The 71,414-nt window shown below is 40.8% G+C and overlaps 7 protein-coding genes across 8 annotated transcripts in view; 6 read left to right on the forward strand and 1 right to left on the reverse strand.

Annotated features, from left to right (window-relative positions):
• The first annotated feature begins 232 nt into the window (after positions 1 to 232).
• Positions 233 to 1,407, forward strand: LOC131955066 (toll-like receptor 4). Its single transcript, XM_059319017.1, has 2 exons — positions 233 to 1,238; positions 1,391 to 1,407. Exons 1-2 carry the CDS (start codon positions 233 to 235, stop codon positions 1,405 to 1,407), a joined length of 1,023 nt encoding a protein of 340 aa, XP_059175000.1.
• On the forward strand, positions 1,367 to 12,909 carry LOC131955077 (toll-like receptor 4). Its single transcript, XM_059319031.1, has 3 exons — positions 1,367 to 2,030; positions 11,112 to 11,275; positions 12,618 to 12,909. Exons 1-3 carry the CDS (start codon positions 1,514 to 1,516, stop codon positions 12,813 to 12,815), a joined length of 879 nt encoding a protein of 292 aa, XP_059175014.1. The 5' UTR covers positions 1,367 to 1,513; the 3' UTR covers positions 12,816 to 12,909.
• Positions 12,910 to 14,253: 1,344 nt separating this feature from the next.
• Positions 14,254 to 25,679, forward strand: LOC131955067 (toll-like receptor 4). The gene is made up of 4 exons (XM_059319018.1): positions 14,254 to 14,278; positions 16,888 to 18,237; positions 20,510 to 20,673; positions 24,866 to 25,679. Exons 1-4 carry the CDS (start codon positions 14,254 to 14,256, stop codon positions 25,061 to 25,063), a joined length of 1,737 nt encoding a protein of 578 aa, XP_059175001.1. The 3' UTR covers positions 25,064 to 25,679.
• A 2,468-nt stretch (positions 25,680 to 28,147) lies between these two features.
• On the forward strand, positions 28,148 to 34,630 carry LOC131955068 (toll-like receptor 4). The gene is made up of 3 exons (XM_059319019.1): positions 28,148 to 30,341; positions 32,928 to 33,091; positions 34,418 to 34,630. The coding sequence occupies exons 1-3, from the start codon at positions 28,148 to 28,150 to the stop codon at positions 34,613 to 34,615; spliced, it is 2,556 nt and encodes an 851-aa protein (XP_059175002.1). The 3' UTR covers positions 34,616 to 34,630.
• Positions 34,631 to 39,110: 4,480 nt separating this feature from the next.
• LOC131955069 (metalloreductase STEAP4-like) lies at positions 39,111 to 44,238 on the reverse strand. The gene is made up of 4 exons (XM_059319020.1): positions 43,633 to 44,238; positions 41,379 to 41,530; positions 40,131 to 40,414; positions 39,111 to 39,521 (listed from the first exon to the last, which is right to left on the reverse strand). Exons 1-4 carry the CDS (start codon positions 44,214 to 44,216, stop codon positions 39,111 to 39,113), a joined length of 1,431 nt encoding a protein of 476 aa, XP_059175003.1. The 5' UTR covers positions 44,217 to 44,238.
• Positions 44,239 to 48,108: 3,870 nt separating this feature from the next.
• On the forward strand, positions 48,109 to 59,146 carry LOC131955073 (uncharacterized). 2 transcript variants are annotated; one of them, XM_059319025.1, is made up of 5 exons: positions 48,109 to 48,252; positions 53,733 to 53,859; positions 55,769 to 55,862; positions 56,803 to 57,033; positions 57,531 to 59,146. In XM_059319025.1, exons 2-5 carry the CDS (start codon positions 53,733 to 53,735, stop codon positions 58,474 to 58,476), a joined length of 1,398 nt encoding a protein of 465 aa, XP_059175008.1. In that variant the 5' UTR covers positions 48,109 to 48,252; the 3' UTR covers positions 58,477 to 59,146. The 2 variants fall into 2 exon arrangements, with proteins under 2 accessions (XP_059175008.1, XP_059175009.1); XM_059319026.1 differs by lacking the exons at positions 48,109 to 48,252; positions 53,733 to 53,859 and adding an exon at positions 53,967 to 54,003.
• A 9,998-nt stretch (positions 59,147 to 69,144) lies between these two features.
• Positions 69,145 to 71,414, forward strand: part of LOC131955074 (uncharacterized) — a 9,318-nt gene continuing 7,048 nt past the window's right edge. Inside the window, exons 1-3 of the mRNA XM_059319027.1 lie at positions 69,145 to 69,239; positions 69,878 to 69,930; positions 70,281 to 70,335. Coding sequence (XP_059175010.1) covers positions 69,186 to 69,239; positions 69,878 to 69,930; positions 70,281 to 70,335 — 162 coding nt within the window. The 5' untranslated portion in view covers positions 69,145 to 69,185. The remainder of the gene's footprint in view (positions 69,240 to 69,877; positions 69,931 to 70,280; positions 70,336 to 71,414) is intronic.

The following is a 71,414-nucleotide window of genomic DNA, read 5'->3' on the forward strand; positions in this document are numbered from 1 at the left end:
TGATTGCAGCGGCCTTCGACTAACATCCGTCCCTCAAAACCTACCGCCTAACATAACAAAACTTGACATGTACAACAACGCTTTAACTGAAATACCTCCGCATTCGTTAAATAAGTACTCACGACTTAGAATATTGCATTTGAATTCAAACAACATTTCAAAGCTGAATGAAAGCTCGTTTTCGGGTCTGGAAAACTTGACGTTTCTCCGACTGGACGATAATTCCCTAGCGATGACCCCTGACACGTTTCCCGTGGGTGTCTTCAAGCCTTTGGTGTCCCTCACGGCCTTGAGGTTGAATAAAAACTTTAACTCGGCGGTAGGAGGGAACAATTTTAGTTACCCAGATTTAGCGCTATCTGACTTGAAAAACTTGAAGGCGCTTTATATGGACGGGCTAACGAATGCGTCGTTCGGAGTGGGATTCAGTAGGATGACGTCATTGGTCAACCTGACCGTAACTGGCTATCTGGATGGATACTGTAATATAATTTGTTTAAGCAACACGACATTCCAGTACCTGGGACACATCAAGGTCCTCAACCTCAGCAACTGCCACCTACACGGAAAGCACATTGACAAGGATGCCTTCACGCCTTTGGTGAGCCTGGAGATGCTGGACATCCACTACAACGAGGACATTGGAATCAAACACCTGCAGCATATCATGCACGGGCTGAGGAACAACACGAACCTGTGGTGGCTGGACGTTAGCACCATCGAGTGGCGCTACTCCACCGGAACTCAAGTCAATGCCAGTCACGTGACCAACCTCCCCAAGTCCTTGACCACTCTCAAGGTCGCGGGGAACAGCATTGAGAAGATAGACAACGACACGTTCGACCATCTCCCCCCAAACTTAACTCTTCTGGACATCGGAAAAAACCGAATCGTGTTCGGGGTTTTCCTTGAATTTCTCCCAAAACTGACCAAACTCCAGACTTTACTGATCAACGGTGAAGATTTCCTCTACAACATCCCCACATCATACAAGAAAGAATTCATCGAACATTTTCATTCCCACCGCAAGAGGAGAAGCGTTGGGGATGACAACGCTCTAGTATTCCACCTCCCACCACAACTGTCCCGGATAGAAATGGTTAACGCTGAGTTGCAGTACCGTCTGTCACGGCTGACGATAGACAGCAACAACTCCCTGACAGACCTTGTGTTGGACAGAAACTTTTTGCCTGAGCTGCAAGGTCCGTTCATCGGCTTCAATCATTTGACCACCCTCAGTATCTATTCGAGCTATGTTAGTTCCCTGGAGTGGACGTTTTTCTCCAATTTCCCGCTTTTGGAGAATCTTAACCTCGGCACAAACCTACTTGGGGATTTTTTAAACACTCTTGACGATCCTGTTTTCGCTAATTTGACAAATCTGAAAAAGTTAGATCTTTCTATTAACAACATTCAAAATTTAAGTTATGGTTTATTTATCGGTCTCAACAATCTTACTATTCTAGATCTGTCAAACAATCGTCTTTCGGAATTTAATGTAAAAATCAGTGGGATGAAAAACTTGAGACTGTTAAATCTGAGTCACAATTCGATCTCGTCACTTCCTGATGACGTGATGGAAAGCATTGATTGGCTGATTGACCACCAGATACCTGTTGAGGTGGAGCTGAACAACTGCCCTATTCTTTGCACGTGTCAAAACTTGAAATTCCTAACCTGGATGGTCAAGTCTCCAGCATTTAAGTCGTTCAAGAACTATATCTGTGCTCACGACGACGTGTACGTACGCTTGACCAACGGCTACAACAAAACCGTGGAGCTGCTGAACAAAGAATGCGCATCCAACGAGAAGCTCTTCCTGTTTGTTGTTGCCGCCACGCTGCTCGTGCTGTTTGCTATCGTCGGTCTCATGATCTTCCGCTTCCGGTGGAGCCTGCGGTACCTGTACCACGCGGCGATGCTGAACTTCCATAGACGACACGAGACAAAAGGCAACCAATTTGACTATGACGTTTTTATCTCCTACGCCAACCCGGATGAACTTTTCGTCCTAGAGGTTGTCGAGCCGGGTAAGTCTTTAGGAGAAGATAATGTATCTTTTGGTAATATACATATTAGGGTGTTGAAGTTTCCGTGATAATAAGGTTGTCTATTTGCCGATTACTAATTTTATGGCTATTTCGGTTTAACCCAATTACCTTTGTGTTGATTGTGCTTTGTTTTAAAAAAAAAGTCGAGCTGGGTCATTAGTTACTTATGGTTTCCTTTTTATTTGGTCAGCATAAAAAAATGTTGGAAGTTTATACACGCAATTTTTTTTCTTTAAAATTAATAATCAAGAAATTAAATGACTTACTCTTTGAGTTAAGGTGAATATTACAGTAAAAATACTTTTTAAATCTACTTACTTGAAAGACTTCCTCAATACTTCCATTAATATTGAATTAGCATTATTTTTACACATTATACATGATTTATATTTAGCCAGGGCATTACCTGGCCGGATCAGTTGTTTAGTATTCCAAAAGATTAACAAAACAAAAAAAATAATAAACCTGGAACGATCTACCCTAAACTTTCTCAAATATTCTTATATAAAACAACAGGGGATGGCAACTCGGGATATAGACATGATTTTTAATCCATTTTTAATTACTTAAACTTTTTAAAATAGAACAGAATCTCGTAGAAAAAAAGAATTGCACACCAAGTGAACGCAAAACAAAATTGCACATATTGTCATATTTAATGTATCTGATTTATATGTTCATACTAATACTAACATTTTACCCTACACATCTAATTGTTTTTAAAAAACTATATTATTGCAGATTCGGTGATTTATATATAAACACTAGCCGTCCCGGCCAGGCCCTGCTCTGGCTTCTGTGAAAAACCTTTCTGTTAAAGACCATTACCTGTGTGTTTAGTAATCATCATAAACCCGGCATTGCCCACCCAAACCACAACCAACCAAAACAACAAAACGCAAACATAACGCTAACACAATTACAAATACAAACGAAAACAAAAACCTAACAACAAACCCAACCACAATCACAAACACCAATACAAACACAAAGAAAAAACAAACAAAAAAGCAAACGAAAACAAAAACCTAACAACAAACCCAACCACAACCACAAACACCAATACGAACACAAAGAAAAAAAAACGAAAAAGCAAACGAAAACAAACCAAATCCAAACGCAAAACCAACCACAAACACAAACCCAAAGAAAAAAACACAAACAAAAAAGCAAACGAAAACAAACCAAACCCAAACGCAAAACCAACCACAAACACAAATACAAACACAAACCCAAAGAAAAAAACACAAACGAAAACGAAAAAAGAAAGAACAAAAACGAACCAAATCAAAACGCAACCACTAACGCAAACCCAACCTAAACACAAAGAAAACACTAACGCGAACATAAACGCAAAGTGCTCACAGTCTAGCCCGGGGCAGAATCGCCTGTTTCAGCTTAATAATCGACTACAGTACTCCAACTTATTCATAGTCTTTTGCACTCACTTAAACGAACGTAGGTGCCAAACCAAACCAAATGAACAATTATAATACTCCAAGCTTATTCGTAAAATACCTACAACATTTGCACTTGATCAATCCCCGCTAATTATGTAATTATTTTTTTTCCCAACACCAAAACAAAGTAATAAAAAGTAAATTCTTTTCCATTAATGCAATGTTTTATAAAGGGAAGTAATTGTGTTTTCCTAATTTATCAAAGGGAAGTAAGTGCTAAAGGACTAAATATAAATAATTTTCAGACATAATTAGAATTTTTGTTATTTTTTAAAAATTATGTTTAATGAACATGTCGACAATTATTACTATCAGTTTGAAAAATGAAAATTATTTCCCAGCACTTTAAATAGTAATTTTTTAACTCATAAATTTAGACTATGAGCACGATAATAGTCTAACACTTAAATCCATCGAAGTATGCCAACGACAAACAAACTTATTTTTACATACAGAATTGAGCTATATATAAATATATATATATATATATATAAATATATATATATATATGTAACTAGGGGAAGTTACCAGAGAATAAGAACGCAGTACAGCGCTGTCAACTTTGACACGACTGATGTAATAACGCAGGTGTTGGCTGATAACGATCAGAAAGCCAAGGCGTAGTATCTTGGGAATCGATACGATAAGAACGCAATACGGTCTGTCAACTTTGATGTGACAGGATGCAGATGGCTTATTAAATCGGACTGTACGACAGAAGCGGCGTAATTAACATTCTGATGCAACGATTAGAATCGATTACGATTACGATTATGATAGAACCGAATACGATTACGAATACGAAGGGGATATATAGGAAGGCGACGGCTGAGCTCGCTCTCTCTCTCTCTCGATCAGTCAGTCAGTGAGGCAGTATCAAGTTGGTTATTGAACGGGTTAGCCGTATTGTGTTAAGAAGGACGATAGACATGTGCATTCAGTTATGTGAAGACTAGTGAGGACTGTTGGGGGTCAGTTGATTCAGACTATTATTGTGAAGCATTCCTTTTGATTCATTATATTATTGTGAAGCATTTCTTTGATTCATGTAATAAAAGGATCAATAGCGAACCTGCATCTTCGAGTATCTATACTGTGGTCGATGTTGTGTAGAATGAGTGGTTAGACTCGGTAACATTTGGCGTTGTCGAGCAGAACTCGTTAACATTTGGCACTACAGGCAAATAGTCTCGTTACATTTGGCGCTGCGAGCAGGGTGAATTCAACAAGACTTGCCGCTTGAGGCACCCATAGTCAACCTTGTTCATAACTGTGTTTCGTGTGTGTGTGAATTCGGACATTCAGGAACAGTGAAAATTGAGGAACGAGGAAAATTTTTCATACACACACGGTAAGAAAGAACTCTTTTTTTTTTACTCAAGGAATAAAATGTCTACTCTGGACGAGAAGCAGACCCATATTGTGGTCCTGCCCAGAGAGTCCCACATTAACAAATTTTACGGGGACGGTGATCCAGCTTTAACCAACAGGTTCAGTGAAGAGGTCAAAGCGGCCTGGGCCTCGAGACACATGTCACCAGAGGAAAGATTAAGACTGCTGATGGGCAGTATAGGAGAGACGGTTAGGGCAGAGGTCAAATGCCACGATAAAACCATCCAATCAGATCCAGATAAGGTGCTGGATCTAATTATGGAGACCTTTGGGGAGAGACGGTCGGGATCGCAACTGCTATCGGGGTTCGTAGGCTTAAAGCAGAGAATGGCGGAGAGTGTGATGGAGTATTCACACCGAATGAACAGGGCCTTTGATTCGGTAAAGGGCAAAACACCTGACATTGATGTACGCCTACTGAGGGACCATTTCATCGAGGGGCTAGCAACCCCGATCTTAAGGAGAGAGTTGAAAGAGGAGGTCCACAAAGACCCGCAGTTGACCTTCCTTCAGGTCAGGAACTTAGCGATCCGCAGGTCCGAGGAGGAGGACCAATCGAACTGTTCGGTGGACAAAGTCTCTGTGCCGGAACAGAAACAATTCCCACCCACAGGGACCGGCACGGTAGAAACCATGATGGCTCAACTGTTGGCCCACCTGGATAAGGTTGACCAACGATTGGAGAGGTTAGAAAGCAGGTCAACAGCTGAGAATCAGGAAAAGAACGGGACAAAACAGAGACAGGTTGGACGGCCGCGACCCGCCGGTCCATCGCTCCGGTGGACGGCTGACGGTCGACCAATTTGCTTGTCCTGTTCACAACCCGGACATATGGCACGGTACTGTCAGGGAAACGGTCGTCCTCTATAAGGCAGGGCCAGGCTACAGAGGGGCGAGGTTATGGCCCAAGAAACAAAATGATGGGAGTCTGTCCCGAAATGGTGATTACGATTGGGGACATCGCGGTGAAGGCAATTGTGGATACAGGCTCCCAGGTGACGACAATTACGGAAAATTTTTACACCAAATGGATGAAAGGAAAAGACCATAGGTTGAGGTCTGACACATGCATGCGCCTGACGGCAGCTAATGGACTAACCATTCCATACTGTGGTTATTTTCTGGCGGATGTCGTGGTGGCGGGACATAGGTTGAAGCAGGTTGGGGTGTTCGTTACGAAACACAACCTAGAGACAAATGTGTCAAATATACCTTGCCTGTTGGGCATGAATATTCTTGGCCAGTTGCCAGAATTTCTTACAAATATTGTCGGATCGACCACACCAGGTCGGGGATCCAAGTTGGCCAGGTTTGCCAAGACCAGAGGAAGGATATCAGTCCCGGCAAACACGGTCAAGGCAATCACATTACAAATTGGTGATAGAAGCGTGAATGGTGATGTGATGATAGAACCATGTGGCGCCGCACTGAGGGCAGGCGTCGTGTTACTGCGGACATACACATCAGCGGAGAAGGGACTAGTTCAAGGATTAGTGGCAAATGTTTTGGATGAGGAAATTTTTATACCGCCTAATACTCTGGTAGGAGTACCACAGAACGTCGAGGTACTAAGGTCGGCACAGTGCATCGAACTGAGCAATACCAGCAGTAATGAAGTAACAATTAGGTCGGTCAATGTGACGGCCGAGGTGAAGAAAGAGGATGGCCGATCATATACATTCCCGGAAACTGAGGACCCAAAACTAAATGAATTGCTGAATAAGTACAGGGATATATTTGCCTCGTACGAGGGTGATTTGGGTTACACGGAAGTAATAAAACACCAGATACCCTTACTACAAGACAAGCCGGTGGCGCAACCTTATCGAAGATTACCACCAAGTCACTACTCGGCGGTGAAAGCACACCTGAACGATCTACTAAAAAAGGGAATTATTACAACCAGCACTAGCCGGTATGCGGCACCGATAGTAGTGGTAAAAAAGAAGTCGGGGGAGATAAGACTGTGTTGTGATTACCGGAAATTGAACAATATCACAAGAAGGGATGCATTCCCCTTGCCTCGTATTGATGAATGTCTTGATGCGTTGGGGGGAGCAAGATTTTTTTCTACCTTGGATTTGGCTAGCGGCTACCACCAAGTGGCCATGCACCCCAACGATCAACATAAGACTGCATTTATTTCTCCACTGGGACTGTACGAGTGGACCCGTATGCCGTTTGGTCTAACTAATGCGCCTGCTACATTCCAGCGAGTAATGCAGAGTGCTATGAGTGACTTTCTATTTCAAATAATGTTGGTGTACTTGGATGATATACTGGTTTACTCAAAAACTTGGGAGGACCATCTAAAAAGATTAGAACAAGTGTTTCTCCGTCTTAGGGAGATAGGAGTAAAGCTGAACCCAGACAAATGCGGCTTCGGTCTGAAATCGGTACATTTTTTGGGTTATGTGATTTCGTCGGATGGCATCGCCACTGACCCAGATAAAATTGCAGCTGTTAAAGAATGGAAACAGCCAACAACTACAGTAGAGGTCAGATCATTCTTGGGCTTTGCTTCCTATTATAGAAAATTTGTACCTGGTTTTGCAAAAATTGCCGCACCGTTGCATGACTTGGTAAACAAAATGACAAAGAAACACAGTAAGGAGAAAAAGAAAGGTAAAACACAACTGATAGGTGAATTATGGACTGATGAATGCCTGAACTCGTTTAAGCTCTTGAAAAAGGCTTTGACAGAGACGCCGATATTAGGATACGCGGACTTTGACAAACCATTTCGGCTAGAAATTGACGCCAGCTCTAAAGGTCTGGGAGCTGTGCTATCACAACAACAAAAGCAAGGTTTCAGGGTTATTGCGTATGCCAGTCGAGCTCTGAAGGAATCAGAGAAGAACATGACAAATTACAGCGCCATGAAACTAGAACTTTTGACATTAAAATGGGCTGTGACTGAAAAATTCAGGGACTATCTATTAGGTGCTAAATGTGTGGTATACACTGACAATAACCCCTTGAGTCACCTAAAGACAGCAAAGTTGGGATCCATCGAACAGCGATGGGCAGCAGAATTGGCACTCTTTGACCTGGAGATAAAATATCGCCCGGGGCGGTCCAATGGCAATGCGGACGCTTTATCAAGGAATCCGTACGAGAGACCGGGCGATGAGGAAGAAACGCTGACAGGAATATGTGAGGTCAGAGCGTCAACAGATATCCCTCACGGGGTGCAAGTGATGCAAAACGGGCAGACCGGGGTGGAGCACATATCCACGGAGCCCGGACATATGGACATTAGTGATTTTAATTGCCTTAATCACAAAGAGATAAGAGATGCCCAGAGAACGGATAGTGGCTTACAGCCGCTGTTGAAACACGTCCAGGAACAAAAATTCCCAGGAAGAAGGGAAAGAGAACAATTTGGTCGAGAAACAAAGAAAATACTGAGTCAGTGGGACCGTCTCAGTATAAAGGATGGTGTTCTCATGCGGAGAATTCATGACCAAATAGATGGGACAATACACCAGGTGGTGGTGCCTGGACAGTTACGAGAAGAAGTGCTAAGGTTGGCACATGACAGGGCAGGACACCAGGGTCAGGACAGGACGCACAAAATATTACGACGGAGGTGTTACTGGCCCAATATGGAGATGGAGGTCAAACGCCATTGTGAGGCTTGTGTGAGGTGTCAGCATGCGAAAATGCCAGTTGTCAAAATGAGACAGCCATCAGGACACCTACTAGCGACAAAACCACTAGAGATTGTGGCTATGGACTTTACGTCGTTGGAGCAATCATCGGATGGGACGGAACATGTGTTGGTAATGACTGATGTATTCACCAAATGGACTGTGGCGGTGCCCACACGAGATCAGACTGCCAAAACAGTGGCAAAGGTCCTAATAGAACATTGGTTCATCAAATATGGCATACCAAGACAATTACACTCTGACCAAGGAAGGGCCTTTGAGTCAGAAGTAATTAACCAACTGTGCAGCCACTACGGGATCAACAAATCTAGAACAACCACATTTAATCCGAAAGGAAACGGACAGTGCGAGCGGTTCAACCGCAGCATGCATGATTTGCTGCGTACTCTAGAACCTGAACAGAAAAAACGTTGGCCTGATTTTCTCCCAGAGTTGGTATATCTATACAACTGCACCCCCCATGCCACAACCGGCTTTTCGCCACACATGTTGCTGTTCGGACGGGAGGCTCGACTCCCTCTTGACTTGTTCCTAGGAAAAAAGGAGAGTATGACTGGCTCATACACTGCACTGGAATATGTGAATGAACATATGAGACGAATTAGAGAAATGTACAGGGTAGTACAGGAAAGACTAGAACATGAAGCACGGCGAAGGGAACCGCCGGTACAGACAAAGGACCCGCCACTCAAACTGAACGACAGGGTATTACTGCGTAGCCACCCGTTAGGCAGAAACAAAATCCACGACCTCTGGGGACAGGAGATATGGCAAGTCGTGGAGATGCCTAAAGTAGCAGGTGGCCCCTTTAAGATAAGACCCATCGATCACGCCAAACCGGATCGGTGGGCGAATATTGCTCAATTAAAGAAATATTGTCATAGTCAAGAAGAGCAGTTACACACAAGGAAACCTAAGACAATTAGGGAACCGGAAACTATAACGGAAATTCACATACCCATCCCGGAACCATGTCACCATCAACAGCGCAACAGCGATACACAAGGGGAGGATACCGGCAACAAGGAGGATCCCGGTCCTCCCAGAAGCAGAGACACAGTAGAACAGCAGATAAGTGGTCCGCGGAGAAGTTTGAGAAACAGAAAGAATACGAAATTTTTTGTCAGCAACCATCAATTCTTTCATGGTCGCGCTGGTATGAGAACAGACTGTTCAAAAAAGTCATAAAAGTGAACTGGTGAAGGCACCAAACGAAAAAGGGTGGATGTGAATTCTAGAACTGTTTTGTGTCTGAGGAAGATGATGTAGACACATTTGATATGTGAAATAGGGATAACTGTCAATCTTATACGAATGTGACGACATTGACAGTGAGTGGAACAATACATTTTTTTTTACGGTGGTGCGATTGACTTTGAAGGACTGCACCTGCCAAGCGTTGTTTGTGGTTGATAACACACAAAAAAAGGCAGGGGTGGATGTAACTAGGGGAAGTTACCAGAGAATAAGAACGCAGTACAGCGCTGTCAACTTTGACACGACTGATGTAATAACGCAGGTGTTGGCTGATAACGATCAGAAAGCCAAGGCGTAGTATCTTGGGAAGCGATACGATAAGAACGCAATACGGTCTGTCAACTTTGATGTGACAGGATGCAGATGGCTTATTAAATCGGACTGTACGACAGAAGCGGCGTAATTAACATTCTGATGCAACGATTAGAATCGATTACGATTACGATTATGATAGAACCGAATACGATTACGAATACGAAGGGGATATATAGGAAGGCGACGGCTGAGCTCGCTCTCTCTCTCTCTCGATCAGTCAGTCAGTGAGGCAGTATCAAGTTGGTTATTGAACGGGTTAGCCGTATTGTGTTAAGAAGGACGATAGACATGTGCATTCAGTTATGTGAAGACTAGTGAGGACTGTTGGGGGTCAGTTGATTCAGACTATTATTGTGAAGCATTCCTTTTGATTCATTATATTATTGTGAAGCATTTCTTTGATTCATGTAATAAAAGGATCAATAGCGAACCTGCATCTTCGAGTATCTATACTGTGGTCGATGTTGTGTAGAATGAGTGGTTAGACTCGGTAACATTTGGCGTTGTCGAGCAGAACTCGTTAACATTTGGCACTACAGGCAAATAGTCTCGTTACATATATATATATATATATATATATATATATATATATATATATATATATATATATATATATATATATATATATATATATATATATATATATACAGCTAACACCACGGTCAGCAAAGCATCTCATCCCATACCACTCCACCTCTACACCATACCACTCCACCTCTACACCATACCACTCCCGTCCATCCGTTCGTCAATTTAAAAAATAAGTTAAAAAGAATTTGTCTATTTAAAAGAACGATTTAAATCAGTTATAAAGTTAATAAAATGTGAAAACATAATGAATTAATTCAGGCTATAATGACTATCTATTTCGTTACATTTTAGGGAATGAATAAATTGTATAATTATAGTAAATGTCGCACACAAAAATATGTCGAAATTCCAAAGATAAATAACTTCCACAGAGCTAGTCAAAAGAGGGGTCAAAGTTCACATCCACGGGCGCAACTTTGTGGCGGGAAACTTTATCGCCTCCAACATCGTGAGCGCCGTCAGCATGTGCCGTAGGACCTTGGTCATCCTGACCGGGAACTTCTGCAAGGGTCACTGGTGTAAATACGAGGTCCAGGTAGGTGGAATTATTATTGTGCTTGCAAGTGCTTTTAAAAATATCTAAACAGTAATTAAAGTTCTAATAGAGAACTAAACGATTAAAACCTTTTCTTTAGAAGCAAATAATAACGTTTAGTTTTTGTTTGCCAGTAAAAAACAATCTATTCTTTACAAAATGCGTTATTTTTAAAAATAAAATGAACTGTTGGATTTAATTTAGGCGTTTAAAAAAAAACAACTGAAATCCGTATCAGATTCAAGACAAGCCTGGCACATTGTTCAGCTCTAAGGGGTGACACCACATGAAAAATGTTTTTCTTTATTATGCGAGTTAATGATAATGTAACAGATTTAATTGTTCACAGTATTTGTACTCTAAACCAAAAAATGTATAAAATCACATTTTGTAGCTCTAGCTGCCCCGAAAGCCATGAAATGTTTAAATTGAACACATTTTCAAAACTCTCTATCTTTGCTCGCTCAATATTCAAAACAAAATCTCAGTTAAGATATTCACTTAGCCATTTATTTTCTAGCTTTTAAAAGGAAATTTTAAATAAGAAAATATACAACAACAAAAAATAAGTAGACGGTTTTACATAAACTTTAATATTTTCTAAGTATTGCAGTAAAATGAAAACACAAAACTTGAAAAGTAGTGTAATGCTTAAAACTTATGCCAAGTTTCACTTTTGTGTGACACTAGGTTAATGGGACCAGTGGCGTATTATACCCCCCCCCATAGACCCCTCGGTATATATATATATATATATATATATATATATATATATATATATATATATATATATATATATATATATATATATATGAAGGGGGGTTGCAAATCGAAAGGTCGTCCCCGGGTAAAAATTTGAACCCCCCCCCCCCCCCCCCCCCCATGAGACGATCCTGGCTACGCTACTGAATGGGACGACGTGGTCACATAGTAAAAAGATAGAAGTGCAAATTGGTTTATTCTTTTATCTTAGTTTAAGGCGTACTAACCCAGTTTTTTATTAGTATTGCAATCCTAATAAACAGTGTATTTCTCAATAAAAAATTTGTAGGCCGATAATTTTAAAATTATACATGAAAGCGAAATAAAAGTTTAACAAAAAAGTTTAACCGTGTGTTTTGTTTTATCTTGTAACAATTTAACCACCTAGCCCACATCATTAGTTGATAACAGATCGCGAAAAGGTTAGTTATCTGTACCTTAGTACGATTGGTCAGTAGAATTAATGAATCATTTTCCTTTAGTAATCATTTAAACATTTAAGTAAGCCTATATATAGCGGCATTGCCTTGACCGTGGTGGTTGCCTTGACCGTAGTATGACCTTGACCTTTCTGTTTCAGATGGCTAACATGGAGTCGGTCCACGACGGACGTCCGGTGCTGATTTTCCTGGTCAAAGAGAACATGGCGGCCAAGAACCTGGGTGAGCTCATGTCCTTCCTCCGCTGCAACACTTACGTCCCCTACCCGCAGGGGGAGCAACTCTCGGAGCGGGAGATGAAGGCCATGTGGGACAAACTGGCACAGGACCTACGCTAGCTGTCGGACCTCAGCGAGGACATTTATATCTATATTGTCTCATGGAACTGATACGCTGGCTGATAGTTTGGAGCATTCAGGTCTAGATCGTCTCATGGAGGACATTCAGGTCTAGATCGTCTCATGGAGGACATTCAGGTCTAGATCGTCTCATGGAGCTAATACGCTGGCTCATAGTTTGGAGGACATTCATGATGTCCTATTGCTGGCCTTCCAGGATCCGTTACACCACCGTACTTGAATGGCAAATACCTTTGACCTCTAGCTGTAATTTTTTCGTGTGCCGACAGCCATTCTTGCAAGGTTCACACAACAATGTAACTGGATATCATTTATAGCCTCGGGCATATTGCTTCATCAACAGTATAAACGGGTCCTTCAGAGAAAAAATATCGGATTACTAATCAGGTGTATCGTTTTACCACATGCGATACCCATTAAACCAGTGATAACAAAAACAATTAAACTGTTTGGAGTTAAAATCAAAATTGATGTTGTCAAGGAAAATAAAGTTTTTTTCTAAGCTTTGACAACCTTTTGACAGCCGCTTGACCGTTGTGTGATTTCTTATTACGGCATGGTGTCTTGTATTAATCAGGAAAAGGAATTTTTCAATATAGAAAATTCTTTTTCCCCTTAAGAAAACATATTGTAATAAATGCTGTAACTGTATATGTATTTTTTTCTTACTTATTGGTTGCAAATTATTATTTTTATTATTGTTGGTTATAAATCATTTTATTTTTTAATTTAAAAAAGAACGAGAGCCCATTAGTTTTATTGCTTCTTAAAAACATTTCTATATATCTTCCATCAATGAGAGATATGATTTTTTTAAATATATATTTAGAATCAGTCGGTACACATCTTCCTAAGATCCACTCTTTGATGCTTTTCTCTAAACGTGCAGTTTTTCCGTGAGAGTCAAACGGTATGCTTTCTACAAATCTTTTTCATAAACAAAAACAAAAGAACGATTTATCGGAAAAAAAGGTAATCGTAACTTGTCCCTGGAGCTATCACTACCTCATTTGTTTGCAACATCTTTTTTCGTTATATCAATGGATACATGTTTTATTTTTGTATTGTGGGAGGAGATTGATTCACAAAATGGCTTTCTGTGTTATTTAACCCATGCTACTTAGATCGGCCACATGAGGTAGACATATTAGAATTGTAAGCTATAACATTAAAAATAATTTCCCCGCATCATCACTATTATAGTTTAACTTATCAACCTTAATGGTTTTTAAACTACTTAATAACTAGTTGTTTGCACCCGTTGAGGAAAAGTTGCAACGGGGCCTATTCTGCTAATTTTCTTTTATAACATTTTGACCCTTCTATTTTGAAATATGGCCTGCAGATATGTAAACCATAGCTCTATTCGGGTCTTTATCTGAATCTTAAATTCCAAACTAACTCAGTATTTGAAGAAATGACAAATTTTGACAAAGCTGAAGGTCAAGAACTTGTACACTAACTTCGGTGAGTATGTAAATCTGAAGACAAAATCGTAAGAATATGAGAATTTGTTAAACTGGACACACTATCCTCCAAAATATGAGAGTTAGGAGACACCATCTGCCAGAGCAAAAGAATCACACCATTATTCGGGTAAGTTAAAAAAAAAACCACACCTTTATAATGCGGGAGGATGTTTTTTGTTACACTGTGTAGTATATCACACTGGCATATTTATATCAAAGATTATTATAATAAAAGGAATATGTAGAAAATAATAAATATGTATTCAGTTAATAAGAAACAACGAAGCCTCGCTTCGATATTTTAAATAAAAAAGAGTACCCAAAATGCAACAGTTATAAAAATGTTTACTAATAATATAATCAAATTAAGTACCGGTAGACCAAGTTTATCGTAACTTCGCTTAGGACAAATAGTTACTCATTTGAACAAAAACTAACCAAATGTACGCTTTAAAAAATTACAATTTTACATAGCATATATTTGTCTTGAATTAACAATAGCGGAAGTAATCTTTTTTTGCCGTTCAATAAAAATATTCACATTTGGTTTGGAAAATACTAGCTGGCAAGTAAAAACACGAGAAGATGTTGACATACATACTAGCCCTATTGGAAACGTCATATCATTGTTTTATAATGGGCTTTATCTGTAGGTACTTGGCGTGACATTGCATCTGTGTGTGGTTGACGGTGTGAGGTGTGTAGGGGATCTGCTAGGTTAGTAACATATTTTATTGTTAAGGGCATGGAATTACACCCCTCCCTATGCACTAGTCTATAAGCTGACGCTGTTCTAGAAGGTTTAACTTTATTTTTATCAAGGCGGAAGTGTGTCGTTCTTGCGGATTAGCAACAAGCCAAATCCTAGATTTCAATGACGATACTTTAACCCCAGGAATTTCCTTATCTTCAACTTGGCTCTTAAACAAAAATACCCGAGGCTCTCATATAAGAAAATCCGTGTATGGCTAATAGACACGAGCGTACCATGTCAAAAGTTTTTAAAATTTTGTTTGTGTGGTCTGCGTGCGGGTTCCCTAGGCTTGTAAACTTATGCTGAACTGGATTAGGTAGCACGTACTTCAACGTAGTTTTACATCAACGTAAGATGGAGGTTATTTCATTACTTGAAAGCAAATGTAGTCAATGGAGCATCATTTTTTAAACCAACGGTTGAACAACAATAAATCCTAAAACGTGTGCTACTTTCTGACCTAAGTATAAAATGTCGCTTTGTCTGAGCTAGGTAAATAAAGACTGACTCTGTACAAGACCATATATGTCAGACGCTTATTTTAAAAAAAAAAAAAATAAACATCAGCCTAATAATTAAAGTGCTGTCTAAAATTTGTCTCACTCTCTCCATAACTTACACATAATTTAAACAAAACCATACAATTGTTTTCACTAAAACTTCTAGCTCCCAGTTATTAGACCAATCGCAGTCATGATAACAAAATTCACTATCTCGTGTTTGCTCCTGGTTTTTTTTGACCAATGAAGCGGGAGCATACACTTCACGTCCACCGGACATGACGTCTTCAGTTACTGTTAACGGAAAGTCTGATTCTAAAGATTCCTGGTTTAAATGAGAAGTCAACCAAAACAAAAAAAAACAATGTACATCGTATGGCAATCCCATCTAATAACTATGTATCGGTTAACGATGTCATAAAACAAGACGCCGTCCTGACAAAAAAGAAAAGTAATTCCTCACCCAGTCACAAACTAACAATGGACTTAGGTGTCAATAACCAAGTGACCTCTGACCTCAATAACAGCAACAAAAGAGAATCTCTTCTCGAGTTGTCAAAAACACAATCATGCAATCCCAGAAGGAATTCTACCTACTGTATATATTCGAGGATGTAGGTGCTACAACGAAAGCAAATTGCTGTGATTGCAGCGGCCTTCGACTAACATCCGTCCCCTCAAAACCTACCGCCTAACATAACAAAACTTGACCTGTACAACAACGCTTTAACTGAAATACCTCCTCATTCGTTAAAAAATTACTCACGACTTAGAATATTGCATTTGAATTCAAACAACATTTCAAAGCTGAATGAAAGCTCGTTTTCGGGTCTGGAAAACTTGACGTTTCTCCGAACTGGACGATAATTCCCTAGCGATGACCCCTGACACGTTTCCCGTGGGTGTCTTCAAGCCTTTGGTGTCCCTCACGGCCTTGAGGTTGAATAAAAACTTTAACTCGGCGGTAGGGAGGGAACAATTTTAGTTACCCAGATTTAGCGCTATCTGACTTGAAAAACTTGAAAGCGCTTTATATAGATGGGCTGACGAATGCGTCGTTTGGAGTGGGATTCAGTAGGATGACGTCACTGGTCAACTTTACCGTAACTGGGCTATCTGGATGGATACTGTAATATAATTTGTTTAAGCAACACGACATTTCAGTACTGGGACACATCAAGGTCCTCAACCTCAGCAACTGCCCACCTACGTGGGGGGCACATTGACAAGGATGCCTTTACGCCTTTGGTGAGCCTGGAGATGTTGGACATCCACTACAACGAGGACATTGGAATCAAACACCTGCAGCATATCATGCACGGGCTGAGGAACAACCACGAACCTGTGGTGGCTGGACGTTAGCACCATCGAGTGGCGCTACTCCACCGGAACTCAAGTCAATGCCAGTCACGTGGTCAACCTCCCCAAGTCTTTGACCACTCTCAAGGTCGCGGGGAACAGCATTGAGAAGATAGACAACGATACGTTCGACCATCTCCCCCCAAACTTAACTCTTCTGGACATCGGAAAAAACCGAATCGTGTTCGGGGTTTTCCTTGAATTTCTCCCAAAACTGACCAATCTTCAGACTTTACTGATCAACGGCGAAGACTACCTCTACGATATTCCAACATCCTACAATAAAGAATCCATCAAACATTTTCATTCCCTCCTCAAGAGGAGAAGCGTTGGAGATGACAACGCTCTAGTATTCCACCTCCCACCACAACTGTCCCGGATAGAAATGGTTAACGCTGAGTTGCAGTACCGTCTGTCACGGCTGACGATAGTCAGCAACAACTCCCTGACAGACCTTGTGTTGGACAGAAACTTTTTGCCTGAGCTGCAAGGTCCGTTCATCGGCTTCAATCATTTGACCACCCTCAGTATCTATTCGAGCTATGTTAGTTCCCTGGAGTGGACGTTTTTCTCCAATTTCCCGCGTTTGGAGAATCTTAACCTCGGCACAAACCTACTTGGGGATTTTTTAAACACTCTTGACGATCCTGTTTTCGCTAATTTGACAAATCTAAAAAAGTTAGATCTTTCTATTAACAACATTCAAAATTTAAGTTATGGTTTATTTATCGGTCTCAACAATCTTACTATTCTAGATCTGTCAAACAATCGTCTTTCGGAATTTAATGTAAATATCAGTGGGATGAAAAACTTGAGACTGTTAAATCTGAGTCACAATTCGATCTCGTCACTTCCTGATGACGTGATGGAAAGCATTGATTGGCTGATTGACCACCAGATACCGGTTGAGGTGGAGCTTAACAACTGCCCTATTCTTTGCACGTGTCAAAACTTGAAATTCCTAACCTGGATGGTCAAGTCTCCAGCATTTAAGTCGTTCAAGAGTTATATCTGTGCTCACGACGACGTGTACGTACGCTTGACCAACGGCTACAACAAAACCGTGGAGCTGCTGAACAAAGAATGCGCATCCAACGAGAAGCTCTTCCTGTTTGTTGTTGCCGCCACGCTGCTCGTGCTGTTTGCTCTCGTCGGTCTCATGATCTTCCGCTTCAGGTGGAGCCTGCGGTACCTGTACCACGCGGCGATGCTGAACTTCCATAGACGACACGAGACAAAAGGCAACAAATTTGACTATGACGTTTTTATCTCCTACGCCAACCCGGATGAACTTTTCGTCCTTGAGGTTGTCGAGCCTGGTAAGTCTTAAGGAGAAGATAATGTATCTTTTGGTAATATACATATTAGGGTGTTGAAGTTTCCGTGATAATAAGGTTGTCTATTTGCCGATTACTAATTTTATGGCTATTTCGGTTTAACCCAATTACCTTTGTGTTGGTTGTTCTTTGATTTAAAAAAAAAAAGTCGAGCTGGGTCATTAGTTACTTATGGTTTCCTTTTTATTTGGTCAGCATAAAAAAATGTTGGAAGTTTATACACGCAATTTTTTTTCTTTAAAATTAATAATCAAGAAATTAAATGACTTACTCTTTGAGTTAAGGTGAATATTACAGTAAAAATACATTTTAAATCTACTTACTTGAAAGACGTCCCCAATACTTCCATTAATATTGAATTAGCATTATTTTTACACATTATACATGATTTATATTTAGCCAGGGCATTACCTGGCCGGATCAGTTGTTTAGTATTCCAAAAGATTAACAAAAAAAAAAAAAAAAAACCTGGAATGATCTACCCTAAACTTTCTCAAATATTCTTATATAAAACAACAGGGGATGGCAACTCGGGATATAGACATGATTTTTAATCCATTTTTAATTACTTAAACTTTTTAAAATAGAACAGAATCTCGTAAAAAAAAGAACTGCACACCAAGTGAACGCAAAACAAAATTGCACATATTGTCATATTTAATGTATCTGATTTATAATTTCATACTAATACTAACAGTTTACCCTACACATCTAATTGTTTTTAAAAAACTATATTATTGCAGATTCGGTGATTTATATATAAACACTAGCCGTCCCGGCCAGGCCCTGCTCTGGCTTCTGTGAAAAACCTTTCTGTTAAAGATTATTACCTGTGTGTTTAGTAATCATCATAAACCCGGCATTGCCCACCCAAACCACAACCAACCAAAACCTAAACAACAAAACGCAAACATAACGCTAACACAATTACAAATACAAACGAAAACAAAAACCTAACAACAAACCCAACCACAATCACAAACACCAATACAAACACAAAGAAAAAACAAACAAAAAAGCAAACGAAAACAAAAACCTTACAACAAACCCAACCACAACCACAAACACCAATACGAACACAAAGAAAAAACAAACAAAAAAGCAAACGAAAACAAACCAAATCCAAACGCAAAACCAACCACAAACACAAATACAAACACAAACCCAAAGAAAAAAAACACAAACGAAAACGAAAAAAGAAAGAACAAAAACGAACCAAATCAAAACGCAACCACTAACGCAAAACCAACCTAAACACAAAGAAAACACTAACGCGAACATAAACGCAAAGTGCTCACAGTCTAGCCCGGGGCAGAATCGCCTGTTTCAGCTTAATAATCGACTACAGTATTCCAACTTATTCATAGTCTTTTGCACTCACTTAAACGAACGTAGGTGCCAAACCAAACCAAATGAACAATTATAATACTCCAAGCGTATTCGTAAAATACCTACAACATTTGCACCTGATCAATCCCCGCTAATTATGTAAATATTTTTTTTCCCAACACCAAAACAAAGTAATAAAAAGTAAATTCTTTTCCACTAATGCAATGTTTAATAAAGGGAAGTAATTGTGTTTTCCTAATTTATCAAAGGGAAGTAAGTGCTAAAGGACTAAATATAAATAATTTTCAGACATAATTAGAATTTTTGTTATTTTTTTAAAATTGTGTTCAATGAACATGCCGACAATTATTACTATCAGTTTGAAAAATGAAAATTATTTCCCAACACTTTAAATAATAATTTTTTAACTCATAAATTTAGACTATGAGCAGGATAATAGTCTAACACTTAAATCCATCAAAGTATGTCAACGACAAACAAACTTATTTCTACATACAGAATTGAGCTTTATTTATTATATATATATATATATATATATATATATATATATATATATATATATATATATATATATATATATATATATATACAGCTAACACCACGGTCACCAAAGCATCTCATCCCATACCACTCCACCTCTACACCATACCACTCCACCTCTACACCATACCACTCCCGTCCATCCGTTCGTCAATTTAAAAAATAAGTTAAAAAGAATTTGTCTATTTAAAAGAACGATTTAAATCAGTTATAAAGTTAATAAAATGTGAAAACATAATGAATTAATTCAGGCTATAATGACTATCTATTTCGTTACACTTTAGGGAATGAATAAATTTTAAAATTATAGTAAATGTCGCACACAAAAATATGGCGAAATTCCAAAGATAAATAACTTCCACAGAGCTAGTCAAAAGAGGGGTCAAAGTTCACATCCACGGGCGCAACTTTGTGGCGGGAAACTTTATCGCCTCCAACATCGTGAGCGCCGTCAGCATGTGCCGTAGGACCTTGGTCATCCTGACCGGGAACTTCTGCAAGAGTCACTGGTGTAAATACGAGGTCCAGGTAGGTGGAATTATTATTGTGCTTTCAAGTGCTTTTAAAAAATATCCTAACAGTAATTCCAGTTCTAATCTAGAACTAAACGATTAAAACCTTTTCTTTATAAGCAAAAAATAACGTTTAGTTTTGGTTTTGCCAGTAAAAAACAATCTATTCTTAACTAAATGCGATATTTTTAAAAATAAAATGAACTGTTGGATTTAATTTAGGCGTTAATTTAAAAACAACTGAAATCTGTGTCTGATTTAAGACAAGCCTGGCACATTGTCTAGCTCTAAGGGGTGACACCACACGAAAAATGTTTTTCTTTATTATGCGAGATAATGATAATGTAACAGATTTATTTGTTAACAGTATTTATACTCAGATAAAATATAGGCCGTAGTACCTTGTCCACTTCTTGCATTAAACATGCACCCAATCCATAATTTGAAGCATCCGTTACCAGTGTTAGTGTCTTCTCAAAGTTAGGGGCAGTAAGCGTTACTTCATGTTCAAAGTACTGCTTTATTAGCTGTAAAGCATCCTGACATTCTTTAGACCAATTTATTGTTCTACTGCTGTCCTTGGTAATTAGCTGTCTTAGAGGTAGAGTTATATCTGAGTACTTGGGTATGAATTTGCTGTAGAAATTAAATAGACCCAATACACCTTTGACTTCTTTCTTGGTTTTAGGTATTTCTAAGTTGAGAATTTTATTTTTATTTCCGTCAGTAGGTCTAATTTGATTTTTGCCTACTTTGAATCCCAAAAAATCCATTTCTTCATTTGCAAATTTTAACTTTTCAGGTGCAATAGTCGCGCCATGCTCCCTTAATTTTGTTAGTACCTCTCTAACTGACTGCATATGTGTCTTGATATCCTTAGAATGAATACATATGTCATCAACAAAATGTACTACATTCTTTATATCTGCCAGCATTATTCTCATAAAATCTGGAGAATGTTGCTGTTGAATTTACTAGGCCAAAAGGCATAACATTCCACTCAAATAATCCTTCATCAGTTGTAAACGCTGTGTAGTGTTTGGATTCCTCATCCATACCTATTTGCCAAAAACCTCGGTTTAAGTCCAGATGAGTGAAAATTGTTGAGTTCCCTATCTCTTCCAATAGTTCATTAGTATCTCTCAGTGGTTCTGCGTCTATTTTCGTGATTTTATTCAAATCTCTATAGTCACAGCAAATTCTTACTTTTCCATTCTTCTTTTTTACTATCACCATTGGTGAAGCTACAGATGAATTTGAGCGTTGTATTTTGTTAGTTTCGATCAAATGATTTAATTCTTTCTTCACTGCTTCTCTGTATGCATAAGGTACTGCATATTGTTTCTTTTTTAAATTAGCATCCTTGTTTAATTCTATGACATGAGTAATCGTTCTTGTGTAGCCAGTATCTTCAGTAATGACATCTTTGAATTCGTTCAATAACTGCTGTAGTTCTTTTCTGTACTTCAGCGGAGTAATTTGCTGGATTTCTTCTTCTGTTTGAATTATGTTCGCTAAGGTAGGTTGTTCCTCTATAATTACTACGCTAGATTGTTCTTCTATTTGACGTTTTGGCAGTTCTTCATCACGACCAACTTCCTCATTTATGTCAGTGTCATGTGTATTAATGTCCTCCATCACCTGAGTTATCTGCTCAGGCATGTTATCGTATTTCCTCAGTAGATCAACATGTACTATCTTTATTGTGCCTTTGATGTCCACAGCATAATCTACTTCGTTCACTTTCTTTTTAATCACAAATGGTCCCTGCCATAATTTGACCCCTTTCCAGGTAGGTAGCCAAACATAGACATTGTCTGTCTCCTTCAATTGCCTGAGGTATCTATTTTTGTTTTTCAATTTTCTCTGTCTACTTGCCTCTCCCTCCGCATTTTGTTGAGCAGATTGTAATCCATATACCATTTTGCTTTTCTTTTCAGTAATGAACTCAAAAGCATCTTGTTCAGTGATTTGAGTGCCAAGTAATCTATCATTTAGCAACGAAAGCGGCCCTCTTGGATTTGATCCAAACATTAATTCAAATGGCGAGTACCCCGTCGCGTCATGCACTGTTCCTCTATAGGCGAACAGTATCGCCGGAATATACTCATTCCACTCCTTAGGATGATCTTCTGTAGCTTTTGCTAGCATTACCTTGAGTGTTTTATTCCACCGTTCACACATACCGTTTGCTTGCGGTCTGTAGATGGTCGAGTGTACCTGAGTGATCTTCAGCAGCTTTGTTAATGCATTAGTCACATTAGAGGTAAATTGTTTGCCGTTGTCTGACAGCAGAGTTTCAGGAAAACCATATCTTGAAAAAATGTCTAATAATGCAGAACATATAGTTTCGGATTTTATATCCCTTAGGGGTATAGCTTCTGGCCATCTGGACGCCATGTCTATTAAAGTTAGAATAAATCTGTGACCTTTTTTTGATGCAATTGGTAGAGGTCCTACTATGTCTATAGCCACTTTCTCAAACACCCTTCCTATTTTATCAGTTGGCTGTATAGGAGCAATATGTTTGCTGTGTAGATGATTTTTAGTTATACATTGCTTGCATTTACCAATGTATCTTTTCACATCCTGATGGATTCCCGGCCAGAACGAGTTGTCAAGGATTCTATTTATAGTTTTCCTGACTCCCATGTGCCCAGCCAAAGGACTATCATGTGCTGTCTCCAAGACTAGACCTTTCAGTGTCTCTGGAATGACTATTTGTGTCCTTTTAATGCTGTTATTCTGAAATATTCTAACCAGTATATCATTTTTTATTTCATAGCAGTGGCCTCTGTACTTTCCTTGTCGTTTATTGATGTTATTCATCAGTTTTTTTGTGACTTCATCCTCTTTTTGTAGCCTTGCCATGTGAATGTAGGATGTTACTACGACACTTTGTTTCTTGACTGTGATTGTACTTATACCACTTGTGACATCATAAGTAACAGTAATACAATGTAGCAACATCACTTTATTGCCTCCACTTCTGACACCATATGTAACAACATGAATTCTTTGTTGTTATTGTGGGTTCTTCAATATACTCACACGAGCAACAGTAGTTGTGAAACAATAACTTTATTTACACTTTGTACAGAGAATTAATAGATCCATAGTAAATCCATGGTCACAAGTGGTATAAGTACAATCACAGTCAAGAAACAAAGTGTCGTAGTAACATCCTACATTCACAGCCACAGTCCTCAGGTTCAAGTTCTAGCACACAACACCCGTTCACCTTTTTGCTCTCCCTTTTATTCACTACTTTCTCTCCCCTTACGTACATGAGCGATCTCACCCAAAAACATGGAAAAACACATGACGATCGCTCAAACAGTCCTTCCGCTAGCCAGGTACTCTTCATTCATGCAACTTCATGTAAAACACAATAATATAAACATATCTAATTATACAGTCTGTGACAGTATACAATCACATTTTGTAGCTCTAGCTGCCACGAAAGCCATGAAATGTTTAAATTGAAAACATTTTTTTAAAACTATGTATCTTTGTTCGCTCAATATTCAAAACAAAATCGCATTTACGATATTCACTTTGATATTTATTTTTTAACTTTTTTATGTATTTTTATATAAGAAAATATACCTAAAAAATAAGTAGACGGTTTTACATAAACTTTAATATTTTCTAAGTATTGCAGTAAAATGAAAACACAAAACTTGAAAAGTAGTGTAATGCTTAAAACTTGTGCAAAGTTTCACTTTTGTGTGACACTAGGTTAATGGGACGGCGTAGTCACATAGTCAAACTTACTAAAGGTTTTTTTTTTCCTTCAAAAAGACAGAAGTGTTAATTACGTGTAAATTGGTTTATTCTTTTATCTTAGTTTAAGGCGTACTAACCCAGTTTTTATTAGTATTGCAATCACAATAAACAGTGTATTTCTCACTAAAAATGTATAATTTTGAAATTATAAATGAAAGCGAAATAAAAGTAAAAAAAAAAGGTGTAACCGCGTGTTTTGTTTGATCTTTTAACAATTTAACCACCAAGCCCACATCATTAGTCGATAACAGGTCGGGAAAAGTTTTAGTTTTCTAGACCTTAGTACGATAGGTCAATAGTATTAATGAATCCTTTTACTTGTTGTCATTTAAACATTGAAGTAAGCCTTTATATGGCGGCATTGCCTTGACCGTGACGGTTGCGTTGACCGTAGTATGACCTTGACCTTTCTATTTCAGATGGCTAACATGGAGTCGGTCCACGACGGACGTCCGGTGCTGATTTTCCTGGTCAAAGAGAACATGGCGGCCAAGAACCTGGGCGAGCTCATGTCCTTCCTCCGCTGCAACACTTACATCCCCTACCCGCAGGGGGAGCAACTCTCGGAGCGGGAGATGAAGGCCATGTGGGACAAACTGGCACAGGACCTGCGCTAGCTGTAGGACCTCAGCGAGGACATTCAGGTCTAGATCGTCTCATGGAGGACATTCAGGTCTAGATCGTCTCATAAAGGACATTCAGGTCTAGATCGTCTCATGGAACTAATACGCTGGCTGATAGTTTGGAGGACATTCATGATGTCCTATTGCTGGCCTTCCAGGATCCGCTACACCACAGTACTTGAATGGCAAATACCCTTGACCTCTAGCAGTCATTATTTTCGTGTGCCGACAGCCATCCTTGCAAGGTTCACACAACAATGTAACTGGATATCATTTATAGCCTTGGGCATATTGCTTCATCAACCGTATAAACGGGTCCTTCAAAGAAAAATATTGGATTACTAATCAGGCGTATCGTTTTACCACATGCGATGCCCATTAAACCAGTGATAACAAAAACAATTAAACTGTTTGGAGTTTAAATCAAAATCGATGTTATAAAGGAAAACAAAGTGTTTTTTTTAAGCTTTGACAACTTTTTGACAGCCGCTTGACCGTTGTGTGATTTCTTATTACGGCATGGTGTCTTGTATTAATCAGGAAAAGAATTTTTCACTATAGAAAATTCTTTTTCCCCTTAAGAAAACAAATTGTAATAAATGCTGTAACTGTATAAGGTGTATTTTTTTCTTACAAATTGGTTGCAAATTATTATTTTTATTATTGTTGGCTATAAATTATTTTATTTTTTAATTTAAAAAAGAACGAGAGCCCATTAGTTTTATTGCTTCTTAAAAACATTTCTATATATCTTCCATCGATGAGAGATATGATTTTTAAAATATATATTTAGAATCAGTCGGTACAAATCTTCATAAGATCTACTCTTTGATGCTTTTCTATAAAAGTGCAGTTTTTCCGTGTGAGTCAAGCGATATGCTTTCTACAAATCTTTTTCATAAACATAAACAAAAAAACGTTATATCGGAAAAAAATGGTAATCGTAACTTGTTCCTGGAGCTATCCCATTTGTTGCAACATCAATTTTCGTTATATTATTGGATACATGTTTTATTTTTGTATTGTGGTAGGAGATTGACAAATGATTCACAAAATGGCTTCCTGTGTTATTTAACCCATGCTACTTAGATCGGCCACAGGAAGTAGACATATTAGAATTGTAAGATACAACATTAAAAATAATTTCACCGCATCATCACTATTATAGTTTAACTTATCAACCTTAGTGGTTTTTAAACTACTTAATAACTAGTTGTTTCCGCCCGTTGAGGAAAAGCTGCAACGGGGCATAATCTGCTAATTTTCTTTTATAACATTTTGACCCTTCTACTTTGAAATATGACCTGCAGATATGTAAACTATAGCTCTTTTCGGATCTTTATCTGAATCTTAAATTCCAAACTAACTCCGTCTTTGAAGAAATGACAAATTTCGACAAAGCTGAAGGTCAAGAACGTGTACACTAACTTCGGTGAGTATGTAAATCTGAAGACAAAATCGTACAGAATATGAGAATTTGTTAAACTGGAGACACTATCCTCCAAAATATGAGAGTTAGGCGACACCATCTGCCAGAACTAAAGAATCTCATCATTATTCAGGTAAATTAAAAAAAAAACAGCACCTTTATGGTGCGGAAGGATGCTTTTTGTTACACGGTGTAGTATATCGCACTGGCATATTTATATCAAAGATTATAATAATAAAAGGAATTTGTAGAAAATAATAAATATGTATTCAGTTCATAAGAAACAACGAAGCCTCGCTTCGAAAATTAAAAAAAAAAACAAGAATACCCAAAATTATAAAAAAAATGTTACTAATAATATAATCAAATGAAGTCTATCATTACCAAGTAATCTTTTTTTTTTTTTTTTTTTTTTTTTTTTGCCGTTTAATAAAAATATTCACATTTGGTTTGGAAAATACTAGCTGGCAAGTACAAACACGAGAAGATGGTGACATACATACTAGCCCTATTGGAAACGTCATATCATTGTTTCATAGTGGGCTTTATCTGTAGGTCATTGGCGTGACAATGCCTCTGTGTGTGGTTGAGGGTGTGAGGTGTGTAGGGGATCTGCTAGGTATACAGTTAGTAACATATTGTATTGTTAAGGGCATGGAATTACACCCCTCCCTATGCACTAGTCTCTATGCTGTCGCTATTCTAGAAGGTTTAACATTATTTTTATCAAGGCGGAAGTGTGTCGTGCTTGCGGATTAGCAACAAGCCAAATCATAGATTTCAATGACGATACTTTAACCCCAGGCCTTTCCTTATCTTCAACTTGGCTCTTAAACAAAAATACCAGAGGCTCTTATATAAGAAAATCCGTGTATGGCTAATAGACACAAGCGTACCATGTCAAAAGTTTTTAAAATTTTGTTTGTGTGGTCTGCGTGCGGGTTCCCTAGGCTTGTAAACTTATGCTGAACTGGATTAGGTAGCACGTACTTCAACGTAGTTTTACATCAACGCAAGATGGAGGTTATTTCATTACTTGAAAGCAAATGTAGTAAATGGAGCATCATTTTTTCAACCAACGTTTGAATAACAATAACAGCAATGGTATTGTGTTTCATGAATGCCTAAAAAGTGTGATACTTTCTGACCTAAGTATAAAAAGTCGCTTTGTCCGAGCTAGGTAAATAAAGACTGACTCTGTACAAGACCATATATGTCAGACGCTCATTCTAACATCAGCTAATAATTAAAGTGCTGTCTAAAATTTGTCTCACTCTCTCCATATTTTTACACATAATTTAAACAAAACCGTACAATTGTTTTCACTAAAACTTCTAGCTCACAGTTATTAGACCAATCGCAGTCATGATAACAAAATTCACTATCTCGTGTTTGCTCTTGGTTTTTTTGACCAATGAAGCGGGAGCATACACTTCACGTCCACCGGACATGACGTCTTCAGTTAGTGTTAACGGAAAGTCAGATTCTAAAAATTCCTGGTTGAATGACAAGTCAACCAATACAAAAAATAGCAATATACATCGTATGGCAATCCCATCTAATAACGTTGTATCGGTTAACGATGTCATGAAAAAGACGCCGTCCTGACAAAAATGAAAAGTAATTCCTCACCAAGTCACAAACTAACAATGGACTTAGGTGTCAATAACCAAGTGACCTCTGACCTCAATAACAACAACAAAAGAGAATCTCTTCTCGAGTTGTCAAAAACACAATCATGCAATCCCAGAAGGAATTCAACTTACAGCATATATTCGGGATGTAGGTGCTACAACGAAACAAATTGCTGTGATTGCAGCGGCCTTCGACTAACATCCGTCCCTCAAAACCTACCGCCTAACATAACAAAACTTGACCTGTACAACAACGCTTTAACTGAAATACCTCCTCATTCGTTAAAAAATTACTCACGACTTAGAATATTGCATTTGAATTCAAACAACATTTCAAAGCTGAATGAAAGCTCGTTTTCGGGTCTGGAAAACTTGACGTTTCTCCGACTGGACGATAATTCCCTAGCGATGACCCCTGACACGTTTCCCGTGGGTGTCTTCAAGCCTTTGGTGTCCCTCACGGCCTTGAGGTTGAATAAAAACTTTAACTCGGCGGTAGGAGGGAACAATTTTAGTTACCCAGATTTAGCGCTATCTGACTTGAAAAACTTGAAAGCGCTTTATATAGATGGGCTGACGAATGCGTCGTTTGGAGTGGGATTCAGTAGGATGACGTCACTGGTCAACTTTACCGTAACTGGCTATCTGGATGGATACTGTAATATAATTTGTTTAAGCAACACGACATTTCAGTACCTGGGACACATCAAGGTCCTCAACCTCAGCAACTGCCACCTACGTGGGGGGCACATTGACAAGGATGCCTTCACGCCTTTGGTGAGCCTGGAGATGCTGGACATCCACTACAACGAGGACATTGGAATCAAACACCTGCAGCATATCATGCACGGGCTGAGGAACAACACGAACCTGTGGTGGCTGGACGTTAGCACCATCGAGTGGCGCTACTCCACCGGAACTCAAGTCAATGCCAGTCACGTGACCAACCTCCCCAAGTCCTTGACCACTCTCAAGGTCGCGGGGAACAGCATTGAGAAGATAGACAACGACACGTTCGACCATCTTCCCCCAAACTTAACTCTTCTGGACATCGGAAAAAACCGAATCGTGTTCGGGGTTTTCCTTGAATTTCTCCCAAAACTGACCAAACTCCAGACTTTACTGATCAACGGCGAAGACTACCTCTACGATATTCCAACATCCTACAATAAAGAATCCATCAAACATTTTCATTCCCTCCTCAAGAGGAGAAGCGTTGGAGATGACAACACGTTGGTATTCCACCTCCCACCACAACTGTCCCGGATAGAAATGGTTAACGCGGAGTTGCAGTACCGTCTGTCACGGTTGACGATAGACAGCAACAACTCCCTGACAGACCTTGTGTTGGACAGAAACTTTTTGCCTGAGCTGCAGGGTCCGTTCATCGGCTTCAATCATTTGACCACCCTCAGTATCCACTCGAGCTATGTTAGTTCCCTGGAGTGGACGTTTTTCTCTCATTTGCCGTATTTGGAGCATCTTAACCTCGGCGCAAACATTCTTGGGGATTTTTTTGACACACACCATGATGAGCTAATTTTTTCCAACTCTACACATCTGAAAACTTTAGATCTTTCCTTTAACAACATATACAATTTAAGTCTAGATGCGTTTGTCGGTCTCGAAAATCTTCAAGTTTTAGATTTGTCAAACAATCGTCTCTCTAGCTTTAATGTAAACATCACGTTTATGAATAATTTGAGAGTATTGAACCTTAGCCACACATCAGTGTCTACACTCCCTGCTCTAGTCACCAACCATATTGACTCTCTCATTAAAAAGCACGTGCCGATACAAGTGGAAATGTCCAACTGCCCTATTCTTTGCACGTGTATACAACTGCATTTCCTAACCTGGATGATTAATTCCCCTGCTTTTAAGTCGTTTGATAACTACTACTGCGCACGTAACAACATCTACACAAACTTGACCAACGGCTACAACAAAACCGTGGAGCTGCTGAACAAAGAGTGCGCATCCAACGAGAAGCTCTTCCTGTTTGTTGTTGCCGCCACGCTGCTCGTGCTGTTTGCTCTCGTCGGTCTCATGATCTTCCGCTTCAGGTGGAGCCTGCGGTACCTGTACCACGCGGCGATGCTGAACTTCCATAGACGACACGAGACAAAAGGCAACACATTTTACTATGACGTTTTTATCTCCTACGCCAACCAAGATGAACGTTTCGTCCTGGAGGTTGTCGAGCCTGGTAAGTCTTTAAGAGAAAATAATGATGAAACTTTTGGGGCAATGCCTAGCGCTTTTCTCACAGAACTAGTATTAAATAATTTTAAATTTCATTATGGAATAAGTCAGCGATTGTTTTAAGTAAGTATTACATTTGGTGACTGTTCAGGTTGTTTATATTATCTTTGGTTGGGGTTCTTTTTAAGGAAAAACAAAAGTTAGAATAAGACCGGTGCAACGCCTGGTCGGATCAGCTAATCGTTAAATAAATAAAAGATGTGATGAAGCAGCGCTCGTTATTATATCAATGTCAAACTATTGCCTACTAACAAACAGACAAATACATACACATATATGTGAATATATATATATATATATATATATATATATATATATATATATATATATATATATATATATATATATATATATATATACATACATATATACGTCACGGCCCATTACATATTAATTTATATCAAATGCCAGTGAAGGACCTAGCCGGTACGGCTTGTATATATATATATACATATATATATATATATATATATATATATATATATATATATATATATATATATGTATATTTGTATACATCTGTATATATATGTATATATACACACACACACACACACATATATATATATATATATATATATATATATATATATATATATATATATATATATATATATATATATATATATAGATATATATAGATATATAGATATATATATAGATAGATATACATCTTAGTTTCTTTCTGTGGTTTTTTACTTTCTCGTATATACGAAATGTAGAGAAAGTCTTGTAATCGTGCAAAAAAAAGTTGAGATTTTTGCAAATCTCGACGTTTTACAGCCCCCTTAGTCGGAAAAACATAGTTTTGCAATCTTGTCCGAATGTCTGTGTGTGTGTGTGTGTGTGTTTGTGTGTGTCTGTCTGTGTGTCTGTGTGTGTCTGTGTGTAAACACGATAACTTGAGTAGTAACGTTACCACTAGGTTGATGAAATTTTATATATAAGTATTATATCAAAATCGTAGATCCTTATCAACTTTTGTGCGATTTCCGATAAACGGAACTGGAACTTTTTCTACACTATTTCAGATAAATAAATGAAATTTCACATGTAAGTAAAAGATGTAATTATCTGACTTCTGTCAAATTGTGAGTAATATCCGTTGACCAGAAGTAGTCATTTTCGCTATTTCCAATTTCTCAAAAAACACATAAATTTATAAAGTACTAATAATATTCCGCACTATCATACACATTTTATTTTGCGTTCACTTGGTGTGCAATTCTTTTTTCAACGAGATTCAGTTATATTTTTAAAAGTTTAAGTAATTAAAAATGCATTTAAAAATCATGTCTATATCCCGAGTTGCCATCCCCTGTTGTTTTATATAAGAACTAGTAGCCGTCACTAAACCCGGTTCTACGATTGTAAACATTTAGCGTGAACCACAGCTCACCAGACCATGTGGGGTGGGGGTGGTAGGGGTATGCCTAAAGAGGAAGAGAGGGGGCTGCTAGGCGCGCTTACAGCTTGGTGTTTTCTAAGAATGGCTTTTTTTTTTGTTAATTACGTTTTCGGGTACAGATTAGGCCTATAGGGAAAGTATTGCAATCGTGTTAAATAATTAACATTTTTTTTTAAATTTTCACCGTTTAAATTATCCCTACTTTATCCGTATACAAAATATAAAGGATGCAAAAGTTTGACGAATTTTAGACCTTTTATAACCTTCCGGAGCTGGAAAAACTAGTGTTGCAATCTTGTCCGTCTATGTGTGTGTACGTACATTTGATAACTTGAGTACAATTTTAATTAGAGTGATAAAATTTCATATAAGAGCATGATATCAAATTTTAAGTTTTCTATCAACTTTTGAGCGATTTTCTTTCTCAAGAAGTGATACTTTATTTACTTCCGGTTTCTCAATAATTAATAACCAGTGTACGGTTTAAGTTATGCGCCCGTGCTCCTTTCACCTTTTAAGCGATTTCTGGTAATCGGAAATGTCACTTTATTATATTTTGTGTGAACACGATAACTTGAGTACTGTTTAGTTAGGTAGACAACATGTCATATATCTTTTGAAGATCTTAAATTTAAATATCGAGTAATTTTCCAAAACAGGAAGTAGTAGTTTACTCTATTTTTTAAAAATAATCTTATTGGAAATTAATTAGTCTTCCAATTAAGTCAAATTTCATGTCAGATTGCATTGTCGTCGAATCTTTGCCCACGCGCTGTCTTTGAAACGAATCCGTCGGTTAGGTGGTTGAAATTTCGCTCGCCAGTTTCGATCGATAAGAACGACAGACAGAATCTTGTAAAAACCGGTACAGGAAAAATGCGCTATTGTAAATTATTTCGCATAAAAAAATATGCAAACAGTAGCTTTAGTCGTAAAAATGCAAATCTTATTGCGGATTTGTTGATTTCGGCGTACAATAGTTATATAGATAAATACATTTTTAAAAAAAACACACATTTACCTGTTTATAGATAAATAGAAATTTTAATGACATCGGTTTAGACTAATAATCTAAACACATCAAAAACTAATTACACTAATGAGCCTGTATGTCTCTCACAGAGCTAGTCAAACGAGGGGTCAAAGTTCACATCCACGGGCGCAACTTTGTGGCGGGAAACTTTATCGCCTCCAACATCGTGAGCGCCGTCAGCATGTGCCGTAGGACCTTGGTCATCCTGACCGGGAACTTCTGCAAGAGTCACTGGTGTAAATACGAGGTCCAGGTAGGTCAACAGGTCAACTGAGGGTCAGTGGAGGTCAAAGACTTGACTGAGGGTCAGTGTAGGTCAACAGGTCGACTGAGGGTCAGTGTAGGTCAACAGGTCGACCGAGGGTAAGTGTAGGTCAACAGGTCGACTGAGGGTCAGTGTAGGTCAACAGGTCGACTGAGGGTAAGTGTAGGTCAACAGGTCGACTGAGGGTCAGTCTAGGTCAACAGGTCGACTGAGGGTCAGTGTAGGTCAACAGGTCGACTGAGGGTCAGTGTGGATCAACAGGTCGAAGTGTAGGTCAACAGGTCGACTGAGGGTAAGTGTAGGTCAACAGGTCGACTGAGGGTCAGTCTAGGTCAAAAGGTCGACTGAGGGTCAGTGTAGGTCAACAGGTCGACTGAGGGTCAGTGTGGATCAACAGGTCGAAGTGTAGGTCAACAGGTCGACTGAGGGTCAGTGTAGGTCAACAGGTAGACTGAGGGTCAGTGTAGGTCAACAGGTCGACTGAGGGTCAGTGTAGGTCAACAGGTCGACTGAGGGTCAGTGTAGGTCAACAGGTCGACTGAGGGTCAGTGTTGGTCAACAGGTCGAAGTGTAGGTCAACAGGTCGACTGAGGGTCAGTGTAGGTCAACAGGTCGACTGAGGGTCAGTGTAGGTCAACAGGTTGACTGAGGGTCAGTGTAGGTCAACAGGTCGACTGAGGGTCAGTGTAGGTCAACAGGTCGACTGAGGGTCAGTCTAGGTCAACAGGTCGACTGAGGGTCAGTGTAGGTCAACAGGTCGACTGAGGGTCAGTGTAGGTCAACAGGTCGACTGAGGGTCAGTGTAGGTCAACAGGTCACATAGGCCTCAGAGTGTAAATATTTAATACATGTAATTTATTAGGTCAAATTATCTTATCAAACTTTGTTTTCAACCGCGTACAATTTTATTTTATTGTTTTAAAAAATGCTAACACCAATCACACGTATGTTACTAGATAAAAGAGATTGTGGGTCAAACTGTAACTGCATTATTAACTTTAAAAATCAAACAAAAATATGTTGCAGTATTTAGCATTTTGCTACTTTTAAAAAACAACAACTGTGTTTTCAAGAAGAAAACATTATAAGCAATCTCCTGTGGACGTATTTTGATTACATTAGGACATTAATTTTTGTTTCACGCAGACTGTATTAGTGTGTGTGTGGGGGGGGGGGGGTAAATGTCGAGTAAGCATTTACTGTCCGGAGTCCCAATCTAGACCTTTATCATGAGAGGAAACTTAGAGACTAGAAATGTCTCTTTAAGGCCTAATGAACCCTGACCTCCGCGTAACCTTGACCTTTCTGTTTCAGATGGCTAACATGGAGTCGGTCCACGACGGACGTCCGGTGCTGATATTCCTGGTCAAAGAGAACATGGCGGCCAAGAACCTGGGTGAGCTCATGTCCTTCCTCCGCTGCAACACTTACATCCCCTACCCGCAGGGGGAGCAACTCTCGGAGCGGGAGATGAAGGCCATGTGGGACAAACTGGCGCAGGACCTGCGCTAGCTGTAGGACCTCAGCGAGGACATTCAGATCTAGATCGTCGCGTGGAGCTAATGCGCAGGACATTCAGGTCTAGATCGTCTCATGATATGCAGATAGCCACTAGCAACCATTTATCATGACATGCAGACAGCCATTCTGGCATGTTTCATGCTAAATTTTCACCGGATTTTTATAACCTTTCTCTCTTTTTGCTGCAAGGTATCCATGTTATTAGAAAAAAAAACATCTATAGCCTGATTATCCAGCAACTTATCTGGCACATTTTCCAGAGATTCTTTCGCGGTTGGTTGGTTTTTCATCTGCTTTAGCATCGACAACGCTTTTAAAAGTGGCAGATAAATGGTCTTTTACAGATTGCAAGATTGACTGAAAATTAGAAAATAAAACGATTTTACTTTCTTAAATAAAAGCATTGGTAGCTGAAGCATTTTATTATAACGATTGTCTTAAATGTGTTTTATTTCGTTAAGGTAAAGGGTGGGAGACGGTGAAAATTTTTTACCGCCCCCCCCCCCCCCCGAACGAAATGAAATTTATATAATTTATATAGAAAATATATACTTTTAACAGTGTCCGCCCCCCCCCCCCCGAAGAAAGTTTACCGCCCCCCCCCCCCCGAAAATTTCAAGTGCCCCCCCCCCCGGAGAAAAAATTCTGGAAGAAACACTGTTATCCTACCGGATGTTAATTGTTATGCATACTCAATGAGTCGTAACAAAAACAATTAAAATAGTTGGAGCATAAATCAACCAGCGGTAAGACTGAGTAAGCTGTCAAAATTGTTTGATTCTTTTATTTTAAAGTCTTCTGAATCACGTGACAGCCATTTATCAATCACGTGATTAGGTTTCTACCAATAACAAACACTGGATTTTCCACAAAACAAAAAGCTTAATAACTTGTAGCAACTCCATGAAGTGTACATTTCCCGTTAGCCCGGAAACAGACATTTCAATTAACTGTGGACTTAAGATGATAAGAGTTATAAATTTTAAATTTTAATCTTAGAACTGTCAACAAATATTGTATCTGGCCGGGAGGGGGGAAAGGGGGGGGGGCGTTTAGGAGTGAATTTTGTTCATGGAATGGTTGTCCGACAGATGTTGGAACGTCTGTTGTAGAGTGCGGTGAATGACTAAAAAACAAATGCAGGGGGTTACAAACTTACAATGATGTAGGAAAGATCTTTTTTAAAATGATTATAAATAAAAGAAAGATGACTACACTTGATTATGAAATAGCCGTTGAATCAATACTCATCTAAGCAACACACCACATAAAGTTTTCTACTTCACCAGACATCTACTACTGGCATGTGCTACTACACCTGAAATGTGCTACTATACATTGATATGTGCTAATACATCTGAAATGTGCTACTACACCTGACTGTGCTACTACACCTGGCATATGCTACTACACCTGATGTGTGTTACAAACACGGACATGTGCTACTACACCTGACATGTGCTACTACACATGATATGTACTACTACACATTGATATGTGCTACTACCTCTGAAATGTACTATGTGCTACTACACCTGACATGTGCTACTACACCTGATATGTACTACTACACATTGATATGTGCTACTACCTCTGAAATGTACTATGTGCTACTACACCTGGCATGTGCTACTACACCTGATATGTGCTACTACACCTGATATGTGCTACTACACCTGGCATATGCTACTACACATGTATATGCTACTCAGGCTAGCAGAGATAAATGTCTTAATTTTTTGATGTCTCCCCCCGTTACCCTTACCAACAAGGGAGATAAGAGCAAACGTCCCGGCAAACGATAAGCAATTTACTTCCGCTACAGAACTCGTGCATTGTTTACAGCCGGACCCGATTTGTTACTAAATATAGCAAAAGTCACCAACCCAGTTTTAAAATAAGTTGGGTTGTTTCCGGTAGATCGGTTGATCCGTTGTGTCTATAAGTATGTGTGTGTGTGCATCTAGATCTACGTGTAACTTCGTGTTAGCATTAAAGAATGTCTATGTTTGAGTGTAAAAGCAGTTTGTTCAGACAGGACCAGCCTTTGTTAGTCTAGGTCTGTCTCCACATATGATCATCTCCGTAGGAAGCTGAAAACTTGGATGGGCGAAGGATAGTCAAATTCTTTAAATTCTTTAGCAAATAAAAAATCAATTTCTGATCCCAATGACGTCATTATATGGACCGTGTCCATTGAGCTCAAAGTTTAAAGCCCTAAGGACAGCGCCTGTTCAGAGATTGTAAAGCCGACCCTTGTATGTGGCCCCCACGCTAACATTATTTTTAAATCCTCCAACTATAAACATAGTGTTTACATTCTACGGTCATAGGCCTTAAGTCGCTCATGTGGGGAGGGACAACAAGGATATAATTAGCCTCGTTTTCGTCATGTGACCTACTTTTTTTTTCGTTGTTTACAACAGCTTACAGTGGTAGCGACTAAAGACGTGTATATCAGCACCAGCAGTTAAAAATTTTGTATCATAGTCAAAGAATCGTCCACTTTTATGACAGACGATGCATGAGTCAGTTGAAGTCATCTGATTCTGGATAGTGTGGTCATTGCTCTCTTATTTATAACCACTAGCAGTTAAAGAAAAATAACTTTATACTAACAGTGAAACAAGTTGTTTTCTGACTTTATAGAGAAAAAATGCAAATATACTTTAAATAAACATATGTATTGAAGACTGTTGGCATACATTGACACATTTATTTGCTTCAAGTGGGAATGTGGAACATGCTGGAATGGCTGGATTAGCTTGACGGCCAACCTGCAATGGCTGGATTAGCTTGACGGCCAACCTGGAATGACTGGGTTATCTTGACGGCCAACCTGCAATGACTGGATTATCTTGACGGCCAACCTGGAATGACTGGGTTATCTTGACGGCCAACCTGCAATGACTGGATTAGCTTCACGGCCAATCAGCCATGGCTGGATTAGCTTGACGGCCAACCTGCAATGGCTGGATTATCTTGACGGCCAACCTGCAATGGCTGGATTATCTTGACGGCCAACCTGCAATGACTGGATTAGCTTCACGGCCAACCAACCATGGCTGGATTATCTTGACGGCCAACCTGCAATGGCTGGATTAGCTTGACGGCCAACCTGCAATGGCTGGATTATCTTGACGGCCAACCTGCAATGGCTGATCACTAAATGCCTTGTTTAGACGAACCCTATGGTTCGAGAAATGTAGAGGGACTTTATGGGCCCTTAGGTCTGGTAAACTTTGGCCTTGAATGTTGGCCCAGTTGTCGAACCAGTAGACTAGAACTTGAAATTCGCGAACATGGTGACACTAAAAGACTCGTAAAGCTAAAGAGTTTATTGACTCGAGGCAGTGCTATAAAATTTAAAAGGGCATACATGGACTTTTTTGGACATACACGGACCTTGTCGGACATACACGGACCTTGTCGGACATACACGGACCTTGTCGGACATACACGGACCTTGTCGGACATACACGGACCTTGTCGGACATACACGGACCTTGTCGGACATACACGGACCTTGTCGGACATACACGGACCAGTTCTACCACACCTAAATACATGTCTATCACTGCAAAATACATGTCTACAACACCTAAATACATGTCTACCTCGTCCAAATCAACGACTCCCCAGAAAACATGAACCACGCCCACCTAACGGTTGACAAGCTTCCAGTAAACAGCGGCTCGAGATAAATATTTTGGCCCACCAAATAAACTCAGCCAGTATTGATAAACTTGACATTCAGCGATTCGCTTTGAGCTATTTTTAGAACACAGGAATACCCGTCTTCTCGTGGTTACAGTTGATCACACCCAGACGCTAACTTTCTATAAAACAATCTAGTACTAAATATAATCGCTCTAAGAATTCATTGTTTCTATTTCACAAAAATAAATTTAAAAAAAAATGATGATTAGGCCATTTTTTTTTTTGTTTCACATTTTTCATTTTAATTTTGGTAGTTATAGACGAGACAAACAGTACACCTCCCCCTCCCCCTTTTTTTTCAATTTCAATAAGTCTTGTCAGACAAGAGAGACGGTCTCAGGTCTCCCCGTCTCCCCCCCCCCCCCCCTTAACGATTTCAATAAGTCTTGTCAGACAAGAGACGGTCTCAGGTCTCCCCGTCTCCCCCCCCCCCCCCCACCCTAACGATTTCAATAAGTCTTGTCAGACAAGAGAGACGGTCTCAGGTCTCCCCGCCTCCCCCTTACGCGCGCTTTGATGAACCTTGACCCTTGTCTGCTCGAACGATTCCACGGGGCGGGGGTGGAGGGGAGTCGCCCCCACGCTCCTTGGTAACGTGACCGGAAGCTGGTGGCCATTTTTAACCGGCGTTGGCTGGCAGCAGCTGGACGCCTTGACCTTGACCTCCAGTCCCTGGTCTCCACAGCAGCAGTACTCGCCGTTGGAGTAGTTGCAGCAGTCGGATGCGGCCTGGTCGCTGCTACACGGGCACATCTTTTCCCTGGCCTCAACTTTCTGAAAAACCTGGCCATTTCTCGCAAGCCCCGCCTCCCCGTTCGAAACTCTGGCAAAAGCGGAAGTTCTGACCGTCTCGCTCTCCCAGCCCATCCTGATCTTCTTCAGACGCGGGCGGATCAGCGGCAGACACAGCGTGAACCGCATCAGGAGGACGCAGGCGGGCAGGAGGGTGCTCATGAAGGTGATGGACAGGAGCAGCTCCTTGGGGCTCGTGTGCTCCACCCAGTGGGGAATCCCCATCACCCACGCGTGGGACACGGCTAAAATTAGAGCGAAGTTTTGATTGGATGAAATGCCATTCGACCCAGTTGAGAGTTTCCGCTACGCTCGGTATTGACGTCACAGCAAGTACACACATAAGGGCGTAAGTTAGGATACCCAGGAGACTGGCGATTTCACCCTGTGAGGAAGTAAATAATATACGATATATATACATGTATCTGTCTGTCTGTCTGTCTGTCCGTCTGTCCGCCCGCCCGCCCGCCCTCCTGCCTGCCTGTCTGTCTGTCTGTCTGTCTGTGTCTGTCTGTCTGTCTGTCTGTCTGTCTGTCTGTCTGTCTGTCTGTCTGTCTGTCTGTCTGTCTGTCTGTCTGTCTGTCTGTCTGTCTGTCTGTCTGTCTGTCTGTCTGTCTGTCTGTCTGTCTGTCTGTCTGTCTGTCTGTCTGTCTGTCTGTCTGTCTGTCTGTCTGTCTGTCTGTCTGTCTGTCTGTCTGTCTGTCTGTCTGTCTGTCTGTCTGTCTGTCTGTCTGTCTGTCTGTCTGTCTGTCTGTCTGTCTGTCTGTCTGTCTGTCTGTCTGTCTGTCTGTCTGTCTGTGGCCTAGCGGTAAAGCGCTAGTCTGAGAACCGAAAGTCACGTGTTCGAATCCAGGTTCAAGTCAATAGAACATCTTTGAGCCACCCAGCACTAATGGGTACCTCTCATGTTAGAAAAAGGTAACGCAGCTGGGCGATAGGGCTAACCACGTCACCCTTTCATATGGGTTAGGGTTTAAATACTTATTTAAATTACCTTCCACGTCATCCATGGCTCAACATCCGGCTTGGGCTGCGTCCCATTGTGCACGTGATGCCCGTGCATGTCGTGCTCCGTGCCGTGGAACCACGAGTGGAAGTAGGTGGGGCTCATGAGCAGCACGGAGATGCAGACGTGCAGGCAGACGAGGAAGAAGCAGATGAGGCCCAGCTGTTTGCGCGCCTTGAGCCACGAGTCAAGCCACCAGGGGAACCGGCGGTGTTTGGTTCCGTTCCTCAGTTGGAGAAACCCTGCCAGGCATCCGGGCATGTAGGTCAGGCCTAGGGGAAATAGAGTACAGGCGGATGTGACGTCATGGGAAAAAAAAGGATCGCTGAGATAAAAATCCTTAATATTAGTTCATTTTTCTGACTTTTAAATACGAAATAAATGTACTAATTCCATGTCACAATGGACCATATGTGTGGACAAACTATTCTTTCGACTGATATTGACTCCCCTATTGAATACTGCCTTGGCTGACTCGCCTATTGGAATCTGACTCAAGTGACTCCCTTATCTTAATATTATTGACTCAACTGACTCCCGTATATATTGACTCAACTGATTCCCCTGTATATTTACTCAACTGATTCCTCTATATTTTGACTCAATTGACTCCCGTATATATTGACTCAACTGACTACTCTATCACAATATTTGCGAAAATGTCTCTCTAATCAGAAAATTGACTCAACTGACTCCCCTATGAATACTGACTCCGCCAGTAAACCCTGATGCCTCTATGACTGGTCAAAGCGAACCACAGCTAACACTGTGTTGAAACTATATCACCAAACCCCCACCACCGCCAGTATTCACGTTGATAAAATTACCTGCTAATATTTTAATTACCTACAGTTAATTAAACTACAGCATTAGATAAGGCTGTTGCGTCTAAGATATAATACAAGGTTTCTGGTGCATGTTTGACATCACCGCCGCCATGATGATCGTCACACGGGTTTTATCACCATGGCAACGACCAACCAAAATGTTGGACCATAACAATAAAATTACCATAAGAGTCCCCCCCCCCCCCCATCCACACTCGCTCCCTGGTCACTTCTAAGGCCCCCACCCCAAAAGAAATAGAAAAACTGTTTAAATAGTGTAGAGAATACTATACTTTAACATAATTTAGCAAGTGTTCGTCCCCAGGAAGTTTCAACTGCCCCCCCCCTGATGTCTGAAAGAAACCCTGAAGACGTTGTTGGGTACCACCTAACGGAAATGATGTATTACTTAGAATGGTGACAGCCGTCATAGCCAGCGGCTTATTGGAGACCTTGACGAAGAGCTGCTCCCACGTGTAGGTTTCTGATTGGACGTAGTAGACATAGACCACGTGCAGCCACCACGTGATCATGATCAACACTGTTAGCAGGATCGGGAACCTGGCGAGGGGAACAAGAGGTTAGCGTGATCGTGTGGGGGGAACATGGTGTTAACGTGATCCTGTGCGGGGAACATGGTGTTAGCGTGATCCTGTGGGGAACATGACGTTAGCGTGATTCTGTGGGGGAACATGGTGTTAGCGTGATTCTGTGGGGAACATGGTGATAGCGTGATTCTGTGGGGGAACATGGTGTTAGCGTGATTCTGTGGGGAACATGGTGTTAGCGTGATCCTGTGGGGGGGGGGGAACATGGTGTTAGCGTGATTCTGTGGGAACATGGTTTTAGCGTGATCCTGTGGGGAACAAGACTTTAGCGTGATCCTGTGGGGGGGGGAACAAGACTTTAGCGTGATCCTGTGGGGGGGGGGGGGAAACAAGACTTTAGCGTGATCCTGTGGGGGGGGGGAACAAGACTTTAGCGTGATCCTGTGGGGAACAAGAATTTAGCGTGATCCTGTGGGGAACATGGTGTTAGCGTGATCCTGTGGTGAACATGGTGTGTGTGGGAGAGGGATAAAACATAAACATTATCTTGTGAGTAACCAGGTAACAAGACCGTAACGTGATTTTGTAGGAACTGTACAGTGCCGCTGTTATATGAGGAACATTACAACACTTCAACGTGACCCTAACATTTGGCAAGATCAACCAACCACAAACCAACATTTGGCAAGATCAACCAACCACTAACGTGACCGTAACATTTGGCAAGATCAACCAACCATAAACGTGACCCTACCATTTGGCAAGATCAACAAAGCACAAACGTGACCCTAACATTTGGCAAGATCAACCAACCAAAAACGTGACCCTTGAGAGTGTGCACTTGCTGCTTGTGTAGCCTACATTGTCGATGTAGATCTATCTTTATGTGATCTGGTGACGTAAGTGTGACGTCGTTATGTAGGACAAGGTTGAATAACTCGCGTCTCGTTGTCATGTTAGCTCAAAGTCTGGCAAACATAAAAAACCTCAAAAGGTTACACGCAGTGGTTTACTTTATAATGCCGGTATTTGCTGAGTCGGTCAGATTTTAGAGATTCTTTAGGTCTACAAGACTTCTCTCGTCCTGCTAATGCCAGAGGAACAGAGTTTCTTTCAGGCATCTCTACGCCCCCCCCCCCCACCTGATAAAAAGTCTACCGCCCCCCCCCCGAACGAAATGGAATTTATATAGAAAATATATACTTTTAACAGTGTCCGCCCCCCCCCCCCCCACGAAAATTTCAAGAAACACTGCAGAGGAATTATTGGGAGGGGGGGGGGGGGAGAGAATCGGATGACAACAATCATACAGGTTAGCGTGTTAAAACTACTACAAGTCTAACTGACAAACACACAGACATAGAGATAGATCAGACATTATACCTAAGGGATTTCTTTCCGTCTGAAATCCATGCATACATGTCACGTATGTGTATATATGTATATGTATGTATGTATGTATATCCCCACAGGTTGTGTTAGTGAACGCCTAAATTGGCGTCTGTTCATGTTGATCTTCTATTGCGGTGCAGTTTTAAAATATTTGAACATAGGGGAGGGAGGAGGAATGCAAGTGGTTATATGTTGACACGCTTTACAAAGTATGTCTTCCAAGTTATATTAAAACAACAAGGTACGCCAGGGGTCAAAGGTCGAGGCTACCACTACAGGCACAGAGCATGTTTAGGAACACCGCAACTTTCAGCTGCTGAATTAAATGGTAGTGGGTGGTCTAATCATCTCATCACTCACTAAATGCACCACTCCCAGCTATTGAGCTACTCACCCACCCACCAACACTACCCCACACAGTGCACGTTGTTCTCCCAGACCATCAAAACAACCCCGTCCATTAACTCCACAAATACGGCCACCCCACCCTGCCTATCCCACCCATTCAGCCTACCACACCCACCCATGCATCGGCCGGCCCATTCACCCACCCACCACCCACACATTATATAATCACCCAATCTGCTCATCCACAGCCTCACCAACTACATCAAACCACCCACCCCACAACTCCATCCACAAACCCACCCCACCAACCCGGCCACAACGCCTCAACCACCCATCCACCCCCCCCCCCCCCGCTCACCCCTACCGATTACTTACTGCCACTTCGGGAACAGCCAGTGGACATACATCTCAATGTCCCTTGATGACGTCAGCATCCCGGCGTCAAAAGGCTGGAACCCCATGGACCGAGCAATGTCCTTGACCTTCGAGCGAGCCTTGCAGCTGTTGCTAGCCACAGGGACCAACCTTGAACTTCCATCGAAATCCGCCTCCATGGCATAAGCGGAAATGACGTTGAACGCCTTCACCACCGTCGCTTCCGGTACAAGATTTTGCAACATCTCCGCATTTGACGTCAGGTATCTGTCGCGTCTCGATTTGTTTGAGACATCTATTATTAGCTTTCCGGAAAGGTCCGTTCTAAATTTAGAGATGACCTCTTCAAAGTGAATAGCTCGCACGGCAAATACGATGATGCTGTTTTTGCGCAAAGCCTCTCCCACTGACGTCACAACAGTGTTGACGAAAACTTTATCGTCGGCCCGCAGATTTCGTACTTCCGGTCGGCGACTTCCAAAAGTGACGTCATATCCAGTAATGACCAGCCTTTTACCAATCGAACGACCAAAATCGCCGGTGCCAATGATCGATATACCTTTTTTCAACGATCGACAGTCCATATTGATTTTTTTAGGCTATTTTTTTTTTTTTACAGAAACCTGCAAATAATAGAAATTTTCAATAATATTGTGTACATTTTAAGTAGAATTAATAAACTTTTTTTTTTAATAATTCGGAACTCAAAACTGTTCAACTCTGATCTTGATCTATTTTATTCGGCTGTTAAACTGAATATCTAAATTGGTGATGTTTCTAGAAATCACGAAACATTCGCTGTAAGTTGTAGAGGGAGGCACCACTATAGTAATCCACGAAAAGATTGACTTTGTTTTTATAAATAGTTCTTAACATTTTGTTTTCCCAGAGTAGTGTCGTCAACACAAATATTACATTGATACATAATCAACATAGTTAACATTGTCATTAACATTGTCATTAGATCAGTTGTATTGCACTACATAAACATCAGGTTTACATTTATTCCTTAAAAGCTTGTTGATGTTAACTAGATGCAGATGATCAGACCGTCCAATAGCTGGTTAGGCCGTCCATACGACCGACCGTCCATACAGCTGGTTAGGCCGTCCATACAGCTGGTTAGGCCGTCCATACAGCTGGTTAGGCCGTCCATACACCTGGCCAGACCGTCCATACGACCGACCGTCCAATAGCTGGTTTGGCCGTCCATACGACCGACCGTCCAATAGCTGGTTAGGCCGTCCATACAGCTCATCGGCCGTGTGTCTCTCCCTGCCTAAATAGGATCAAGACTCTGGACCCCGTATGATACACGGCAACCAAACCTCACCCCCCCCCCCCCCCCGTGTGTACTCACCTAGTGAAAAGACTTCAGCCACAGCAGAAACTCAGCATGACGTAATATATTCGGACCTCGAGACCAGTACCACTTAGCTAGACACACAAGTGACGGCCGACGGAATGGACACGGCGATGTCATCAAAACAAGTGACACCAATGACCAGGGGCAACTGGACCATCAGTGTATAAACCACTGGTATCGTGCTCGCCAATCACTGGTATCGTGGTCTCCAAACATTGGTATCGTGGGCTGTAATCACTGGTATCGTAAACACAAACTACGGGTATCGTGATCGCCAACCACTGGTATCGTGGCCACTAATCAATTGTATCGTAGGCCCCAACAACCACTGGTATCGTCACCACCAGTCAGTGACAGCGTGAGTTCAAATGACTGGTATCGTGTTTGACAAACACAGGTATCGTAAGCATCAACCCAATGGTATCGTGGGCGCCTTGCCAAGACGGATCCAGTTACCGCTGTCTTATCAGACGAGTCGTCTGCGAGAATCGTAGACACGTTTGACTTGCCAGGGGCGACTCTGGCAGATGCTCCAGACTCCAAGGTCTGGCTAACTGACCTTAACACTAACCAGGGGCGTAGACAGCCAGTGTCTGAGATAAAAACTTGCTCTCGTGTAAATCCACACAAATAGAACTCGTAAGCTTCCCTATACTTTCTTCTATATAACATGGCACTCAGAGTTTCTTCCAGGCATCTCTTCGCCCCCCCCCCCCCCCCAATGAAGTCTACCGCCCCCTAACGAAATGGAATTTATGTAGAAAATATATAATTTTATCAGTGTCCCCTCCCCCCCCCCCTTGAAAATACCAAGTGCCCCCCTTCCCCCCCCCCCCCACCCCTCCGGAGAAAAAAGTCTGGAAGAAATAATGATAGCACTTCCAGCGGAATAAAGCTACAGAAAGGTGACTTTTTATAAGAATACGTAGATTCGAGCAGTTGTTAGAATATGCTGCTTTATGAGAATATAATATGTGATTTTCAAATTCTGAAGGCTTTTGAGAAGGTGGCTGGAAGTTGTAACACCCCCCCCCCCCTTTTTTTTTCTTGTACGATTGCAATACTTTTCCTTAGAGATGTACCAACATTTGACCACTTTGCTTTCATAAATAGATAATCTGTATTCGAGAAAGGAAAATAGAGGAAGACGATGGTCGTTTTGGGGTGAAAAAATGTAATCAGCTATTAATGTCTTTAAATGTGACACGACGGTATTTAAATAGGGACATTTCTATTTTTGGCTCACTCGAAGAAACACGAAGAAACAAGAGAAGACAACTTGTAAGGGCTATCTCCCCTACGCGAAGTTATCTCCCCTGCGTGTTGTTATCACTCCTGGCTAATTACTCCACTCATGAGCTCAGTATGACTAGACAACGGGAAACAGAAACAAACATTCTAACATTAGCGGTCAAATCCATTTGTTACTATGATATATATATATATATATATATATATATATATATATATATATATATATATATGTTACGGTCAAAGCCCGAAGACTTTGGCCGTCTTATATATATATGACTGCACTCGATGCGGTCCATAATTGAAATCTCACGATTTCGACATTGCAAATTTTTTACGCCCAATTATTTTTTATCGTACAGGTAGGCAATTTTTCCGAAAGCGAGTAAAAGAAAAAGAGTTGGCTTTATATGCCTAGGCCTACTTGAATAAATAACGTTAGTCTACTTTTCGGACAAGTAAAAGGAAAAAGCTGGGGTTGGTTTTGATAGTTTCCAAGTCTGAAATTACTTTAGGGATACAGTACTAGACTCTTATATTCAGTTTTTTCTCTGCATTACAAAAGTTTAACATATCATTTAATTAGCTAAAGTATTAGCCTAGTTAGCAGAGGAGGAAAGATGAAAAAGATGAAAGTTAACAAAGGAGGAAAGATGAAAATTAACAGAAGGAGGAAAGATGAAAGTTAACAAAGGAGGAAAGATGAAAGTTAACAACGGAGGAGATATGAAAGTTAACAGAAGAGGAAAGATGAAAGTTAGCAGGAGGAAAGATGAAAGTTAACAGAAGGAGGAAAGATGAAAGTTAACAAAGGAGGAAAGATGAAAGTTAACAGAGGAGGAAAGATGAAAATTAGCAGGAGGAAAGATGAACAACCTGAATTTAGAGGGAAGACAAAACTAAAAACGTGACGCCAATTCTCGGGTACAACAAACCCTAATCAAATATTTAAAGCGGCTGTCGTCGTTTCGGTGTCCAAAAAGGTCGTGACAGAGTGGGGTGTCCGCCCCAAGGTATTGATATCAACACAGCGAGGCGTGGTTACACATTCCATTTCAGATGTTATTTGACCCAGTTCATTATAAGCACAAGGTTTGTGTACTCATACAACTCCTGGGTCCACAGAAGTCTTGCTGTCTTGCTGTCTTGCTGTCATCATGCTGTCTTGATGTCTTGCTGCACGTCACTTAAGTTCTAGTTTCGTTAACACATCCCATTGACGACATAAGTATGCCATAACATAAGGAATCATGTTTAACACACACACACACACAAATATGTATATATATATGTATATATGTATATATATATATATATATATATATATATATATATATATATATAACACACACACATATATATATATATATATGTATATATATATATATATATATATATATATATATATATATATATATATATATATATATATATATATATATATATATATATATATATATAAAATTATCACAAACATGATTTAGAATTATTTGTCTACTGCTGGCATATTTGCATGTAGCAGCAATACCTAGACCAATACCCACGCTGGAGCGTTTTTATCTGTACTGTTAGCAGCAGTTAGCAGCCTTTTTACTACCAGCTGTGTACGACACCCGCCCCACCCCTACGCTACTGTAATCGTTCAACTAAATATTGACGATTATATTATGGCTTTGTTTTTAAATATGCAGACAAAACCAGGATTGAGGTTTAAAATAAACGATGTCTTAATATCGTTGTTTTCACGGTTGGGAAATAAACTTAGCTTCCCTCCCTCTCTCTCTCACGCGTTCTCAGACTTTCTCACAACTCATGATAAAAAAAAAACCGATGGGAAGCGATGTGCGGTTCGTCTGCCGGCGCGTGGGGGGATGTGACGCTTTTGGACGAGTCCATTTTTACGGAACACGGTGGGAACAGGAATAAAAGACTAAATGACGGCAGCTGAATGCTAGTATTGGATATCACACAGCAATGTACGGATCGGGAAATTCTCTCACAAGGTAACACATTTTTACGCTAGTTATTTTTATTTTATGAACTGTGTTAATCGGCAGAGTAGTCACGTTAGTGTGCCTAGAATTTCAGTTTTAATCATAGCATAGTAGTGTGGGGGTGGTGTTTGTGTGAGGGTGGTGGTTGTGTGAGGGTGGTGGTTGTGGTTGTGTGAGGATGGTGGTTGTGTGAGGGTGGGTGGTTGTGTGAGGGTGGTTGTTGTGTGAGGGTGGTGGTTGTGGTTGTGTAGGGGTGGTGGTTGTGTGAGGGTGGTGGTTGTGTGAGGGTGGTGGTTGTGTGAGGGTGGTAGTTGTGGTGGTTGTGTGAGGGTGGTAGTTGTGGTGGTTGTGTGAGGGTGGTGGTTGTGTGAGGGTGGTAGTTGTGGTGGTTGTGTGAGGGTGGTGGTTGTGTGAGGGTGGTGGTTGTGTGAGGGTGGTGGTTGTGTGAGGGTGGTGGTGTGAGGGTGGTGGTTGTGTGAGGGTGGTGGTTGTGTGAGGGTGGTGGTTGTGTGAGGGTGGTGGTTGTGTGAGGGTGGTGGTTGTGTGAGGGTGGTGGTGTGAGGGTGGTGGTTGTGTGAGGGTGGTGGTTGTGTGAGGGTGGTGGTTGTGTGAGGGTGGTGTTTGTGTGAGGGTGGTGGTTGTGTGAGGGTGGTGGTTGTGGTGGTTGTGTGAGGGTGGTGGTTGTGTGAGGGTGGTGGTTGTGTGAGGGTGGTGGTTGTGTGAGGGTGGTGGTGTGAGGGTGGTGGTTGTGTGAGGGTGGTGGTTGTGTGAGGGTGGTGGTTGTGTGAGGGTGGTGGTTGTGTGAGGGTGGTGGTTGTGTGAGGGTGGTGGTGTGAGGGTGGTGGTTGTGTGAGGGTGGTGGTTGTGTGAGGGTGGTGGTTGTGTGAGGGTGGTGTTTGTGTGAGGGTGGTGGTTGTGTGAGGGTGGTGGTTGTGGTGGTTGTGTGAGGGTGGTGGTTGTGTGAGGGTGGTGTTTGTGTGAGGGTGGTGGTTGTGTGGGGGTGGGTGGGGGTATATTAAAAAAAAGAGGACATCACTTTTAATAGCTGACAGAATTATTGACAAATTCCGTTTTAGAAAGGTTTTCATCCCTCGGGCTTCTCCCATTGAGTGGGTTGTACACGAGGGATTGGGGTGGGGGTTGAGGGGGGTGTAGAAGCGGAAGTAATTTAACATTGTAAACATTTGTTGCAATACTTAACCCTAACTACTGCGTGTCGATTAGACACCACACGCAATTGCAAACACATTTAAACGTTCCCACAACTCAACTCTAACATAGCTAGAGTTGGATTAAGGGTTAGTGTTAATTCACTGTTAATAGTAGTCAGCATACTACGCTCAGGCTCCAAAAGTAGGGTTAGCATCAATACATACCAGTTAGCGTTAGATTCTGTAAGATACACGCTATTGCAATACATACCAGTTAGGGTTAGGTTTTGTAAGGTACACGCTATTGCAATACATACCAGTTAGGGTAAGGATCTGTAAGATGCACGATTTCAATACATACAAGTTAGGATTAGGGTTAGATTTTGTAAGATACACGCAATACAAATCGCCATTAAACAAACCGTATTTTTTATATTGTCAAAGGTCAGCCTGACATGCAGGTTCTAAACAAACAAGGGTGTCAAAAATTTGGTCCGATCACGTGACTTGAATAGGTGCTCCAACCTAGGCAGGTACAGGGATGGGTGTGAAATAGTTGAAAGGTGTCACTAATCCGCTCTCATTAATCGGCAGGTCTATATTACTAACTGTTGTACCAACAGAGAGAGGGTAATACTTCAATATTTGCAGCCCATCCTTGGAGTGAGATATACATATATATATATATATATATATATATATATATATATATATATATATATATATATATATATATATATATATATATATATATATATATATATGTATATATATATATACATATATTCAGACAGACAGACGGACAGACTGACGGACAGACAGACAGACAGACGGACAGACAGATAGACAGACAGACAGACAGACAGATGGATGGATGGATATACAGAGAGATATGCAGAGAGATGAACGAAATATACAAATATTTAATACAGCTAATCTTTTACTTACAATTGACCAGTATGAAAGCCATATATTCGCGTGTTTAAGTTTAAGTGTAAAAAGAGCGTTATAACGGAGCACAAAACTGGCGCTCTGATTACACTCATTAACGTCGTTAATTTATTCACTTACTGTCCGTCGCTAAAATAAACGAATTTTAACTACTTGTAAATTTATTGTCGTCACGTCAGGGTAGAGCATATTAAATAGGCGAGAGTTTAACTTGAGCGTTAAATTTGTGCGAGAGTTTAACTTGAGCGCTAAACTTGTGCAAGAGTTTAACTTGAGCGCTAAACTTGTGCAAGAGTTTGACTCTGAGGTTGCGATTGTATCGAACCTAAATAAATCAGTGGCGGTTAAGTAAGAATCGACGTGTCCAGGTGTGAAGTAATTAGTCTCACCTGGATTGCTGCCCCACTTGAGGCGGCTGATTGTCTATAGAACGTTTTGTTTTCTGGCTATGTCAGATTTTAGCTGATACAATACTGTGTTTTCATAGAAGTGGCCTAGATTGATGTGTATGTTGACAGAAAGATGGACGGACAGACAGACAGACAGGAAGACAGGCAGGCAGACGCACAGACAGACAGACAGACAGACAGACAGACAGACAGACAGACAGACAGACAGACAGACAGACAGACAGACAGACAGACAGACAGACAGACAGACAGACAGACAGACAGACAGACAGACAGACAGACAGACAGACAGACATTTACCAATGCACCCATGATCTTTTGGCCACAGTTCTAGAGCAGTAGGTTACTTTAACACCTGCATCTATTAGGTTAGTGTCGGAGCCTAATCCAAGGCAACTCCCAGATACATTCGGCAAGTGTCGGCAAGTTTCGGCAAATTTCGGCAAATGACAGGGTTGAGGTACGGACTATTGACGGGAGCGATGACGTGTACACGAGTATTGATCTAAGTCGCTTCCAGATTGTCATACTCTATGACCCCCACCCCACGGGCCCCCTGCTTGTACCTTTCTATTTCAATCAAGTCATCCCAGCAGCATACACTATGGCGTTAGTGACACTGTCATGACAATCACATAATCACATACACTATGACGTTAATGACACTGTCATGACAATCACATAATCACATACACTACGGCGTTAGTGACACTGTCATGACAATCACATACACTACGGCGTTAGTGGCACTGTCATGACAATCACATACACTACGGCGTTAGTGACACTGTCATGACAATCACATACACTACGGCGTTAGTGGCACTGTCATGACAATCACATACACTACGGCGTTAGTGACACTGTCATGACAATCACATACACTACGGCGTTAGTGGCACTGTCATGACAATCACATAATCACATACACTACGGCGTTAGTGGCACTATGTCATGACAATCACATAATCACATACACTACGGCGTTAGTGGCACTATGTCATGACAATCACATAATCACATACACTACGGCGTTAGTGGCACTCTGTCATGACAATCACATAATCACATACACTACGGCGTTAGTGGCACTGTCATGACAATCACATACACTACGGCGTTAGTGGCACTCTGTCATGACAATCACATAATCACATACACTACGGCGTTAGTGGCACTATGTCATGACAATCACATACACTCTGATGTCACTGACACACGGTTGAAAGTCATAACCCAATGACCTGTGACTCGTGACCTGAGACATACACATTATATGACGTCTATAACGACAAAGTCTATGACACTGATATACACACATATATAACATCACGACATACACAGTAAATGACATCCCGACTAAATAACAACAGTGACGCACCTACTACTTTCTATGTTTACAACTTAGTATCTCCGCATGAAGACAGGGCAGCCAGGTTCCGATAACTCGTTCACACACAACTTTACAAGTGAGTTATTCCGCCTTGACTCAGCCGCCAGGGGCCGATAACTCTGATGATATACAGTCTCGTTTACAAATCCGCTGATTTAGTGCCAGCGTTGTTCCCCTTGAGTCGAGTGCCCGCCCAAGTAACCCACATCTGGTTTGTGTTATGGTTAGGTTAACTGATGATGGAGTAGCAGATGCAAGGAAGAGTGGGGGTGGGGTGGGTGCGGCGCCTTAACCTAACCATCTCAGCCGTACATAATTAACAGAGCTAAAACCCGTTAATTATCAAGCGGAGAATTACCTGCGGAAACTCGAAAATAATTAAACTCAACAATCACCATTGACAGGATGATGAACTCTTATTATCTTGTTTTCTAACGACCTTCAGCCAAGTTTTCTCCCTTGGTTTAAACTTTTACAAGAATCAAGTTTCACAAATTACGTACAGTGTACAGGTGTGTACGTCAGGGGTAAGAGGTGGGGGGGGGTATGATGTATCGGAGATTGTGGAATATTTTTAACACGGCATTGAGTATGTGTTTGAGTAAAATTCCCTTAAACCAATACTACAGGCCATCTCTTATTTTTTACAATTATGGGCACAAACTGACATCATGAGCACAAACAAGACAATTATTGGCACAAATTGACAAGCATAAAAAGGCAATTATGGGCACCAAATGACATTAATGATGCTAGGAAATCGAGAAAATGTCAAGTTTTAAAATTCCCACAACAATTTGTAATGTTTGAGGGCATTTAGGAGGAGAAAGCAGGATGATTTTATTCCCCAGATCATATTTAGGATCAGTGGCGTAGCGAGGTCGGGTGTCACCCGGTGCGGCACTTAATGGTGTCACCCCCTCAGAGGCGTTGCGACCCTTCCCGGGGACAAACTTTAAAGTTTTCGATTTGCACCCCCCCCCTCAAACTTTCGATTTGTACCCCCCCCCCCGCCTCAAACTTTCGATTTGCACCCCCCCTCAAGTTTTTCTCTATATATTTTGCTATTTTTTGCCTTGGTGTCACCCCCCTAAATGGTGTCACCCGGTGCGGTCCGCCCCCCCCCCTCGCTACGCCCCTGTTTAGGATGTTCCCCAGATAAAAGTCAGGTCTATTCCCCAGATGATAGGATGTTTCTATTCCCCAGATGATAGTCAGGATGTTTCTATTCCCCAGATGATAGTCAGGATGTTTCTATTCCCCAGATGATAGTCAGGATGTTTCTATTCCCCAGATGATAGTCAGGATGTTTCTATTCCCCAGATGATAGTCAGGCTGTTTCTATTCCCCAGATGATAGTCAGGATGTTTCTATTCCCCAGATGATAGTCAGGATGTTTGTATTCCCCAGATGATAGTCAGGATGTTTGTATTCCCCAGATGATAGTCAGGATGTTTGTATTCCCCAGATGATAGTCAGGATGTTTCTATTCCCCAGATGATAGTCAGGATGTTTGTATTCCCCAGATGATAGTCAAGATATTTCTATTCCCCAGATGATAGTCAGGATGTGTCTATTCCCCAGATGATAGTCAGGATGTTGCTGAAGTGGAAGTACCGGTGGTGTTGGAACAAGGGGAGCAGCCTGGCCGTGCTGTGTTTCCTTGGGGGTCTGTGCATGTTCTTCTGGCATGTCTCACTAAACTCTGCTGGTGAGTACTGAACTAGGACGGTGGAGTTAGGTCTGTGCATGTTCTTCTGGCATGTCTCACTAAACTCTGCTGGTGAGTACTGAACTAGGACGGTGGAGTTAGGTCTGTGCATGTTCTTCTGGCACGGGTCATTGAACTCTGCTGGTGAGTACTGAACTAGGACGGTGGAGTTAGGTCTGTGCATGTTCTTCTGGCATGTCTCACTCTGCTGGTGAGTAGTGAACTAGGACGGTGGAATTAGGTCTGTGCATGTTCTTCTGGCATTGGTTATTGAACTCTGCTGGTGAGTACTGAACTAGGACGGTGGAGTTAGGTCTGTGCATGTTCTTCTGGCGTGTCTCACTCTGCTGGTGAGTACTGAACTAGGACGGTGGAGTTAGGTCTGTGCATGTTCTTCTGGCATGTCTCACTCTGCTGGTGAGTACTGAACTAGGACGGTGGAGTTAGGTCTGTGCATGTTCTTCTGGCATGTCTCACTCTGCTGGTGAGTACTGAACTAGGACGGTGGAGTTAGGTCTGTGCATGTTCTTCTGGCATGTCTCACTCTGCTGGTGAGTACTGAACTAGGACGTTGGAGTTAGGTCTGTGCACGTTCTTCTGGCATGTCTCACTCTGCTGGTGAGTACTGAACTAGGACGGTGGAGTTAGGTCTGTGCATGTTCTTCTGGCATGTCTCACTCTGCTGGTGAGTACTGAACTAGGACGGTGGAGTTAGGTCTGTGCATGTTCTTCTGGCATGTCTCACTCTGCTGGTGAGTACTGAACTAGGATGGTGGAGTTAGGTCTGTGCATGTTCTTCTGGCATGTCTCACTCTGCTGGTGAGTACTGAACTAGGACGGTGGAGTTAGGTCTGTGCATGTTCTTCTGGCATGTCTCACTCTGCTGGTGAGTACTGAACTAGGACGGTGGAGTTAGGTGAACAGGTACACTATATGTGGTTTGCCAGGTATACTGTAGGTGGATGGCCAGGTATATTGTAGGTGGGTGGCCAGGTATTCTGTAGGTGGTTGGCCTGGTATGCTGTATAAGAGCAAGCTTTAAAATGGATTAAAAAGAAAATAAACCCACTTTACTTGACTAAAACGTGTTGATCGCCCGTGAAATCTCAGCCATATTTTTAGGCCTAGTTGAGGTGAAAAAATGTCGATTAGCTAATACTTTGGGTAATATGAGCTAGAACAACATTAAAGGGCTTACAGTTTGTTGTATTGATTGTGGTTTAATAAAGGGTTGTGTACAGAGGTTGTGTCATTTTGTTGGCTACACGGGGTAAGTTTCTGGGTTGCACGGAGATGTACGTTTGTGGGCTAAACGGAGGTGTAAGTTTGTTGGCTACACGGAGTCTGGGTCAGTTCGTGGGCTACACGTAGGGTTTCTAAATTAAATGAAAGACTCGTTGCATAATTTATAAGCTAGTGGCCTTGTTTCGTTCGCTAATAAAGGTCGTCTATTAATGATGACGCAATTTTTCGGCCGATTCTTAACCCCCACCCTACCCCTTTCATATTCTCTGCTGAATTAGATGAAAACTCCAGTATTTTCCACTAAATTAGATGAAAAGCTTCTCGTATTTTCCACTAAATTAGATGAAAAGCTTCTCGTATTTTCCACTACATTAGATGAAAGCTTCTCGTATTTTCCACTAATTAGATGAAAGCTTCTCGTATTTTCCACTAATTAGATGAAAAGCTTCTCGTATTTTCCACTACATTAGATGAAAGCTTCTCGTATTTTCCACTAAATTAGATGAAAGCTTCTCGTATTTTCCACTAAATTAGATGAAAAGCTTCTCGTATTTTCCACTAAATTAGATGAAAAGCTTCTGATATTTTCCACTAAATTAGATGAAAGCGTCTCGTATTTTCCACTAAATTAGATGAAAGCTTCTCGTATTTTCCACTAAATTAGATGAAGGGCTTCCCATACATCCCTACTTTGACCAGACCTCAGAGGCGGAAGTGATGACGCACCAGATGACGACAGCGAAAGAAATACCAAAAAGGTTTGTTGCTTAGCTTTGTGGTTGGTGGTTGGTGTGATATGGCTAGTGTGTAGCTGGTTTATGGCTGGTGTTTGGCTGTAATATAGCTGTGATATGGCTGATGTATGAAATGATATGGCTAGTGTGTAGCTGGTTTATGGCTGGTGTTTGGCTGTGATATGGCTGATGTATGAAATGATATGGCTAGTGTGTAGCTGGTTTATGGCTGGTGTTTGGCTGTGATGTAGCTGTGATGTGGCTGATGTATGAAATGATATGGCTGGTGTTTGGCTGTGATATAGCTGTGATGTAGATGTGATGGGGCTGTTCTTTGCCATATCCAGCGACGTGTATAGAACGTCACAGCTGACTTACTAAAAAATGTCTGTTTGTGTGAAGGGTAAGCACGGAATGTATTGACTCTGGTCAATGAAAAATAAACTCATTTGGTCTGCACTATAGAAAACAAACAACATTGATTTGGTGAGGAAACAAACGTGGGGAGGGGGAGTAGTAGTGGGGGCAGTAGGGCGTGGTCTTTTTTATAATTAGCACGTCAACAGAGCACTGCAGGTGTGACACAATGTGACTCCGACACGATGTGAACATCCCACACAGTAAATCCCGACTAAACTAATAACAAAGACACAAATACGGTGTCTCAACATATAGTGTCTCCACAAATACAAAAAAATGTCTCCACAAAATTTCTGTTTGATAAGCCGAGTTCTGCCGCACACACAACACAGGACTCTGAAATTAAGGTTAAAGTGGCAGTAGGGATCGTGGTTGAATGGTAGAGCTTTCAGCTGCTAACCAGAAGAAATGAAACAAAACAATCAGATAGAAGCAACGTGTGCAGGGTTAAGTAAGGGGCTTTTTAAAAAACGTCACATGTACCAAGAGCCAATGTTTCAAAACCCCATTTTATGATACCCACAATACTACGTTGTTTTTTTAGCACCGGCACAACTTCCGTCGTCAGGAGCGACCGCAGTCGTCTGCAGACGGAGCAAGTCAAGTACGAGGAACATCGTCGGAGGGTGGGTCACGTCTGCCGCAACCAGACCCGCCCGCCCCACCCCACAAACCTGCTGTGGTTGGTGAAGAAACTGAACAACCCTCTCATCTCAACCCGAACCAGAGCCTTGTTCTGTCCAGTGGGCAAGGTCGCCTCGACCTTCTTCACCAGGTAAAAGTTGTTTAAATCACGTGGGTACAGGTAGATACCACAGATATAGGGTCATGACAGTTCTTATTAGGCGCTAGACGGACACGCTTTGAAACTAAAACCTATAGCGCATCAAACAATTTTTTAAAAAGTATCTAAGCATACGGACGGTGTGGTCGAATGTTAGAGCATTCGACTGCTAACCAGATACTCGAGTTCGGATCCACCTCTTTCTTGTACCTGACTCACAGTAGGGAAAGTAAAGGCGGCTGGGAAAATAGCTGAACACACTATCCTATAATAACCGAGGTAAATAAAACAGGTGAACTCTACTTCATCTGCTCCATGGACCGTTCGGTTCAAAATGTTGCTTTACTTTTTGTTTTAATCTACAAAAAGATAGCTGAGCAACTGACCAACTGAGTAACTGACCAACTGAGCAACTGAGCAACTGACCAACTGAGCAACTGACCAACTGACCAACTGACCAACTGACCAACTGACCAATGTCTCCCCAGGTTCCTGATGATCATCGAACAGCCGAGCCTGGCCCACTCCCCTTACGACATCCCCATCGAGAAGGCCTCGAGGGAGAGCATCCGGAGTCTAAAGTCTCTCCGCACGCTGCAAGCCATGAGCTCCTTCATCACCGGCTCCACCAGCATCGTGTTCGGCAGGAACCCCTACTCGAGAATTTTCTCAGCCTACATCGATAAAATGTTATCCCCCAACCCGTACTACTGGAAGAGTTGGGGGGAGAAGGCGCTAAAGATGAGTTCGATTTTAAAAGCGAACGGAACGTGCGCCTCTAACGTGACATTCGAGCAGTTTCTCAAGGCCGTGGCCTTGGACTTGTACAAAAGAGATTTACATTTAAAGATGGTGTCGGCGGAGTGCCAGATGTGCGCCCTGAACTACAGCATCGTGGGCAGGCTGGAGACGATGAGAGAGGACGTGGACTACATCGCCGCCAGACTCAACGTCTCGTCTGGCTTCCAACACGAGCCGGACTACGGCCTGGCTGCGGCCATGGACTCGGTCAAGGACACGGTCGACAGCGCCTTCTCGTGGAGACCAGAAATCGGAAAGTGCATATCCTTCGACGAAATGGGCCGGCGTATATGGCGGAAGTTCCAAATTCGTGGCGTGATTGACAGTAACATACACTACCCATTCCGTCCTGACGAGCTGGCTGACATGCGCACTGAGACGTTCATTGCAGCCTGCAGAGCCGCCATTTTGGCGTCTAAAGACAAAGCCCAGTTAAAGAAACAAAAAAATCAAGCGCTGTTAGAAGCGTACTCCTCCGTCAACATAACACTGCTTTACAAGATTAGTCATATATACAGTGATGATTTAACTATGTTTGATTATGAAAAGTTGCCAGATAAATTATTTAAAAACCGAGATAAAATTGAAAAAACTGGATATTTAGATTGGTGGACTCCTTGGAATTTGAGATGATTTTTTTTTTAAAACTCCACATTGTGACGACATCTAGTCAGAAAACATGTGATTTTTTGTTCCGCCTTTGGTACTGGTCTACATCATTAGATCTATTTTGTTCCAGTACTGGTCTACATCATTAGATCTATTTGTTCCAGTACTGGTCTACATCATTAGATCTATTTTCTTCCAATATCTGTCAGAGCTGTCCACGACAACTTCCCCCAATGTTAGAACGTAGAATAACAAAAGACAGCAACACGCGGCCATCTTGATGGTGTGTTGATCACGTGATCCTGTTTTAACCATTCCTCAGCTTTGTTTCCCAAACGTGGAGTCATCTCAATCTGACGTCACGCTATTTCGCAATTCTTCCATCTTCGTCCTACTACCATCCCACTACCATCCTAACCCCTAACAATCACAATACCATCATTAATATACCATCGTAACACTGTCATTACTTAGTACATTATCAGTACATTACAAACTTCTACTAATATAGCTTTAAAACCACCACCAATTATATCATATATCACCACTACAACAAAACACCATCATTACTAGATCATTACACCAGGCCTACAATAATTCATTACATCATCAGCCTACCATCATTACACCAACACCAACCTTTTACCATCAAACACCATCCCACATCAAACAAACACAACAACCCCCCCCCCCCCCCCACAAAAGAAAGATAACGCCACATTGCTCCTACAGTTCGCACACCGCCATTCAAATATCAGATTCCCCAGCTGAGGGGACTCTGACGTTTTCTCCTGGCTTCTCGCCGCTCATTCGATAAAATGTCATTTACGTTAATTCATTACAAAGTAATTTATTAAAAGAGATCATTTTAAAACCTTGTTTTGAAGTAAATAATGTTATCCACTGATTAACTTGTTATGTGTTTAAGTTCTATATTTATGTAACGTGTTTACGTGTAATTAAGTGACGTGTTTACGTTTATTTGTGTGACGTGTTTACGTGTATTTGTATGAAGTGTTTACGTGTATTTATGTGACGTGTTTACGTGTAATTAATTGACGTGTTTACGTGTATTTGTATGAAGTGTTTACGTGTATTTATGTGACGTGTTTACGTGTAATTAAGTGACGTGTTTACGTGTATTTGTATGAAGTGTTTACGTGTATTTGTGTGACGTGTTTACGTGTATTTGTATGAAGTGTTTACGTGTATTTGTGTAACGTGTTTACGTTTATTTGTGTGACGTGTTTACGCGTATTTGTATGAAGTGTTTACGTGTATTTGTGTGACGTGTTTACGTTTATTTGTGTGACGTGTTTACGTGTATTTGTATGAAGTGTTTACGTGTGATTATGTGACGTGTTTACGTGTATTTGTGTGACGTGTTTACGTGTAATTATGTGACGTGTTTACGTGTAATTATGTGACATGTTTACCTGTATTTGTGTGACGTGTTTACGTGTATTTGTGTGACGTGTTTACGTGTATTTATGTGACGTGTTTACGTGTAATTATGTGACGTGTTTACGTGTAATTATGTGACATGTTTACGTGTATTTGTGTGACGTGTTTACGTGTATTTAAGTGATGAGTTTGAGGCGCTTCTTTCGGGTGATGTCACTTGTCAGTGTCAGCTTAGCTAGAAGGAAGGCGACTTCTGTAGATAATTTCCAGTTTCAAGAAAACGACCCCCCCCCCCCCATCACCTTACTATGCTTCAAGGTATCACACCCCGGGTAGGAGCCTGAAACACACATATTTAACCACTTTCACACACTTTAAATTAATTTTAAGGCAGGCTGTATGTAAGTGGGCCATCAATTAATGTATGCTGTAAGTGGTCTATTAATTAAGGCAGGCTGTAAGTGGTCTATTAATTAAGGCAGGCTGTAAGTGGTCTATTAATTAAGCAGGATGTAAGTTGGCCATCTATTAAGGTATATTGTTAGTGACCCATAAATTATAGCATGTAATAACTTGCCCATAACGCATGACATGAAATGTTGCCCATGAATCAGGACATGAAATGTTGCCCATTAATCACGACATGAAATGTTGCCCATTAATCACGACATGAAATGTTGCCCATTCATCACGATATTAAAAGAACGATGTGATTCGGGACCCGACCTCTACATTTAGATTTCTTGTTCACCTATAATGGTGCAATAAGGTCGATAGTCCCCCCCCCCCAACCCTTCCCCACGACTCTGTGATCATTAGACCTGGACTAAAAGTAGGTCATATTTAATTATCAGTTGGCTTATAAAGAGGCAAATAGAATTGTGATGAACTTCTTTACTGTTGCAAGGTACAGGCGGTCGTTGCGGATGAGTGATCAATCAGTCACGTGGTTGGTTTAATTTGATTGTTTTTTTTTCTTTTGTTAAGAGCGGACTTCTACACATATAAAACATCTTCCATACGGTTAAACACTTCACCTTTGGCTCGTTATATATGACATGTATGAATATATATATATATATATATATATATATATATATATATATATATATATATATATATATATATATATATATATATATATATATATATAATACGTGTGTGTGTGCGTATGTGTGTGTGTGTGTGCACGTTGATGTGTAGCTATATTGGTAGTTGTATGTGCGTGTGTGTATTGTTTACTGCCAATTTAAAAAAAAAAGTTCAGCCCAGATCGATTTGCGTTTAAAAAATCTCTACTTAATGAACAGCCCAATGAACAGACCTTTGAAGAGACGTTCCATTAATCAGACTATCGTAACAAACAACCCCCTAACCATGATCAATAGCTCAATGAGTTGTCCTTTGTTCTCCTTTATCTGCACCTACGCGACAAGTGGGGACATTGTTTTGGTTGGTTTTGTCTAGCGGTCATAAGAAAATTGTTGCTAAGTGGCTTTACAAGGGTTCAGTAAGTGTGTGGGGGGGGGGGGGGGGGGCTGGCTTGGTGTGTCAGGCCGTATCAATGCTGGATCTATGTTGGTTCTATGTTGCACTGTGCTGCAATGTATGGAGATTGGTGTTGCAGTTTGACGTTTTTATTTGTATACAGCTGTGTAGGCAGGTGGACATTAGGCAGTGTTTCCTTTTGCACCCCTCACTAGTCATCCCCCCCTGGTGAAAAATGTCTGGGAAAAATACACACTGGTTCTAAGGAGTTAAATTAGAACCCACATGGATCCCCCCTCCCTAAAATAAAGTGTTTTGTCTGAGATATTTTGTCTAAGATAGTTTGTCCTGAGATAATTTGTCCTGTCACCATACTTATTATAGGCATATATATATAAGTATATGGTCATATGCAATATATATATATATATATATATATATATATATATATATATATATATATATATATGCACACACATATATTGACATTGATTTTATTTAAACTTGAAACACCCCCAAACACAACAATCCTGTCTACTATTACACTGTACTATCTGTGTCTGCTTGTCGAAAACATTAAGGGAGGGTAATGAGACTAAGAAGATTGTTAAAATGGAGGTGGTTGGTGGGGTGGTTGGTGGGGGTGGTTTGTGGGGGTGGTGGTGGGGGGAATCATCTCTTATTCACTAACGAGAAGAATTAATCATTTTAAACTCATGAAATTTTTACATTTGCGCCTCCCCCTCCCCATCTCTCCCCAGTTGTCCACCCCTCCTGTGCACGCGTGCTCACTTTGATTGATGTCCGCCTCCTTTTGTTGACAAAAGAGAAGATAACTCAGGAGCACGGCTGCCATCAACTCCACGGCCCTGTTATGTATGGCTGTGTCGCTACCACTGTACCATGTTATGTATGGCTGTGTCGCTACCACTGTACCCTGTTATGTATGGCTGTGTCGCTACCACTGTACCCTGTTATGTATGGCTGTGTAGCTACCACTGGCTGTACCCTGTTATGTATGGCTGTGTAGCTACCACTGGTTGTACCCTGTTATGTATGGCTGTGTAGCTACCACTGTACCCTGTTATGTATGGCTGTGTAGCTACCACTGGTTGTACCCTGTTATGTATGGCTGTGTAGCTACCACTGGCTGTATCCTGTTATGTATGGCTGTGTAGCTACCACTGGTTGTACCCTGCTATGTATGGCTGTGTAGCTACCACTGTACCCTGTTATGTATGGCTGTGTAGCTACCACTGGCTGTACCCTGTTATGTATGGCTGTGTAGCTACCACTGGTTGTACCCTGTTATGTATGGCTGTGTAGCTACCACTGTACCCTGTTATGTATGGCTGTGTAGCTACCACTGGCTGTACCCTGTTATGTATGGCTGTGTAGCTACCACTGTACCCTGTTATGTATTGCTGTGTAGCTACCACTGGCTGTACCCTGCTATGTATGGCTGTGTAGCTACCACTGTACCCTGTTATGTATTGCTGTGTAGCTACCACTGGCTGTACCCTGCTATGTATGGCTGTGTCGCTACCACTGGCTGTACCCTGTTATGTATGGCTGTGTAGCTACCACTGGCTGTACCCTGTTATGTATGGCTGTGTAGCTACCACTGGCTGTACCCTGCTATGTATGGCTGTGTCGCTACCACTGGCTGTACCCTGTTATGTATGGCTGTGTAGCTACCACTGGCTGTACCCTGTTATGTATGGCTGTGTAGCTACCACTGGCTGTACCCTGCTATGTATGGCTGTGTCGCTACCACTGGCTGTACCCTGTTATGTATGGCTGTGTAGCTACCACTGGCTGTACCCTGTTATGTATGGCTGTGTAGCTACCACTGGCTGTACCCTGTTATGTATGGCTGTGTAGCTACCACTGGCTGTACCATGTTATGTATGGCTGTGTAGCTACCACTGGCTGTACCCTGTTATGTATGGCTGTGTAGCTACCACTGGTTGTACCCTGTTATGTATGGCTGTGTAGCTACCACTGGCTGTACCCTGCTATGTATGGCTGTGTCGCTACCACTGGCTGTACCCTGTTATGTATGGCTGTGTAGCTACCACTGGCTGTACCCTGCTATGTATGGCTGTGTCGCTACCACTGGCTGTACCCTGTTATGTATGGCTGTGTAGCTACCACTGGCTGTACCCTGTTATGTATGGCTGTGTAGCTACCACTGGCTGTACCCTGTTATGTATGGCTGTGTAGCTACCACTGGCTGTACCCTGTTATGTATGGCTGTGTAGCTACCACTGGCTGTACCCTGTTATGTATGGCTGTGTAGCTACCACTGGCTGTACCCTGCTATGTATGGCTGTGTCGCTACCACTGTACCCTGTTATGTATGGTTGTGTAGCTACCACTGGCTGTACCCTGTTATGTATGGCTGTGTAGCTACCACTGGCTGTACCCTGTTATGTATGGCTGTGTAGCTACCACTGGCTGTACCCTGTTATGTATGGCTGTGTAGCTACCACTGGCTGTACCCTGTTATGTATGGCTGTGTAGCTACCACTGGCTGTACCCTGTTATGTATGGCTGTGTAGCTACCACTGGCTGTACCCTGTTATGTATGGCTGTGTCGCTACCACTGTTATGTATGGCTGTGTAGCTACCACTGGCTGTACCCTGTTATGTATGGCTGTGTCGCTACCACTGTTATGTATGGCTGTGTAGCTACCACTGGCTGTACCCTGTTATGTATGGCTGTGTAGCTACCACTGTTATGTATGGCTGTGTAGCTACCACTGGCTGTACCCTGTTATGTATGGCTGTGTCGCTACCACTGTTATGTATGGCTGTGTAGCTACCACTGGCTGTACCCTGTTATGTATGGCTGTGTCGCTACCACTGTTATGTATGGCTGTGTAGCTACCACTGGCTGTACCCTGTTATGTATGGCTGTGTAGCTACCACTGTACCCTGTTATGTATGGCTGTGTAGCTACCACTGTACCCTGTTATGTATGGCTGTGTAGCTACCACTGGCTGTACCCTGTTATGTATGGCTGTGTCGCTACCACTGTTATGTATGGCTGTGTAGCTACCACTGGCTGTACCCTGTTATGTATGGCTGTGTCGCTACCACTGTTATGTATGGCTGTGTAGCTACCACTGGCTGTACCCTGTTATGTATGGCTGTGTAGCTACCACTGTACCCTGTTATGTATGGCTGTGTCGCTACCACTGTACCCTGTTATGTATGGCTGTGTCGCTACCACTGTACCCTGTTATGTATGGCTGTGTCGCTACCACTGTACCCTGTTATGTATGGCTGTGTAGCTACCACTGGCTGTACCCTGTTATGTATGGCTGTGTAGCTACCACTGGTTGTACCCTGTTATGTATGGCTGTGTAGCTACCACTGGCTGTACCCTGCTATGTATGGCTGTGTAGCTACCACTGGTTGTACCCTGTTATGTATGGCTGTGTAGCTACCACTGGCTGTACCCTGTTATGTATGGCTGTGTCGCTACCACTGGCTGTACCCTGTTATGTATGGCTGTGTAGCTACCACTGGCTGTACCCTGTTATGTATGGCTGTGTAGCTACTACTGGCTGTACCCAGTTATGTATGGCTGTGTAGCTACCACTGACTGTACCCTGTTATGTATGGCTGTGTAGCTACCACTGTACCCAGTTATGTATGGCTGTGTAGCTACCACTGGCTGTACCCTGTTATGTATGGCTGTGTAGCTACCACTGGTTGTACCCTGTTATGTATGGCTGTGTTGCTACCACTGACTGTACCCTGTTATGTATGGCTGTGTAGCTACCACTGTACCCAGTTATGTATGGCTGTGTAGCTACCACTGGCTGTACCCTGTTATGTATGGCTGTGTAGCTACCACTGGTTGTACCCTGTTATGTATGGCTGTGTAGCTACCACTGACTGTACCCTGTTATGTATGGCTGTGTAGCTACCACTGTACCCAGTTATGTATGGCTGTGTAGCTACCACTGGTTGTACCCTGTTATGTATGGCTGTGTAGCTACCACTGACTGTACCCTGTTATGTATGGCTGTGTAGCTACCACTGTACCCAGTTATGTATGGCTGTGTAGCTACCACTGGTTGTACCCTGTTATGTATGGCTGTGTAGCTACCACTGACTGTACCCTGTTATGTATGGCTGTGTAGCTACCACTGTACCCAGTTATGTATGGCTGTGTAGCTACCACTGACTGTACCCTGTTATGTATGGCTGTGTAGCTACCACTGACTGTACCCTGTTATGTATGGCTGTGTAGCTACCACTGTACCGTGCTGGCTGTACCCCGGGGCCACGGTTGCAGTCCCATTTAATTGATACTTTTAATATTCGGGTAAATAATTGGGATCTACTAAGGGGTACTCGTAAATTAACGTTTAGCAGCTTTTTGCCAATCTCTCAACACCCATCACATATCGCTACATCGTCAAAAAAAAACCGTCAAATTTCATGGACTGCCCCTCACAGCACTTTATGACAAACATCTAACGCACCAACCACACCAGAGGCGCAGCTAGAGGCGGGCGGGTGGAGCGTCTGCCCCGGGCTCTAACATTACGGGGCGCCAAACAGGATAGGAAATAAATAAAAGCTCATTCTTAGCTGCATTCTAACTTATGCACAGTTCAAATTAAGAAAATAGATTGCTTCTTGGCTTTACCAGTTTATGCCTAATCCTATACAAATTGTGTGACACCAAAAAAAAAAGGTATAAGGAATTCTGACTGGTAACAAGCGCCCTAAACCTTTCCAAATGAGGGTGGTTTCAGGAAATGGACGGGGTGGGGGGGGGGGGGCGTTTTTTCGTCTATGTGAAGAACTATATTTAAATGGAGGTTTGAGGGTTCAAAATGGATAGTTTGTCCAGGGCGCCAGAATGTGTCGTGACGCCCCAGCCTTACACCCATCAGGTGTGTGATGTTCTTTATGGACGACTTCCTAACCTAAGTCTTCATTAAGGGTTCTGTTGGTTATATCACTGACAGTATTAAAAAAGTTTTAAAATAATACTTACACTTTCAAAGCTTACCTCTGTGGTTAGAATAATGGCATGTAGGCTGTCATAGAACTAGTGTATGGGCAGGTAAAAAAAAAGCCAATTTAGCGACAAATACAGATGCAAGTCGAGGATCGTTCAACATTTTTAAACCTGAAATAAATAAGACAAAGTCGTTAGAGAAATTCACGATAATGTGATAGGGGTTGTCTATAAATGACGTCACACTCATAAGAGCAAGGGGAAGGGTCCGAACTTTTGTGACATGGGAGAGAGTTCATAAAGAATAATGTCACTTTTTTACTTTCTCGTATAGAGAAAGTATTGTAATCGTGCAAAAAAAATCGAGATTTTTACAAATCTCGACGTTTTACACCTCACTGATACGGAAAAACATAATTTTGCAATCTTGTCCGTATGTCTGTCTGTGTGTCTGTGTGTAAACACGATAACTTGAGTACCGTTACAGCTAGTTTGATAAAATTTCATACATAAGTATTTATCAAAATCGTACATCCTGATCAACTTTTGAGCGATTTCCGATAACCGGAAGTGGTACTTTTTCTACTTTGAATTTTTCAAAAGCCTACAACTTGCGTACTTTTGTAGATAGATGCATGTAATTTCACAAGTAAGTAAAAGATCTAATTCTCTACCTTCTGTCAAATTTTGAGGAATTTCCGTTGACCGGAAGTACTAATTTACGCTATTTCCGATTTCTCAAAAAAACGCATGTAAATTTATAAAGTACTAATAATATCCCGCACTTTTATGCACATTTTATTAGGCGTTCACTTGGTGTGGGACGGAGTGGTCTAGCGGTAGAGAGCTGGACTGCTAACCCCTTAGTCTCGAGTTCGAATCCGAGTTCAAGTCAGTAGACCGTCCCTGAGTCCACCCAACTCTGATGGGTACCTAACTCCTGTTAGGGAAAGTAAAGGCGGCTGGGCATAGTGCTGACCACACTATCTCTTCACATGCCAAGGTCACAGAAACAAGTGAACTCTACTTCACTTGCCCCATAGACCGTCAGGTTTGAAAGGGAAACTTTTCACTTGGTGTCAATTCTTTTTTTTTACGAGATTCTATTCTATTATAAAAAAAGTTTAAGTAATTAAAAATATTGTCGATGTCCTGAGTTGCCATCCCTCGTAATTTTATATGAGAATATTCGAGAAAGTTTAGGGGAGATCACTCCCGGTTTATTTTCAATTTGAAAAGTGATTAATTATTTGGAGATTTTTCGTTGTTGTACAAATGGTTATAAAATGTGGTCAATATATCTAATACTGTCATAGCCTTGTAAATATTCTGCAAAAACTCCCCGTTCTTATAGAAAAAGAATAAATTTAGGGGTAAGGCAATGTGTTTTATTATTTTATGGAGGGGTGGGGCATTTTATTTTTTTGAGTAAATGTTTTACGATGGAGGATGGAGGGAATTACTCGTTAAAAACGTGAAGTTATTTATAGATATTGTTGTAGTTTACAAAAATGCTATTTAGAATTTAATTAGGTTTATTCCAAAAGAATCTATATATGTAATTCTCTTCATGGGGACCATGCGAGACACCACCACGTAAACCGTGGGGGTGGGGGTGGGGAGGGGAAACGGAAGGGAGGTTAGTGTCGAAAAACACTAATTATGAAGTACTGAAAAGTAGAAAATAAAACAACTAGATCTAAATAGCGGCGTTTAATACGTGGCATATCAGCTCGTAAAGTAATAAAAATTAAACACAAACTCCGAAAGAAAGATAACTATCTTAATTTTTAAAGTAATTGTCAACTCAATGTTATTTCCCTTTCCAATGAATACTTTTTCTGTACCGGGTTTCTAGATACTGCTACATGCCTATTTAACTTGAGTCTTTAAATGTGTAATTGTCATGATGCTTTTGATTATTAAAACAAAATGTTATTTCTGATGGTACATCTAGTTTCTAACACTAATGTAGGATCTACAAACTTATATTTATAACTTAGAATCCCAGTACTTTAATACTACTAGCAATCCGCGTCCGGCGCTGCTAATAAAAATAAAATAAAGCACGACAGTTACATTTTATATCGGCATTTTTATTCCTATATTAATTTAATCCCGCCATTTCATCATTTAATTTCATTGTTTTTAGCAAATATCTAAAATTACTCATTCTTAGACCGAGTTAGACCTCATTCTTCTAATCTTTATGTAGGCTAGTCACCATGTTTTCAGATCTAGATCTAGATCTAGATCTAGATCTAGAGTCTACGTGCCATTATGCCTTTTTATGGCTATACAAAAAATATAAACAAATAAAAAAATAAATTGATTTTACTTATTAATTGATTTAAATATTTTTGTAGAAAAATCAACCATATTGAATTTTAATATAGATCTAGATCTAAATAAATATATTTTAAATCATCGTTGCAAAAATAATTTTAAGCTGTATTTAGGCCTAAATACTTTTAAATACATATTTTGTTAGGCCTTTCTTTTCACAAAAATGTGGTTTACAATACAATTATTGATATCGTAAAAAAGTAGAATCTACTTTATTATATTTCTAGTAATCTATATTCCACTGTATAGGCCTAGATCTAGATATATTTATTATTTGATCTAGATCTAGAGTCTAGACTGTCTCTAGATATATATATATATTTATATATACCAGATCTAAATCTAAAAATCTGTAGGCCTAGATTCTATTATACTATTATATTATAATAATATAAAATCGTACCAAACAAAAAATGGTTTAACATCCTGATTTACAGAATATTTACTTATTTAGACTGGAATCTAGATCTAGATCTAGATCTAGGCCAAATTCTTATTTGAACGTGAAATGACGAATGTTACTTCTCTATGCTCTAGTTTTCCTAATGATCCTGATAAGTGCGTAAGTAAACATATAAAAAAGTAAGCAAAATATTAGTTTTTGTTAATGGCATTATTATGGTGCAGTCCTCTTGATCTACATAATACTGTTACAAAGGGAAGTGGGTGTCTCCCTAACTCACTTGAGTGGTATGGGAAGCTAGAATTCTAGATCTAGATGAAACTAGTTAATTTACCTCTGCTGGCCTAGAATTTTAGTAGATTAGACATATTATTATTAGCAGAGCTACCCAACAATAAAAAAATGTGCATAAGCCAGTCAAGTAATAACATTTTAATCAATGGGCCAATTCTGTGCATTCATTAGGCACTAAACTAAACTAGATAAATCATTTACAGTGGCATAGGCCAGGTGTATAGGCCCTGGGCTTAATATAATATCTAGGACATTTTTAAAACAATCAATTAAAGAATAATAATGTTCTATACATTTTGCATGAAAATAAATTTAAAGAGCCTAAAAATCCTACAATCATAATAATGTTTCCTGTCTATGGTGCTTCTGGTTGATTTACAAATTTACTTGCATTTTTAGTTGCTTTGATTTTTTAATTATAGCTGTTTAGAACCAGATATAGATATAAAGCTAAACAATTATATATTATCTGCTATGATTGACAAAAATATTTTCTTTTGCAGGATGTGATTATTTCTTTAAGAAAAACATCAGGAGCTTTGTCTTTCATAGGATGGTAAGAGAGAAGAGGGTTTTCCTCAAATAGCATCTGCAATTTAAGCCCTTACCCACTGTTGTCTCATGCAGTAAAAAAAAAAGCAGATTTACCCCCCCCCCCCCCCTCTTTTACAATAATAGATTATTTTTATGAAACATACCAGCTTCAATTTCTTTACCCCATTCACTCACATCACAAAATGTATAATGCCATCTATGCTGTCATTAGTGAATAATACCTAATGTTTATAATATTTTACTTTTTGAAAATTTGTAAAACAACTTTATTTTGATGATTCTGTTCATTCATTAATTAAACGAACAAAAATACTTAATAAGTCTGTTGACACATGTTTGAATGTATTTCAGTTTGTTCATGATATGCATCATCTGGATTTTCAAGAGATATGTTGTCTTTGCTCAGGTCAGTTTTTCCAATCTTTACAAATGTGGCAGAAGTGTTAAGATCAGCATAGAACCTTTGTCTGACTATACACAACGCAATCTTTTTGCCAGCATTTATTTGCCTTAATTTCAAATATAACACAGACTCATGTACAACCAGGGGCGGAACTACCATACCGCCAGACCCCGCAATGCGGGGGGGCCCAGGACGTTTAGGGGCCCAGTTCCGACCAAAAAACAATGAATTTGTTTTTCAAAAATTATGTTTTTCATGCATCTTAAAAGTGGTTTTGTAAAAAAAAAAAAAAAAAAAAAGGTCTACTATAGCAGAGATTGTTGCGTAGAAAAATATTTTATAATCTACAAGAGCTATAGTTTGAAAGGTAGGCAAACATTCACACTACTTCCATGACTTACTGCCCTTCTTTAAAATAGGGATGCCCACAAAGCTCATTTAAATATTTTGTACTATGTATATTAAAAAGCAATTAAATTCTCTGAATTATTATTTAAATAAGACGTAATAAACAATGGTATAGCCATAAAAATCAATGTTTTCAAAATTGATATTATAAAAGCCAAAAATGAAAAGAATAAACATAACGCGAGAAACCATTCACGAATCAAGCTTACGTCTTTATATATTTTTGACCAGCATGTATAGAAGTGTTTATGATAATTTCTAGCTTAAGATGAGTTTGGACCAAATTTGTCTGGATTGTTCTCTCAGAATGGTTTTATATTGCAATGAAGTAGACTAAATTACTCAGTTAGGATATAGATATATATATATATATATATATATATATATATATATAGGGGGCCCTAATTTTTTCTTTGCGGGGGAACCCTTTTTTTCTAGTTCCGCCACTGTGTACAACCCTACAGACCTAATGCTTTATATTTATTATACACTTTCCATCAGCAGTGTATCCATTAGGTTTAGTATATGGAAAATTAAAACTACATATCATTGTATATACAATTATTTAAGTTCCCAACCAAAAGATTGTTTCACAAATAGAAAATTAAATCCCTTTTGTGCTACACAAATTTTCATCATGAACTTGAAAAAAGCAAAAATAATTACTTTATTAA

Source organism: Physella acuta, unplaced genomic scaffold (assembly GCF_028476545.2).
Source record: "Physella acuta isolate Inbredline_101_S28 unplaced genomic scaffold, ASM2847654v3 ptg001052l, whole genome shotgun sequence".
In the NCBI taxonomy this organism is placed as follows: domain Eukaryota; kingdom Metazoa; phylum Mollusca; class Gastropoda; family Physidae; genus Physella; species Physella acuta.

What these genes read in the sequence shown, in the direction of transcription:
- LOC131955066 (XM_059319017.1), top strand. Translation starts at nt 233, where the DNA reads ATGACCCCTGACACGTTTCCCGTGGGTGTCTTCAAGCCTTTGGTGTCC.
- LOC131955077 (XM_059319031.1), top strand. Translation starts at nt 1,514, where the DNA reads ATGAAAAACTTGAGACTGTTAAATCTGAGTCACAATTCGATCTCGTCA. An exon ending in CCTAGAGGTTGTCGAGCCGG is followed by an intron (nt 2,031 to 11,111) that starts GTAAGTCTTTAG and finishes TAACTTCCACAG; the next exon opens with AGCTAGTCAAAAGAGGGGTC. An exon ending in GGTGTAAATACGAGGTCCAG is followed by an intron (nt 11,276 to 12,617) that starts GTAGGTGGAATT and finishes TTTCTGTTTCAG; the next exon opens with ATGGCTAACATGGAGTCGGT.
- LOC131955067 (XM_059319018.1), top strand. Translation starts at nt 14,254, where the DNA reads ATGACAAATTTTGACAAAGCTGAAG. An exon ending in AAATTTTGACAAAGCTGAAG is followed by an intron (nt 14,279 to 16,887) that starts GTCAAGAACTTG and finishes GCACGGGCTGAG; the next exon opens with GAACAACCACGAACCTGTGG. An exon ending in CCTTGAGGTTGTCGAGCCTG is followed by an intron (nt 18,238 to 20,509) that starts GTAAGTCTTAAG and finishes TAACTTCCACAG; the next exon opens with AGCTAGTCAAAAGAGGGGTC.
- LOC131955068 (XM_059319019.1), top strand. Translation starts at nt 28,148, where the DNA reads ATGGACTTAGGTGTCAATAACCAAGTGACCTCTGACCTCAATAACAAC. An exon ending in CCTGGAGGTTGTCGAGCCTG is followed by an intron (nt 30,342 to 32,927) that starts GTAAGTCTTTAA and finishes TGTCTCTCACAG; the next exon opens with AGCTAGTCAAACGAGGGGTC. An exon ending in GGTGTAAATACGAGGTCCAG is followed by an intron (nt 33,092 to 34,417) that starts GTAGGTCAACAG and finishes TTTCTGTTTCAG; the next exon opens with ATGGCTAACATGGAGTCGGT.
- LOC131955069 (XM_059319020.1), bottom strand. Translation starts at nt 44,216, where the DNA reads ATGGACTGTCGATCGTTGAAAAAAGGTATATCGATCATTGGCACCGGC. An exon ending in TGGCTGTTCCCGAAGTGGCA is followed by an intron (nt 41,531 to 43,632) that starts GTAAGTAATCGG and finishes TCCCCTCGCCAG; the next exon opens with GTTCCCGATCCTGCTAACAG. An exon ending in AGCCATGGATGACGTGGAAG is followed by an intron (nt 39,522 to 40,130) that starts GTAATTTAAATA and finishes ACTTCCTCACAG; the next exon opens with GGTGAAATCGCCAGTCTCCT.
- LOC131955073 (XM_059319025.1), top strand. Translation starts at nt 53,733, where the DNA reads ATGATAGTCAGGATGTTGCTGAAGTGGAAGTACCGGTGGTGTTGGAAC. An exon ending in TGTCTCACTAAACTCTGCTG is followed by an intron (nt 53,860 to 55,768) that starts GTGAGTACTGAA and finishes CCACTAAATTAG; the next exon opens with ATGAAGGGCTTCCCATACAT. An exon ending in GCGAAAGAAATACCAAAAAG is followed by an intron (nt 55,863 to 56,802) that starts GTTTGTTGCTTA and finishes TTGTTTTTTTAG; the next exon opens with CACCGGCACAACTTCCGTCG.